Genomic DNA, 72089 nt, shown 5'->3' on the forward strand with positions numbered 1-72089 from the left:
AACACTTTAATCTTTAATTTGATATAAAACTCGTTTCTATATCTTTAAAATTGAACCTAAGAGAATTTTTTTAAAATTACAATCTTTTTCTTAACTATTAAAAATTACAATGTTTAGAAAAAAAATGTTTTCATCGAGATTCAAAACGAAATGATAATGTGTTATATATCGTTTTAAAGAGGACACTTTAAGTTTTAATTTGGTGTAAAAATCTTTATTCCAACTTTAAAACTCGACTAACCCCGGTATTTTAAAGTTGACGTTTTTTTCTTCGAAACTAATATTTCATCAAAAATAAGTCATTTACGAAAAAAATTCTTTTGAGATGAATCAAGCATAACACAACATAGTGTGATATATCATTTTAAAGACGACACTTTAATCTTTAATTTGATATAAAACTCGTTTCTATATCTTTAAAATTGAACCTAAGAGAATTTTTTAAAAATTAGAATCTTTTTCGTAACTATTAAAAATTACAATGTTTAGAAAAAAGGATGTTTTGATCGAGATTCAAAACGAAATGACAATGTGTTATATATCGTTTTAAAGAGGACACTTTAAGTTTTAATTTGGTATAAAAATCTTTATTCCAACTTTAAAACTCGACTAATCCCGGTATTTTAAAGTTGACGTTTTTTTCTTCGAAACTAATATTTCATCAAAAATAAGTCATTTTCGAAAAAAAATCTTTTGAGCGGAATCAAGCATAATACAATATAGGGTGATATATCATTTTAAAGACAACACTTTAATCTTTAATTTGATATAAAACTCGTTTTTATATCTTTAAAATTGAACCTAAAAGAATTTTTTTAAAATTATAATCTTTTTCTTAACTATTAAAAATTACAATGTTTAGAAAAAAGATGTTTTGATCGAGATTCAAAACGAAATGACAATGTGTTATATACCGCTTTAAAGAGGACACTTTAAGCTTTAATTTGGTATAAAAATCTTTATTCCAACTTTAAAACTCGACTCACCCCGATTTTTTAAAGTTGACGTTTTTTTCTTCGAAACTATTTCATCAAAATTAAGTCATTTTAGAAAAAAATTCTTTTGAGCGGAATGAAGCATAACACAATATAGTGTGATATATCATTTTAAAGACAACACTTTAATCTTTAATTTGATATAAAACTCGTTTCTATATCTTTAAAACTAAAGCTAAAGGGATTTTTTGATAATTAAGTTTTAGTTTTGATAGAAAACTCATTACTCTGTCAAATTAAACGTCAAATGTATCAATTTATATTTTCCCAAAAAAAAATTATAATTATATATAATAGTAAATTTAACTTGTAAATAAAATCCAATAATTAAGATATGTTTATAACAAGTTCCGTTAACATTCCATTGGCGATATTCACAGTAATTCTAAGAAGATTAATCGATCGACTTCGAGATCCTCCGGTACTCTTCATTACATTCTAAGTTTCCTAAAAAAAATATTCTCTTTTATAGCCAGCTCTTCAAGTAGTGGTGTCGGGAAATTTTCTTCAACAATACCCAAATTTCAAACCAATCGTTTACGGTTACGTCATATTCGCGGTGTTACGTTACGTAATTAAACATGTCAAGAGAGGCACCATGATGGACTCGATTCGAAAATTATTAACACCAGCAAAATCATGCAGAAGTAAACCAAAATTAAGTCGATTTCTCACAAACGAGTCTTGGATGTTGAGGAATTTAACGAAGAATAGGTCGTCGAAGCATAAAGCTTTATCGTTCGTATCAACTTTAATCGATGATGAATCAGTAGAACCAACATCTTCACGTTATGGCACTGAAAATACTTGTACTTGCGGTTTGAGTACAACCATGTTGAACCCGTATTTTATTCCTAAATTAAATAATCGCAAAAATGATGAGGAATCACGAGAAATTGAAGATTCAAATGAAACTGTGGATGATGATAATAATGGAAATTCCACAAGAACTTGTGATGTAGGTTGTTTGAGGAAGCGAAATGTTAGAGCTGATAGAGATGGAGTGAATGCAGCGGAATTGGCTTATACTAAAACGAGAAGTGGGAAAAAATATTATCGGGTCACTCCTGTACGTAAAAAGAATGGATAATAAATTTTTTGTGGTAAATAAATTTGTTGTTATTGGTTTAGTCGCCTTTAAATTAATAATTTATAGGTGTAAAGCGTTGATTTATGTTGCAAATTAAAGCTAAAAGAATCTATTTTACGATTAGGCTAAAAAAATTTAGTGTTTAATAAGAAAAATTCCCGGAAAAAAAATGTTGAAGATAAAGTTGCAAATCTAGGTTTTGTAGAAATGTGTCCGAAATAGAAGAAATTTAAAAAAATCGCCTTGGAGTTATTAGTAAGTGTAAAGCAAAGGTTTATGTCGCAAATTGAAGCTAAAAGAATCTATTTTATGATTAGATTAAAAAAATTTTGTGTTTAATAGGAAAAGTTTCGGGAAAAAGAATCTTGAAGATAAAGTTGCAAATCTAGGTTTTGTTGAAACGTATCCGAGACAGAAGAAATTTCAAAAAATCGCCTTGGAGTTATTACTAGATGTAAAGCGATGATTTATGTCGCAAATTAAAGCTAAAAGAATCTATTTTATGATTAGATTAAAAAAATTTTTTGTTGAATAGGAAAAATTTCCAGAAAAGGAATCTTGAAGATAAAGTTGCAAATCTAGGTTTTGTTGAAACGTATCCGAGACAGAAGAAATTTCAAAAAATCGCCTTGGAGTTATTACTAGGTGTAAAGCAAAAGTTTATGTCTCAAATTGAAGCTAAAAGAATCTATTTTATGATTAGATTAAAAAAATTTTGTGTTTAATAGGAAAAATTTCCAGAAAAAGAATCTTGAAGATAAAGTTGCAAATCTAGGTTTTGTTGAAACGTATCCGAGACAGAAGAAATTTCAAAAAATCGCCTTGGAGTTATTAGTAGGTGTAAAGCAAAAGTTTATGTCTCAAATTGAAGCTAAAAGAATCTATTTTATGATTAGATTAAAAAAATTTTGTGTTTAATAGGAAAAATTTCCAGAAAAAGAATCTTGAAGATAAAGTTGCAAATCTAGGTTTTGTTGAAACGTATCCGAGACAGAAGAAATTTAAAAAAATCGCCTTGGAGTTATTACTAGGTGTAAAGCAAAAGTTTATGTCTCAAATTGAAGCTAAAAGAATCTATTTTATGATTAGATTAAAAAAATTTTGTGTTTAATAGGAAAAATTTCCAGAAAAAGAATCTTGAAGATAAAGTTGCAAATCTAGGTTTTGTTGAAACGTATCCGAGACAGAAGAAATTTCAAAAAATCCCCTTGGAGTTATTAGTAGGTGTAAAGCAAAAGTTTATGTCGCAAATTGAAGCTAAAAGAATCTATTTTATGATTAGATTAAAAAAATTTTGTGTTTAATAGGAAAAATTTCCAGAAAAAGAATCTTGAAGATAAAGTTGCAAATCTAGGTTTTGTTGAAACGTATCCCAGACAGAAGAAATTTCAAAAAATCGCCTTGGAGTTATTAGTAGGTGTAAAGCAAAGATTTATGTCGCAAATTGAATCTAAAAGAATCTATTTTATGATTAGATTAAAAAAATTTTGTGTTTAATAGGAAAAATTTCCAGAAAAAGAATCTTGAAGATAAAGTTGCAAATCTAGGTTTTGTTGAAACGTATCCGAGACAGAAGAAATTTCAAAAAATCGCCTTGGAGTTATTAGTAGGTGTAAAGCAAAAGTTTATGTCTCAAATTGAAGCTAAAAGAATCTATTTTATGATTAGATTAAAAAAATTTGGTGTTTAATAGGAAAAATTTCCAGAAAAAGAATCTTGAAGATAAAGTTGCAAATCTAGGTTTTGTTGAAACGTATCCGAAACAGAAGTAATTTCAAAAAATCGCCTTGGAGTTATTAGTAGGTGTAAAGCAAAAGTTTATGTCTCAAATTGAAGCTAAAAGAATCTATTTTATGAGTAGATTAAAAAAATTTTGTGTTTAATAGGAAAAATTTCCAGAAAAAAAATCTTGAAAATAAAGTTGCAAATCTAGGTTTTGTTGAAACGTATCCGAGACAGAAGAAATTTCAAAAAATCGCCTTGGAGTTATTAGTAGGTGTAAAGCAAAAGTTTATGTCTCAAATTGAAGCTAAAAGAATCTATTTTATGATTAGATTAAAAAAATTTGTGTTTAATAGGAAAAATTTCCGGAAAAAGAATCTTGAAGATAAAGTTGCAAATCTAGGTTTTGTAGAAACGTATCCGAGACAGAAGAAATTTTAAAAAATCGCCTTGGAGTTATTAGTTGGTGTAAAGCAAAAGTTTATGTCTCAAATTGAAGCTAAAAGAATCTATTTTATGATTAGATTAAAAAAATTTTGTGTTTAATAGGAAAAATTTCCAGAAAAAGAATCTTGAAGATAAAGTTGCAAATCTAGGTTTTGTTGAAACGTATCCGAGACAGAAGAAATTAAAAAAAATCGCCTTGGAGTTATTACTAGGTGCAAAGCGATGATTTATGTCGCAAATTAAAGCTAAAAGAATCTATTTTATGATTAGATTAAAAAAATTTTGTGCTTAATAGGAAAAATTTCCAGAAAAAGAATCTTGAAGATAAAGTTGCAAATCTAGGTTTTGTTGAAACGTATCCGAAACAGAAGTAATTTCAAAAAATCGCCTTGGAGTTATTAGTAGGTGTAAAGCAAAAGTTTATGTCTCAAATTGAAGCTAAAAGAATCTATTTGTGATTAGATTAAAAAAATTTGGTGTTTCATAGGAAAAATTTCCAGAAAAAGAATCTTGCAGATAAAGTTGTAAATCTAAGTTTTATTGAAACGTATCCGAGACAGAAGAAATTAAAAAAAATCGCCTTGGAGTTATTACTAGGTGCAAAGCGATGATTTATGTCGCAAATTAAAGCTAAAAGAATCTATTTTATGACTAGATTAAAAAAATTTTGTGTTTAATAGGAAAAATTTCCAGAAAAAGAATCTTGAAGATAAAGTTGCAAATCTAGGTTTTGTTGAAACGTATCCGAGACATAAGAAATTTCAAAAAATCGCCTTGGAGTTATTAGTAGGTGTAAAGCAAAAGTTTATGTCTCAAATTGAAGCTAAAAGAATCTATTTTATGATTAGATTAAAAAAATTTTGTGTTTAATAGGAAAAATTTCCAGAAAAAGAATCTTGAAGATAAAATTGCAAATCTAGGTTTTGTTGAAACGTATCCGCAACAGAAGAAATTTCAAAAAATCGCCTTGGAGTTATTAGTAGGTGTAAAGCAAAAGTTTATGTCTCAAATTGAAGCTAAAAGAATCTATTTTATGATTAGATTAAAAAAATTTTGTGTTTAATAGGAAAAATTTCCGGAAAAAGAATCTTGAAGATAAAGTTGCAAATCTAGGTTTTGTTGAAACGTATCCGAGACAGAAGAAATTTAAAAAAATCGCCTTGGAGTTATTACTAGATGTAAAGCGATGATTTATGTCGCAAATTAAAGCTAAAAGAATCTGTTTTATGATTAGATTAAAAAAATTTTGTATTTAATAAGAAAAATTTCCGGAAAAAGAATCTTGAAGATAAAGTTGAAAATCTAGGTTTTGTAGAAACGTGTCCGAAACAGAAGAAATTTCAAAAAATCGCCTTGGAGTTATTACTAGGTGTAAAGCGATGATTTATGTCGCAAATTAAAGCTAAAAGAATCTATTTTATGATTAGATTAAAAAAATTTTATGTTTAATAGGAAAAATTTCCAGAAAAAGAATCCTGAAGATAAAGTTACAAATCTAGGTTTTGTTGAAACGTATCCGAGACAGAAGAAATTTAAAAAAATCGCCTTTGTAGTTATTAGTGGGTGTAAAGCAAAGGTTTATGTCTCAAATTGAAGCTAAAAGAATCTATTTCATGATTAGATTAAAAAAAATTTTGTGTTTAATAAGAAAAATTTCCAGAAAAAGAATCTTGAAGATAAAGTTGCAAATGTAGGTTTTGTTGAAACGTATCCGAGACAGAAGAAATTTCAAAAAATCGCCTTGGTGTTATTACTAGGAGTAAAGCGATGATTTATGTCGCAAATTAAAGCTAAAAGAATCTATTTTATGATTAGATTAAAAAAATTTTGTGTTTAATAGGAAAAATTTCCAGAAAAAGAATCTTGAAGATAAAGTTGCAAATCTAGGCTTTGTTGAAACGTATCCGAAACAGAAGAAATTTCAAAAAATCGCCTTGCAATTATTACTAGGTGTAAAACGATGGTTTATGTTTCAAATTGAAGCTAAAAGAATCTATTTTATGATTAGATTAAAAAAATTTTGTGTTTAATAAGAAAAATTTCCAGAAAAAGAATCTTGAAGATAAAGTTGCAAATCTAGGTTTTGTTGAAACGTATCCGAGACAGAAGAAATTTCAAAAAATCGCCTTGGAGTTATTAGTATGTGTAAAGCAAAAGTTTATGTCGCAAATTGAAGCTAAAAGAATCTATTTTATGATTAGATTAAAAAAATTTTGTGTTTAATAGGAAAAATTTCCAGAAAAAGAATCTTGAAGATAAAGTTGCAAATCTAGGCTTTGTTGAAACGTATCCGAGACAGAAGAAATTTCAAAAAATCGCCTTGGAGTTATTAGTAGGTGTAAAGCAAAAGTTTATGTCGCAAATTGAATCTAAAAGAATCTATTTTATGATTAGATTAAAAAAATGTTGTGATTAATAGGAAAAATTTCCAGAAAAAGAATCTTGAAGATAAAGTTGCAAATCTAGGTTTTGTTGAAACCAGTCCGAAACAGAAGAAATTTAAAAAAATCGCCTTGGAGTTATTACTAGGTGTAAAGCGATGATTTATGTCGCAAATTAAAGCTAAAAGAATCTATTTTATGATTAGATAAAAAAAATTTTGTGTTTAATAAGAAAAATTTCCAGAAAAAGAATCTTGAAGATAAAGTTGCAAATCTAGGTTTTGTTGAAACCAGTCCGAAACAGAAGAAATTTAAAAAAATCGCCTTGGAGTTATTACTAGGTGTAAAGCGATGATTTATGTCGCAAATTAAAGCTAAAAGAATCTATTTTATGATTAGATAAAAAAAATTTTGTGTTTAATAAGAAAAATTTCCAGAAAAAGAATCTTGAAGATAAAGTTGCAAATCTAGGTTTTGTTGAAACGTATCCGATACAGAAGAAATTTCAAAAAATCGCCTTGGAGTTATTAGTAGGTGTAAAGCGATGATTTATATCACAAATTAAAGCTAAAAGAATCTATTTTATGATTAGATTAAAAAAATTTTGTATTTAATAAGAAAAATTTCCGGAAAAGGAATCGTGAAGATAAAGTTGCAAATCTAGGTTTTACGTGTTCGAAACAGAAGAAATTTCAAAAAATCGCCTTGGAGTTGTTACTAGAGTAAAGCGATGAATTATATGGCAAATTAAAGTTAAAAGAATCTATTTTATAATTAGGTTAAGAAAATATAGTGTTTAATAATAAAAATTCCCGGAAAAAGAATCTTGAAGATAAAGTTGCAAATCTAGGTTTTGTAGAAATGTGTCCGAAACAGAAGAAATTTCAAAAAATCGCCTTGGAGTTATTACTAGGTGTAAAAAGATGGTTTATGTTTCAAATTAAAGCTAAAAGACTCTATTTTATGATTAGGTTAAAAAAATGTAGTGTTTAATAAGAAAAATTCTCTTATAGAAAATCTTGAAGATAAAGTTACAAATCTAGGTTTTACATGTCCGAAAGACAAGAAATTTTAGAAAATCGCCTTAGAGTTATTACACAGGAAAAAATCGTGTCGTGTAAAAATTTTAGAGTAGTTGGTAAAAAGAAGTAGAGTAAAAATTGTAATATCACATGGTAAAAATAACTCTAATGTACACTATATTTAATATTAATATAGAGTTCATATATTATTCACTTAATAGAGTGTTGTGGTACCACCCGTTTGCGTAGTGCTGCTCACGTAGTATTTATCTTTATAATAATAGGAATATAATAAGTTTACAATATAATAATGTAGGTATCAAAAGTAATGATTCTGTAACTAAAAACCAAATAACCACCAGAGACATGTGTGAATAATAAATATATCAGGGGACGGAACCAGATGGGAACAACCCCTAATTCTCCTTGTCTCTGCGTATATCAAGAACCAGATGGAAACATACTTAGTTATATGATATTTTGCGTGGGAAGCACTGCTGTAAAAACACAGTTCACTAGGAACAGGGGGGTTAAGCCGAAAAGGCACTTCACTAAGAGCAATCGAAAAGTCAAGTCACATTAAGTTAGTCGCCTCTATTAGATCGAGTTGATCAGTTAGTTTTAGAACAAATTGTTACCGGTCGTCATCGTCGTCTCTTAAATAAAATTTAACTAAAATTAAGAAAAGAAGAAAGTTGTTTAATTTAATAAATTGCCCTTCACAACGACGAAATAAATATATTTGTAAATATCGACGTTACATCGTAAGAATATACAACATCGGTGGCGGCGGTACACAACAAGAGTAGTTTTTACAGTTCTCTAAAGGAGAGTTCTTTTTTACTTATGTTAGTGAAGTTATGTAATATATAAAACATTAAATTTTAGACTAGACGTGTACTTTTCCTTCGTGTACTTCGTAGCCACCGCACTATTTTGCTCGGAATTACTCGTCGGTACCACGTGATCAACATGTGGTGTGATACAGCTAAAATTTAACGGTCATCTACTAAACGAGTCGGAACTCGATAGCGTCTCGAGACCTGATTTACGCGATATAGAAAGAAAGAACGATTATTTTTATTTTAATTATGTTTGCCAAAATAAAACATTCATGACGTGAAATTAGTGGAACTTCCGGAAGATTTTACATACAAGTTCCTTGTGAAGATTGGTAAGTATGTGCAACTTGGTGCAACTATACATATAGGAAACTTATAGAAGACTCGTTAGATGCAGTTTTGATGGTGACTCGGTGGAAACTTTAAAATGAATTAAGTATTATACAGGGTGATTCACATAAGAACCGACACAGAGCAGGGAAATGTACAGGACAATAAATTAAGATGATTTAACGTAACTTACCTCTATACTAAGTTGTACATCTCAGGAGTTATAGCCTTTCAAAGTTGGCTCTTAAATTTTTAAAAAGTTCAATATCTTCGTAATACGTTAAGCTAGAAAAACCAAATTTGGTATACGTTATGAGTGTACCAAGGGTACTAATTGGTAGCAAATTGAACTCAATTGAGGCATTTCATAGGGTTGATTAAGGGTGATGGTACCCTAAATTTTGACAATTTTTTTTAACCTTTTGGCGGATATAATACATTACTATTTCATTTCATGTGGAATTTAATTCTAAAACTTTTCTTGCTTGTATTATTTTTTAAAAAACTTTGTCGTTTGCATAAAAAACTTAAATAACTAAAGACACGTATTTCGTAATGTTACTTAAAATAAGAAAAAAATTAGTAGTCGGCTATGAAATTGTGCGTCAAACTTGACAAATAGGTTATAAAGTTATTTGACGACAAGGTTTTCTCCATCTTTTCTCCATCACCTTTCATTCTTGAGTTATGATCGGTTTTAACACCAAAAGTACCCAATTTTGACATTTTGGTGATTTTTTCTTTATCACTAAAAAAATCATTATAACTAAACCAAATCTGTTTATGGATGATGTCTTTTTAGTTCATAATAAATAATTTATTTCAAAAAAACTTATCTCCATCACAATTAATTTTTGAGTAATGATCGATTTTAAAACCAAAAGTGACATTTTGGGGATTTTCTCTTTATCACTAGAAAATTATTATGCCTAAACTAAATTTGTTTATGGATGATGTCTTTTTAGCTCATAATAAACAGTTTATTCCTCAAATTACGTACAATTTCACAGCCGACTACTGAATTTTCGATGATTTTAAGTAGCATTAACAAGATACGCGTTTTCAGATTTTTATAAAAACGACAATGTTTTTTAAAAAATAGTAAGAGGAAAAAAAGTTTAAGAATTAAATTCCACATGAAATGAGGTAATAATGTATTAAATCCACAAAAAGGTTAAAAAAATCTGCCAAAATTTAGGGAACTATCACCCTTAATCAACCCTTTGAAATTCCTCGATTGGTCTCAACTTGCTACCAATACCCTCGGTACACTCATAACGTATACCAAATTTGGTGTTTCTAGCTTTATGTATTACGAAGATATTCAATGTTTTAAAAATTATAGACCCAATTTTGAAGGCCTATAACTCCTCAGGGGTACAACTTGGTATAGAGATAAGTTGCATTAAATCATCTTCATTTATTGTCCTCTACATGTCCCTACTCTGTGTCGGTTCTTATGTGAATCACCCTGTATATGTATATAAACAGAATTTAATTTTTTTAAATTTAAGTATATACAATATATTACAAGTAAAAATAAAAACAAATATTTTATAATTCGGATTTTTATTACAAACGTAAAACTTCCCTAAAAATACTTCACTTCATATTAAAAATTAACACTAATAAGTGGAAGATACACACTATTTAGTGATATTTTGTCAATTAATATAGTAAAATTAGAGCGAATTTTTAATAATTTACACTGATTAGATTAGAAATGTATCTAATTGGAGTCACGACAACATCTAGTTAGATTACATATAATACACTGTTATAGAGTAACGATTTTACACTATTTAATAAACACCATCTTCTCACTATTCAGTGTAAATTTTTAATCTATTCACTTACACTATATAGTGCAAAAAAATAACTCTAAATAAATTGGACCGATCTAAACCATGTTTTAGAGTTGATTTTTACTCTATATTTTTGCTGTGTATAAAGTGTAAAGTGACGGTTTATGTCGCAAATTAAAGCTAAAAGAATCTATTTTATGATTAGGTTCAAAAAATTTAGTGTTTAATAATAAAAATTCCTGGAAAAAGAATCTTGAAGATAAAGTTGGAAATCTAGATTTTACGTGTCCGAAACAGAAGAAATTTCAAAAAATCGCCTTTGAGTTTCTCGCTTTGCTTCATCACCTAATTCGATAGTGTGATTAAATTTTGGTCTATACGGCAATATTTTATTTTCTCGATAAATTCTTTGTAAATGGAATTTACTTATACCGACTTAAATTACCCTTTTTCTTAACGACACCTTACCGTAATCCATTGCGTCATGTTCATCTAAAAGCTTTTTTCCTTCCTTGAAAAAATTTCCATTGCAATTTTAGCAAATTATTCCAACATTAAAATAACGCATAATTAAGTGCAATTTCAGAAAAATGTATTGATTCACTCCAAATATTTATATCAACATCTCGTTAAGAGAGAAATTTTGTTAATCACATCGTACTGAATTCAATTGAGCACCGTACTGTTCACAAGGAATGAAAATTTTCTTATTTTAAAAAGATTCTTTATAACACCATTCTAATCAAATATTGTATATAGAAAAGTTTGTGGAAAAGTGTTAATTAATTATCGTACCCAACTTCATCTTTGCAAGTATGCAACCAATATCGCAAATCGTACGTCGATATATTTGGAATAATCGTATTAATAATTGGGCACTTAATTTTTTCGTAGCAAAGTTCGCACCAAAATTACGTCTCAACGAGATTATTTTTAAATTGCACTTAATTCTGCTGAATTGTAATATTCGAATAAATAGCTAACAACGATATGTTTGGAATAATCGTAGTAATAATTGGATATCCAATTGCTATATAAGTATCTATACCAAAATTACTCCTGATAACAACATTCAGATTGACAATGCCTTTTGTGGAGTTTGTAGCTGCGATAATTATTGCGATTTTTTCGCTAACGTTATGGTGGTATTTTACATTTTATAAATACAAAAAGTACTTGAAAATGTTTCCTACCCCGACCCAGTTGCCCCTTTTAGGGATCACCTACAAGATGCGAAATACTGTTGGTAAGTATCAAAAAGAAGAAAAATAATCGTTTTTTTAATTATTAATTTTTAAGGTATTTATAACGCTCTACAATCATATATTAAAGAAATGGGGAGAAATATTTTTGCTATGATGGGACCATTCCCAACTCTCCTTACATCCGATCCTAAAATATTTTCAGTCGTATTAGGATCCTCAAAACACATAAACAAACCCTTCGTGTTCAGTGCAGCATTCAGCAAGATGGCACCAAATTCACTCGCTATAGTAAACGGTACCAAACATCATTTTAATGCTTCGCAAATTAATTTTTCAATTCCAGGGGACGAATGGCGACGCCAAAGAAAACTTTTAAATCCATCTCTTGACTATAAAAATGTAATGGACAACAACAAAATTTTTAATAAGCATTCAGAAAATTTAATTAACAAGTTAAAAGAGGAAATAAACAATGAATCGGTTGAGGTTGGACACATTCTGGAAGATTTTACTTTTGAACAATCTCTCGGTTCGTTTATTTATTTATTTTCACTTTTTATTGTTTCAAATAAAATTAAATGTGTTTTCACAGAAACGTTGTTTGGCGATACCGAATTTGAATTTGATAAGAAGGTCATGGGAAAATGTATTAAGTTATTGATGAATATAGGTGCGAAAAAAGTTGTTTCGCCACTTAGCTACTTTTCTATAACACAACTATTCACGAAAATTTATTGGCAGGAAAGAAACACACTAAAAATTTTTCACAAAATCGTCAAGGAATTAATTGAAAAAAAGCGGAAAGAATTTAACAGCGGTGTAAAAATAGAAAGGAGACCAATATACATAGATATTTTATTTAGTACTAATTGCACGGATGAATTTATTGAGGACCAAGTAACTGTAGGGATTGGAGTTGTAAGAATGTTTGTTATGAAATTTATAAAAGATTTAAATTTTTTGGTGTATATTTTAAATTTTTTCCGACATTTTTAAACGAGTTATGACGTCATCGAAGTTTTCTTTAAATGGAACACCCCATTTTTTATACCATGGCAACCAAATGTTTTGATTTAAAATTTCCAAGTGTCAAAATTGGATTTGAAACAATGTATTGTGCGTTAATGAGATTATTTTGAGTAGTATTGTGGAGTTTATAATAATAATAATAATAATAATGCCTTTATTAATAAGTCGCAAAAAAAAGGAAAGAAAATAATAATATACTCTTAGAAAATAGACTTATTTTCTGGACGAAGTTCAGTTTGGTTATTAACCAACTGCTCTTCCACTTAATCCAGAATATACAGGGTGGTTCAGTTTTTAATCGGGAAACTTTACTAGGACGTAGTACTTGCCAAAATAAACAAGTTTTTTATATAAACATAGGGTCGCAACTCTTCTGTTTTCGAGCTATGAGCTGTCAAAGTTGAGCCAAAAATTTACATTTTATCTTTTATTTCGGGTATGAGTAAACCATAGAATTTGAAATTTGGTATGTATGTACTTCTGGTTGATATCTTATTTTCAACCATACCTTAAACTTCCCTAGCGCCCTCTAAGGAGATGAAATTCACAGCCCCTTTGATTTTTTTATAACAACTTCTTAACGCCATGGAATATTAACAAAGAAAAATATGGGTTGTAAAGCTTATTCATTACTAGTACTTTTTTCTCTCTTTAGGTTTTTCCTTAAAAATAATAGTTTTAACGTAAAAAAATAAAATATGCTACATTGTACTGTAAAGCGCTGCTATTATTAAAAAAAATTTTTCTTTATAGGTGGCTATGGAAGTTGTGCACTTACTAGGATCTAGTACTAACTAAATAACACCAATTAATTGTGATTTTCATAAGAAAAACCATAAATAAGATTAATGCCTGTCTGAACAAATTACGTTGTTTTAAACAATATTAAAAAATTGATACTCTGGCTTAATAACCGTCAAAAATTATTAATAACCAGCAATAATTATGAGGATTCACTGTAAATGAAACTTACAAGTTCTCAGAGCAAACTTTTAGAATAATTTTGGCTAAACATGGCGGCACATAGCAGTGCATGGCACGATATTTTATTTTTTTACACGGAAACTATTAACTTTAAGGAAAATACTAAAGAGACAAAAAAGTACCACTAAAGAGTGAGCTTTACAACCCATATTTTTTTATGTTCATATTCCATAGCGTTAAAAAGTTGTTATAAAAAAAACAAGGGGGTAGTGAATTTCATCCCCTAAGAGGGCGCTGGGGAAGTTTAAGGTATGGTTGAAAATAAGTTCTTAACCAGTAGTACATACGTACAAAGTTTCAAATTCTACGGTTTACTTGCAGCCGAAATACAAAACAAAATGTAAATTTTTTTCTCAACTTTGATCGCTCATAGCTCGAAAACAAAAGAATTGCGACCCTATGTTTATATAAAAAATTTGTGTTATTTTGGCAAGTACTACATCCTAGTAAAGTTTCCCGATTAAAAACTGAACCACCCTGTATAGAAAATATACAGGTGCCCGGAAATTGCGTTCATATATTTGAAGGGGTAATTCTACATAAAAAATCATGAAGAAAAGTTGATATAAAGGTGTGTCCTAAAATGCTTCCTAAGGGAGGTAGAGCACTTTGAAGAAGACGTTCAATATGTGGTTATTTCTCATTATTTCAAAAACTACTAGGGTTAGAAACACGAAATTTTGCATATTTAGCTATTTTTACGGGGCGAATACCATAATCGAATGAAAAATTAGAAGGAATGTGCAATTGCGGAAATGAGGGATAGGGTGCGCAATTTATTTCTAATATTTTTTTTTGCCTTGATCTTTTCACTATTTTAACCTCAAAATTAGAATCTACGGAAAAAAATACATAAAAACTGTTCTGCTTATAAAATGGTCTACGACCTTTCGTTTTCAAGATAAATAATACTAAGTAAAATACTGCACACAAACATGTGTATTAAACTATCACTAAAAATCTTAATAAATATAAGGGAAATATGCAAAATTTCGTGTTTCTAACCCTAGTAGTTTTTGAAATAATGAGAAACAACCCCATATTGAACGTCTTCTTCAAAGCGCTCTACCTCCCTTAGGAAGCATTTTAGGACACACCTTTATATGAACTTTTCTTCATGATTTTTTATGAAGAATTACCCCTTCAAATATATGAACGCAATTTCCGGGCACCCTGTATATATAAAGCAAAAATGAGAATGTTTTTAACAATATTAATAACAAAATGAAAAAAAACAAAATAACAAAATACGACGATATGCCAGTATAAAGCTATACATTAGTAACTCGAATATAATAATAAAAAAAACTTACTTACTCTTGAACGAAATACAGTTCTTGTTCGTTTTATTGTTATTGTACGTTTTAGCTATCTGGTAGGAAAAGCAGATACGATATAGATATTGCATGCAGTTTACGTCTGTTCTTCATGTTCAACCACCCAGTCTCTGCCAACTTATGACTAATATTGTCATATTTACGAATTCCGTAAATAAACCTTAGACAACCGTTCTGGAGGTTCTGGATACGACGCTCACTCGCCTCCGTTAAATTTGGACTATAAACAACGTCGCAGTGATTTAATTTGCTTAGAACCACAGCATAATTTTTAATTTTTTACTTAAGACATCCCTATGGGCATACAAGAGACGCTGGGCGCCATACCCACCCCTCAAGCACCTGGCCACATGCTCCTCAAACCTCAACTGATGATCCAATGTGACTCCTAAAATTTTTATATCATCAGAAACAGTAAGAGGTTCGCCATCCACCACCAATTGACCGGATATCAAAGACTTAATCGCTCTCCTTGTGACACTACCGCAAAACAGAAGAACAGAAGACTTAAATGGATTTAGCACAAGTTCATGGCGTTTCGCAACATCAGAAAATAATGCTATATCTGAGTTAAATTTTATGCAGGCATCTAACCAATTATTTGGATTAAAATTCAGCAGAAGCTGTGTATCGTCTGCATACAACCAAGAACCTGGTCAAAATCAGATGTATAAATAGAGAACAATAGTGGCCCCAAAATGGACCCCTGAGGGACTCCACGAGTAACTCGACACTTGATTATTAATCTTCACAACCTGAGACCTGTCCGACAAAAAAGACTTTATCAAAATTGCAGCTTGATTTCTAAGACCAAAATAATTAAGTTTAGATGCAAGTATATTATGATTTATTGTATCAAATGCTTTGGTGAAGTCCAACGATAACAAAAGTGCGGCTTGCCCGGCCTCTCTAGAAGCAAATACATCATCAGTAAGGTTCAATAAAGCTGTTGCGCAGCTGAAACCCGAACGAAACCCAGATTGTTGATCTGGCAGTATACTATACCTTTCGCAGTGTGCTTTTCCAAGACTCTCTCTAAAATTTTTGACATTATTGGGAGGATACTGATCGGTCTAAAATCTCTTAGGGCAGAAGGGGAAGATACTTTAGGCAATGCAATTACTTCTTCAGCCATCTTCCAGGCATCCGGAGAAACTGATTGATGAATAGCAGCGTTTATTACGTGAGTAATATAAGGAATGAGAAAACTGCTGCAGTTTTAATGTTATTAATTATTATAGATACTTCATGTTCATCAACAGGCATAAAAGCTTGCATTATCTGCACTCTAGGGTTTACATTATTTTGATAAATTGCAGCAGGCCTACCGATATCAAATGCCAGCTTACATTTTACTAGTTCATGATCAGATATATTAGGTACATTTACAACATCAATACTAGTAAACAGCTGATCATTTGTTGTAAAAACTGGATCGAGTAAAGTTTGCGAATTTTGTGTAATTCTTCTGGGTTCGGTGACTAACTGATGTAAGCCAATAGAAGTCGCAAATGAGTGAAGAAGTGTTGTTGAGGGAGAATCAAGCTTAAGAAGATCAACATTAATATCGCCCACGATAATTGTCGAGTGAGATGTAACAATACTCTCACAAAGGGTACTCTCCAGTGTTTCGATAAAAAGAGGAAGATTAAAATTAGGGGGCCTATAAACCACTCCAAAAGTAATACAGAGTTTTTTTCCTGCATCAACGGTAAAAAATAGTTGCTCAATAGAGCAGGAACTGTTTAGAAGCTGAAATCGTATTGAGCTTCTCGTACAGCAACACCTCCACCGCGCCCCCCACGATCCCTACGAACCAGATTGTAGCCAAGAATATTAACTAAAGAGTTGGATATATTAAGAGTTAACCAGGTTTCCGTCATCGCAAAAATATCAATATTGTTATAAGGATTATACTTGGGAACCAATGATCTAACGTTCAAAAGAACTACGTTCAACTTCTTTTTATAATTTGAAATTTGAATCCCCCTCGAACCAGATCCATCGAACATTTTCATCGAACATCATTTGGAGATCTCACAAATATACGCCCATCAGCAGTCCAAGCATTCCTTGGACCCACAGTATTTCTCGCGGCAGCGTACAACTTCATTCTTCTCTTGGTCAGTGACTCAGTTATTAAAAACTTCGTACCTTTCAACAGTTTCTTATTAGACCATATAATTTTGCGATCCATATAAGAAATCAGTTTGATTATGATGGGTCTAGGTGTTGCAGAGGATCCAATTTTTTTCTTCTTTGGACCAATTCTATGTGATCTATCCAGGAGATTTAAATCGAAAGTGAAACCGGGTACCTTAAGATATTGCTCAAAGAAATTCGCCACTGTAATGTTGCCATGTATAAGTAAGCAATTTCGGCGAGAATACGTTTCCAAGTCATCCACGCGTACTTCCAATCCATCAATTAGAGATTTAATATCATTCAAACACCCAATAATATGGTCTTTAAATTCATAATATTCCTTAACCAGGTGTTCCAGGGTAATAAACGGAGTGTCGCCAGCTTTTCCTTTTAAAGCTGCATTTAACTTCGTCTCACATTACCATTTATCGGCCATGATTTTATTTTATCTTATTTATTTAGATCACAACTAGTCCGGTCAAGGTCACCGGGTCGAAAATTTAATCGCCGCTCAGGAAAACGCAATGATAACAAAAAGAAATTTATATCACCCGCGATAAATGTCAATAAAAAGTTAGGATGGGAGTGTAGCTTAAGGGAAGATGATGTTGCAGGGCCAATGTGCTACTTGAGAGAACCAAGGAAAGTACATAACCTTAGATAATTTAAAACGTAGTTAAGATAATAATAATGAACATTTATAATTGTAACAGGATTTCTTCCTGATGATGAGGGCTCAGATTCCTCGAAAAATGTAGAAAAAACAAAAATAAATAACATTATCATACGATGTTAAGAAGACAAAACAACAATTTAAAAAAATTGTTTAATTTTTGATATCTTATTTTCTGTTTGCGTTTTTTTTAAGCTATTGCTACTTTTGTATCTCAAGTATAATAGTAATAATAATTAATTTAAATAAATAATTCAATTCAAATTGAATTTTGACACTTGAAAATGTTAAATCAAAACAATTGGTTGCCATGGTTACGCACTGCTACTGCTATTTTCTATATTTCAAATGAATGAGAAATAATAAAACTTTAAATTAATTTTTCTCGAAAATTTTCTTATGTAACCGATATTAATATTTATTGCACATAATTCAGAAAAAAGTTCTCTTTCAAATTCCGATATAAAAAATGGGGTGTTCCATTTAAAAAAAACTTCGGTGACGTCATAACTCGTTTAAAAATGGCGGAAAATATTTAAAATATACACCAAAAAATTTAAATCTTTAGACCCGTTTCAGCGATCTTTTCATAAATTGTTCGTAATGATTTTATCGAATTTATCCGTTACTTTTGAAACGCACTGTATATAATTAATTTATATTTTAGGCCGTAGACACGACTGCAGTAACATTATCGTTTATGCTTTACCACTTAGCAAAATTCCCCGAAATACAAGTATAATAAATATTATTAATTTAAATCAAGCATTTTAAACTATTTAATCAAATTTATAGCAAAAAGCATTCGAGGAAGTTCGCTCAATCCTGGGCGAAGACATCCACCAAAAAATAACGAACCAACAAGTAATGCAGATGAAATACTTGGATTTAGTTATCAAAGAATCGATGAGATTAAATACGACTGCTCCTGTATTTTTACGAACACTTGAAGAAGATGTATCTTTCGAAAAAAACACGTTACCCAAAGGATTAATGGTTTTTATGATCCCGTTTATGATGCATGTTGACCCTGAATTATATCCGAATCCTGAAAAATTTATTCCCGAACGGTTTCTCCCGGAAAATTTGAACCCAAATAGATATAGTTACGCACCTTTTAATCTTGGTGTTCGGAATTGTATTGGAAAATTGTACGCAATGGTTTCGATGAAAATTGCGTTAGCTAAAATGTTGCTTAATTACGAATTTGTGGACGTTCACCATAAACTTTGTTTATCCGTGGAGGTTACTTTGCAATCAAAAACTGGGATTCGAGTTGGAATACGTAAAAGGAATAAAGTGGAAAAGAACGAATAATGAATTATATTTTTAAATTTTATTTTCTTTCTTAATGGTATGTTTCGCTTTAAAACTTGTAATAAACTTAGTAACAATTTCTACATTGTAAATAATAGCCGTTATTACTACAACACACACGAATTAAAAATTTTATAAAGGAAATAAAAAAGGACAGTATTAAAACATCGAGGAAATTGATCAATTGTCAATTAAAATAATTATTTTTAATTTATTGACTAAAAGATTTGTAGTGATAAAACATACCTAGTTCACAGGAATTAAAATTATGTTATTTTAAAAAAATTTATAGACAAAAATTGCTTAAAATATAATTTTGATCAAATTGTATACAGGGTGTATCTGATTGACGTTCCCAAATTTCAGGGGTTATTCTTTAGTAAAAATTTTAGATTTTTTATGAAGGTTTAGATTTAGATGGATGAAAATATTCTAAAACTTTTTTGTCTCTCTGATATTCTTGGAAAATTTAATGATTTCTAAAAAAAAATTGCTAAACTGTTAAGCTTTAGAGTTGTTAATCGAAAGTTGAAATGAATATTTCATATTCATTTAATGTTATGTCAAAAACTTAACGTTACATCGACTTAACCTCACATATAGAACAAATGTACCATTATAAATTTAATGAAATAATAAAAAGTTCATTGCTTTATAAAGAAAAGAATGTTCTTTTAATTGGTGTAACCCGTTTTTGACAATATCATTTAGTTTTGAAGATATTAATTCTTAAACATAATGAAAAATGTTAGTAACTTTTGCGTTATTTTAGATAACTTTAAAAATCTCTGAAAAATCGAATTCTTAATCGTTTGTTCTCAAAGTTTGTTGATTTATAAAGAAAAGCATGCTCTTTCAAGTGGTTCAACCCGTTTTTGAAAATATCATTTAGTTTTGAAGATATTAATTCTTAAATATGGTGAAAAATGTTAGTACCTTTTACATTATTTTGGATAACTTTAAAAATCTCTGTAAAATCAGATTCTGAAGAATTTGTTCTCAAAGTTTGTTGATTTATAAAGAAAAGTATGCTCTTTTAACTAGTGAAACCTGTTTTTGAAAATATCATTTAGTTTTGAAGATATTAATTCTTAAACATGATGAAAAATGTTAGTAACTTTTATGTTATTTTGGATAAATTTAAAAATCTCTAAAAAATCAGATTCTTAAAAAATTTGTTCTCAAAGCTTGTTGATTTATAAAGAAAAGCATGCTCTTTTAACTGATAAAACCTGTTTTTGAAGATATCATTTAGTTTTGAAGATATTAATTCTTAAACATGATGAAAAATGGTAATAACTTTTAGGTTATTTTGGATAATTTAAATGATTTTTAAAAATGAAATTCTTAAGAACTTATTCTCATTTATTAATTTATAAAGAAAAGCATGCTCTTTCAAGTGGTGCAACCCGTTTTTCAAAATATCTTTTAGTTTTGAAGATATTAATTCTTAAACATAATGAAAAATGTTAGTAACTTTTACGTTATTTTGGATAACTTTAAAAATCTCTGAAAAATCGAATTCTTAAGAATTTTTCTCAAAATTTGTTGTTTTATAAAAAAAAGCATGCTCCTTCAAGTGGTGCAACCCGCTTTTGAAAATATCATTTAATTTTAAAGATATTAATTCTTAAACATGATGAAAAACGTTCGTAACTTTTACGTTATTTTGGATAAATTTCAAAATCCCTGAAAAATTGAATTCTTACGAATTTGTTCTCAAAGTTTATTGATTTATAAAGAGAGGCATGCTCTTTTAAGTGGTGCAACCTGTTCTTTAAAATATCATTTACATATCATATCATTATGATTAAAAACACAGTCGATATGATTTTTTGAAAATTATGTGTTATCTTTGATTTATAGTTTAACAATTTCTTCTTTAATAATTTTTTCCTCGAAATTTCCATAATATTATCTAATATTTTTTATATCACATCATAATCTAGAATCCTTAAGGTTCACTTTAACATACATATCATATCATTATCATTAAAAACACGGCCAATATGATTTTTTGAAACTTGGTGTTATTTTTGATTTATAGTTTAACAATTTCTTCTCTAATAGTTTTTTCTTGGAAATTTCAATAATATTATCAAATAGTTTTTATATCACTTCATAATCTAGAATCTCTAAGCTTCAATTTAACGTACGTATTATATATTATTATAATTCTTAAAAATACGGCTGATTTGATCTTTTGAGAATAAAAAAAAATAACGGCAATGAAATAACTGCAGAAAAAAAAACTTGAAATACAATGAGCACAAAACAGTTGCTGACTTTTTAGCAGACTATACAGGAGGGTGTTCCGTGTCTTCCGCATGTATAATGTATAATATGTATTACCTGCCCTAGAAATCTGTCAGCGGTTTTTTGAATCATCCTGTATAGTCTGCTAAAAAAATTTTTTAACGTTACTTTTCTCATTTATTTTTCTTTAATTTCTTTAATTATTTCCTAATACTCCCTTTGTTAAAGGGGTTTTTCGCTTATTACTTAACTTTTATTATTTTTCTTCAGATTCCACACTTTTTAACGATGCCATTCGTGATTTATTTTTCATCCTCATATTGTTCATCCATCAGATAGCAAAATGCTTTACCTTTACATAATTTCCAGTCTACATCCTTTATAGCTTCATTGACTGTAAGTATTTTTTGAAAATTTGTCTCACTTTTCATTTTTCCTCGTGGTTAGTTTTCTTTTACGTACAGAAAGAAACGTTATTCAATTTAATTGTTTTCTGCCTCTAAATTTAAATAAATCTATTACAAAAATTTAATCTAATTGATATTTGATTGGGTAACCCGAAACTAGTACGACTATATCTAAATAAATGCAAGTTAGAAGTTAATGTATGGTTTTTATTTAAAATATAATGGTTGTTATAATCCCGTTTATAATGCATATTGACTCTGAATTATATCCGGATCCCGAAAAATTCATTCACGAAAGGTTTTTCCCAGAAAATTTGAACCCAAATAGATATAGTTACGCACCTTTTAATCATGGTGTTCGGAATTGTATTGGAAAATACAATTCAGCTCTGGCAAAGTTGTTTCTTAATTATGAATTTGTGGACGTCCACCATAAACTTTGTTTATCCGTGGAGGTTACTTTGCAATCGAAAAGTGGGGTTCGAGCTAGAATACGCAAAAGAAACGCCATAAAATAGAACAATTAAGTTATTATTATGTAATAGTAGTATTGTTTAAAACAAAAGAGTTGCGACCCTATGTTTATATAAAAAACTTGTGTTATTTGGCTGGTACTACATCTTAGTAATAATTAAGTTTATTGCTACAAACTCAGCATTACATTCCACAAACAATTAAATTTTAACAATACTACAATTACATATATCACATTACAATACAATACATTTTATTTCCTATCCCACCCTTCCCCATCTCCTCCCCGCATCTCCCTACGCTGCCTTGTCGCCACCACCTCCCTCATCCATTCTCTTCCCTCTGCCCTCTCCCCCAGCACCTGCTTCCAGCCGATCACCTCCTCTCTTAGCTCGTCACACTCCCTCAGTAGGTGCTCCAACGACTCCCACTCCCCCCCACATACCCTACAACCCCTCTCATCATCTCTCATCCAATACCTATTCGCTCTCTCCTCATTGCCGCATCTGAATCTTGCCACCATCCTCTTCCCCTCCTCATCCCCCTCCACCGACAGGTACTTCGGCAATCCCTCCGTTATTATTTCCTCGTACTTAGGGTTGTACCTGCTCTCCCTTATCTGCCCCCTTCTTTCTTGCTTCTGTACATCTCTATCCCTGCTCTCCAGCTCTTTCCACATCTCAATCCCTTCCCTCCTTCTATCATCTACCGCTTTCACTGAGTACCCCACCCTTCTGAAATATTCCTCCCTCCCTCGTTGCCCGTAACCCCCTTTCCCTGCCTTAATCTCTTTCCAGCACTCCCCCAAAATTTTACATTGAGACCTCCCTTCAACCCTCTCCTCAAAACGTACCGCCCTTTTACCCGCCTCCACTCTTAACTTATCAACCTTCACCTCTTCTCTGACTATGTACTCCGGCGTCTCTTTTGCCAACCCCAAAACCCATCTCCAATACCTATCCTGTACGCCTTCCAACAGCCCTTGTTCTTGGGCTTATTATCGCCGTCCTCCATCCAATCGGAAACCCTTCCCCTTCCCAAACTTTGTTCAGCGCTTCCAACAACTTTCCCCTCACTTCTCCCGTTGCCTCCAGCCATGCCTCATTCTCGACACCGTCCTCCCCTGGAGCCTTCCCCCTCTTTAGTCCCCCCAACGCCGCCTCCATTTGTTCCCCGGCCATCTCCTCTCCTCTCCGTCCCCCTGTATCTACCTCCTCTACCCGCCTCTCCTCTTCCCCCTCCAGCAGACCCTTGAAGTAATCTCTCCACTCCGTCATTTGTATTTCACTGGTAATTTCCTGTCGTACCTTCCTTATTTTGTTTATATATTTCCAAACTTCACCCTCTTGTCTCACCCTTCTAATCTCTTCCGCCTCCCTCTCCCTCAATTCATTCTTTTTTCTTTTGCATATCTCTTTATATCCCCTCAATGCTTCCCTATATTCTTCCACCCCCGCCAACCCTCTCCGCCACTGTCTCAACTTCCTTCTCGCCTCTCTCTTCGCCCCCATGCACTCACCATCCCACCATTCGTTCCTGCCTAGCTTTGCACTGCCCCCTCGTACGTACTCTTTCTTCGATATCGCTTCCCCCACCACCCGCGCCAGCTCGTCCAGCCCCCTAGACATCTCCACTCTCCGTCGCCACCCTTCCAACTTTTCCCTAAAGTGTTCTATCCCTCTTTCCGACCAGTCAGCCCTTATACTTTTTCTTTCCCGATTCAAACTCTCTCTCCCCCACGCGCCCCTTAGTACCAATTCCAGCGGTTGGTGATTCGATTCTACTGATTCTCCCACCCTGAAGCTTTCCACCCTATCCTACATCTCTTGGTCCACCACCACGTAATCAATTACCGACGCCCCCCTTGCCCCTGTATATGTGTACTCCCCTTCTTCTCCCTCCTCCTTATTGCCGTTCAGTATCTCCCATCCGTTCTTCTCCACCCACTGCAACAATTCTCTTCCTTCCCCATTCTGCACCTTATCCTTCGACCCTCGCCCCCTCTCCTCTCCCCATGTCCCCAGCCTTCCTCCCCCTTCCCCCACTCTCGCGTTGAAGTCTCCTCCCATTATTATATACCCCTCCTTCCCTTCTCCCACCATCCCTTCCCATTGATTCTTTGTCTCCTTCATAAATCTGCTGTACACCGTGACTATTTGCACCTTTTCCCTTCCCAGCCTGATCTCCCTCTTCACCATCCCTTTTTTTCTCCACTCCGCCTCCATCTCGCTTTCTTCCACCCTCCCCCTGGTGATTCCAGTTATAATTCCACCACTCGCCCTCCCCTTCTTGCTCCTCCTTTCTGCATGGAAGCAGTCCCATCTGCACCCCCCTGGCATTTTCCCCTTTATCCTCTCCCACCCCGCTTCGTCTACCCATGTCTCCGCCAAACAGATCACGTCAAAGCCCTTCAAATATTCCCAGAACTGCGTTCCTTTATTCGTTACACCTGCCACATTCCAAAACACCACTTTCGTCCGGCCCCTGTCTCCCACCAACTCGCTCGTATCCTTTGCCATTCCTCTTTCCCCCCCTTCACCTAGTTTTTTGGTAAATTCCCCCGGACCTTTTCCATTACCACACCCTCTCCTTCATAATCAGTCATCCTGTCCCTTCTCTCCAACTCCCTCACCCTCTGTGGACACTCCTTGCTCCCAGCTTCATGATCCCCCTTCATCCCTACCTCCCTGCAGTTTGCACATGCCGGGTCCTGTCCCTTCTGTTTGCACTCTCTATATTCATGTCCCTCAGTCGCACAATGTCCGCACCTCTTTCCATTCTTGCATCTACCTTGCACATGCCCATATCTTTGGCATCTATAACACCTAGTCAGCCCCCTGTAATCCTCTACTCCGCATGATCTCAGCCCCAGATACACCCTCCCTCTCCTCAACAGCCCAACCCTCAGCCTCGCCGTCACTTCCATCACATAATTTACCAGATCCCTCCCCCTTTCGCCCCGTTTTGAACTTAATCTTCGCCCCTTTCAAAAACTCCTCATACCCCATCCCCAAGCTTTCCCCTTCAAAGTTCTTCTCCCACATCTGCCTCATTATCTTTTTCTCCTCCATTTCCCTTGGCACACCAAATACCACAATCTTCGGGTCTAGCTTCCTCGTCTCCCTTATAGACCACCCTGCCCTCTTCCCCATCTCCTCCTTTATCAGGTCTACGTCCCTCTTGGACTCCCCCTCTACCAACACCCTATTTCCCTTCGTTCCCCACACCGCATTTACCCTTAGATCCCCCTCTTTTCCCTTTAATCCTTCCATCACCTCCGCCTTCAAATCCCTTCCCTCACCGTCTTCCTTCCCTTCCCCTCTCTGATCTTCAATAACTATCACCCTTCCTTTAGCACGTCTTCTATCTTTCCCTACAACCCCCGCGTAGTTTCTGCCCAACAACCCCCCTTCCTCATATCTTTCCTTCCCGGTAATCAAGTTTTTCATCTCCTCCATCCTTTTCCCCATTTCCGTCTCCAACCGCCCCCACATTTCTCTCATTCTCTCCCCCTCTCCCATCCTGTCCCTCTCTCTCTCCTCCAGCTCTCTGTTCTTAATTTCCAAATTCAAAACCAAGTCCTCCATTCTCGCGAATGCCCCTAATACCTCTTGTATAACTCCTTTCTGGTTGTCCGTCAACCCCTCCATCAAGGTCTTCTCCAGCCTCCTCCTCTCCTCCCTCGCCATCTCCCATCCTCCACAGTGTTCTCCTCCCTCGCCTTTCTCTTTCCGTCCCCCTTTTCTCCATCTTAGTAAAGTTTTCTGATTAAAAATTGAACCACCCTGTATAAATCAACATTTTTGAGGTTATTTTAATAATCATCGATGCAATCAAATTTAGCATTATACAATATTTGATTATAATTGTTTTACAAATAATTTTGATTAATAAATTTTTTTGTAATAACAAAAATGTTATTTCCCTGTGAATAGTACGGTGCTCAATTAACTATGATTATAAAAATTTTTGTCTCAACGAGATTATTTTTAAATTGCACTTAATTATGGTCAATTGTAATTTTTTGTATTAAAGTTCACACCTGTCCGAACCTATATAAGTATCTATACCAAAATTACGCCTGATAACCACATTCAGATTTGCAATGCTTTTTGTGGAGTTTGTAGCTGTGATAATTGTTGCGATTTTTTCGCTAACGTTATGGTGGTATTTTACATTTTATAAATACAAAAAGTACTTGAAAATGTTTCCTACCCCGACCCAATTGCCCCTTTTAGGGATCACCTACAAGATGCGAAATACTGTTGGTAAGTATCGAAAAGAAGAAAAATAATCGTTTTTTTAATTATTAATTTTTAAGGTATTTATAACGCTCTACAATCATATATTAAAGAAATGGGGAGAAATATCTTTGCTATGATGGGACCATTCCCAACTCTCCTTACATCCGATCCTAAAATATTTTCAGTCGTATTAGGATCCTCAAAACACATAAATAAACCCTTCGTGTTCAGTGCAGCATTCAGCAAGATGGCACCAAATTCACTCGCTATAGTAAACGGTACCAAACATCATTTTAAAGCTTCGCAAATTAATTTTTCAATTCCAGGGGACGAATGGCGACGCCAAAGAAAACTTTTAAATCCATCTCTTGACTATAAAAATGTAATGGACAATAACAAAATTTTTAATAAGCATTCAGAAAATTTAATTAACAAGTTAAAAGTGGAAATAAACAATGAATCGGTTGAGGTTGGACACATTCTGGAGGATTTTACTTTTGAACAGTCTTTCGGTTCGTTTATTTATTTATTTTCACTTTTTATTGTTTCAAATGAAATTAAATGTGTTTTCACAGAAACGTTGTTTGGCGATACCGAATTTGAACTTGATAAGATGGTCATGGGAAAATGTATTAAGTTGTTGATGAATATAGGTGCGAAAAAAGTTGTTTCACCACTTAGCTACTTTCCTATAATACAAATATTCACGAAAATTTATTGGCTGGAAAGGAACACACTAAAAATTTTTCACAAAATCGTCAAGGAATTAATTGAAAAAAAGCGGAAAGAATTTAACAGCGGTGTAAAAATTGAAAGGAGACCAATATACATAGATATTTTATTTAGTACTAATTGCACGGATGAATTTATTGAGGACCAAGTAACTGTTGGGATTGGAGTTGTAAGAATGTTTGTTATGAAATTTAAAATTCGTTATACAGTGCATTTCAAAAGTAACGGATAAATTCGATAAAATTATTATAAACAATTTATGAAAATATCGCTGAAAAGATTTAAATTTTTTGGTGTATATTTTAATTTTTTTCCGACATTTTTAAACGAGTTATGACGTCATCGAAGTTTTTTTAAATGGAACACCCCATTTTTTATATCGGAACTTGAAAGAGAATTTTTTTCTGAATTATGTGCAATAAAGATTAATATCGGTTACATAAGAAAATTTTCGAGAAAATTAATTTAAATTTTCATTATTTCCCATATTCATTTGATATAAAAAATACTAGTAGCCGTGCGTAACCATGGCAAGCAAATGTTTTGATTAAAAATTTCCAAATGTCAAAATCCGATTTGAAACAGTGTATTGTGCGTTAATGAGATTATTTTGAATAGTATTGTGGAGTTTCTTGTGTTAATTGTTGTTATTTGTTGCTATTTGTTGCTATTCATCGCTGCTATTCATTCGTTGTTACTTTTTTGTTATTATTTGATCTTATTGTTTATCTATTATTGGTTATTTTTTATTTATTGACTGCAAATTTAAGTACATCTAGAAGCACGCACAATATCAAGATCACCCCTACAAAGTACACTTGGTGCATGAGCTTTCCGATGACGATTTTGATCGACGCGTGCAATTCTGCGAAACAAATCCGGAATTTATTAAAAACATTCTATTCTCCGATGAAGCAACATTTTGTTTAAACGGCACCGTCCATAAGCAAAGCTGCCGTTATTGGGCAGTAGAAAATCCCCATTGGAGGTGAATGTGTGGGCTGGAATAGTGGAGAATAGAATTATTGGACCGTATTTCTTTAACGGAACAGTAGGCGGCAAAGTTTACTTGCAATTTTTGCAAATGCAGAAGATCCAAATTCACTACATACCAGAATTTGGCTACAGCAAGATGGCGCGCCTCCTCATTATGCTCTAGTTGTACGAGAATACCTCAACCAATCGGTGGATTGGCAGACGCGGACATATTGAATGGCCCTTTAGATTATTTTCTTTGGGGTTATTTAAAATCTAAAGTTTATTTTAATAAGCCTGATAATCCAGAAGATCTGAAGCAAAAAATTAGAGAAGAAATTCAATTAATCGGCCCGGATATGATTCAAAACGTTCAAGAAGCATTTTCCCGATTAAGATATTGTCTTGCCGCTAACGGGCGTTAGATAATTCAAAACGTAGTTAAGATAATAATAATGAACATTTATAATTGTTCATTAGTTGAGCTCGCAACATACTGGATTCCTTTGGCTACCTATCCTTTCTTCTCCCCAAAATATCCCTCAACATCCCCCTTTTTTTCTCCCTTAAGCTTCACCATAGCCACCCCCCCCCCCTTCCTTTGAATTGTGTTTTTTAAATCGTATTTTCTACATATTATTTATTACTTTTTGACATTTGAAAATTTATTGATAACCGCAAACTTCAGGATATAAGTTTGACCTTGACAATCACGTTCCAGACAACCATTTTATCAAACGATTCATCGCATCCGCCCATAATTACACTTTTATTTTTAATTTTCTTAAGTTTTTAACCACGAACAAATGTTTAATATTGATACCAGGCCTTTTTTCAAATCATGACGCGTTCCTGAAGATGACTCTATGTTGAGTCGAAACCGGTAGAACATAAATGTAACAATTATCCATTAAAAAAAAGTGCAACTCTTTATTTTATTTTGATACGAATGATGGAAACAAATAATAATTACACCAATATTTATAATTGTAACAGGATCAAAACAATTGGTTGCCATGGTTACGCACTGCTACTGCTATTTTCTATATCAAATGAATGAGAAATAATAAAACTTTAAATTAATTTTTCTCGGAAATTTTCTTATGTAACCGATATTAATATTTATAGTACATAATTCAGAAAAAAAGTCTCTTTCAAATTCCGATATAAAAAATGGGGTGTTCCATTAAAAAAAAATTTCGATGACGTCATAACTCGTTTAAAAATGGCGGAAAAAATTTAAAATATACACCAAAAAATTTTAATCTATAGACCCGTTTCAGCGATCTTTTCATAAATTGTTCGTAATGATTTTATCGAATTTATCCGTTACTTTTGAAACGCACTGTATATAATTAATTTATATTTTAGGCCGTAGACACGACTACAGTAACATTATCGTTTATGCTTTACCACTTAGCAAAATTCCCCGAAATACAAGTATAATAAATATTATTAATTTAAATCAATCATTTTAAACTATTTAATCAAATTTATAGCAAAAAGCATTCGAGGAAGTTCACTCAATCCTGGGCGAAGACATCCACCAAACAATAACGAACCAACAAATAATGCAGATGAAATATTTGGATTTAGTTATCAAAGAATCGATGAGATTAAATACGACTGCTCCTGTATTTTTACGAACCCTTGAAGAAGATGTACCTTTCGAAAAAACCACGTTACCCAAAGGATTAATGGCTTTTATGATCCCGTTTATGATGCATGTTGACCCTGAATTATATCCGGATCCTGAAAAATTTATTCCCGAACGGTTTCTCCCGGAAAATTTGAACCCAAATAGATATAGTTACGCACCTTTTAATCTTGGTGTTCGGAATTGTATTGGAAAATTGTACGCAATGGTTTCGATGAAAATTGCGTTAGCTAAAATGTTGCTTAATTACGAATTTGTGGACGTTCACCATAAACTTTGTTTATCCGTGGAGGTTACTTTGCAATCAAAAACTGGGATTCGAGTTGGAATACGTAAAAGGAATTACGTGGAAAAGAACGAATAATGAATTATATTTTTAAATTTTATTTTCTTTCTTAATGGTATGTTTCGCTTTAAAACGTGTAATAAACTTAGTAACAATTTCTACATTGTAAATAATAGCCGTTATTACTACAACACACACGAATTAAAAATTTTATAAAGGAAATAAAAAAGGACAGTATTAAAACATCGAGGAAATTGATCAATTGTCAATTAAAATAATTATTTTGAATTTATTGACTAACAGATTTGTAGTGATAAAACATACCTAGTTCACAGGGAAATTAAAATTGTTATTTTAAAAAAATTTATAGATAAAAATATAATTCTGATCAAATTATCTGAATGACTGACGTTCCCAAACTTCAGGGGTGATTCTTTAGCAAAATTTAAGGGTACTGTCTTATATGAACTATGAGCGACTTCGACTCCCTTGGGGAGCTTCGCCCCTTCAAAAATTGGGAACAAGTTTAGCGCATAATAGAGCACGTTTCTAGCTTATTTGTACTTTCAATATTTCCTCCTAAGTTACGAAATATAACTTTTTTGTCTCTCTGATATACTTGAAAAATTTAATAATTTCTAAAAAAAATTAATTAAGCAAACACTAACTGTTAAGCTGTAGGGTTGTTAATCGAAAGTTGGAATGAATTTTCAATGAAAAAATTCTTATAAAGCTTTGCAATTTTTTTCAGAAATATTTTTGACGTTCGAGAATGCAAAAGAATCTCGCTGTCGCGTATCAAACAACATTTTTTCGAAAACGACGTGTTCTAAAGTTTATAAATTAATTCATTTAATATAAGTACGAAGGCTTTCAAGACCGGTGTTAATTAAACTAAAACTGAAACTAACACTAGCACTATCACTAGAACTAACACTAGACCTAGAACTAGAAACTTTCAGGTTAAGCCGTGCGCTTTTTGAAAAAATGTTTGACGTTTCGGATGCCATGTTGCAACCTTCTTCAGAAACAAGTTCGAAGTTCTTTCTTTATGTTTATTAATTCCTAGTTCTAGGTCTAGTATTAGTTCTAGTTTTAGTTTAATTAATTCATTTAATATTATGTCAAAAACTTAACGTCACATCGACAAAACCTCACATATTAAACAAATCTACCATTATAAATTTAATGAAATGATAAAAAGTTTATTGATTTATAGAGAAAAGTATGCTCTTTTAACTGGTACAACCCGTTTTTAACAATATCATTTCATTTTAAAGATATTAATTCTTAAATGTGATGAAAAATAGTAGTAACTTTTACGTTATTTTGGATAAATTTAAAAATCTCTAAAAAATCGAATTCTTAAGAGTTTGTTCTCAAAGTTTATTGATTTATAAAGAAAAGTATGCTCTTTTAAGTAGTGCAACCCGTTTTTGAAAACATCATTTAATTTTAAAGATATTAATTCTTAAACATGATGAAAAATGTTAGTAATTTTTGCGTTATTTTGGATAACTTTAAAAATCTCTAAAAAATCGAATTCTTAAGAGTTTGTTCTCAAAGTTTATTGATTTATAAAGAAAAGTATGCTCTTTTAAGTAGTGCAACCCGTTTTTGAAAACATCATTTAATTTTAAAGATATTAATTCTTAAACATGATGAAAAATGTTAGTAATTTTTGCGTTATTTTGGATAACTTTAAAACTCTCTAAAAAATCGAATTCTTAAGAGTTTGTTTTCAAAGTTTGTTGATTTATAAAGAAAAGCATGTTCTTTTAGGTGGTGCAACCCGTTTTTGAAAACATCATTTAATTTTAAAGATATTAATTCTTAAACATGATGAAAAATGTTAGTAATTTTAGCGTTATTTTGGATAACTTTAAAACTCTCTAAAAAATCGAATTCTTAAGAGTTTGTTTTCAAAGTTTATTGATTTATAAAGAAAAGTATGCTCTTTTAAGTAGTGCAACCCGTTTTTGAAAACATCATTTAATTTTAAAGATATTAATTCTTAAACATGATGAAAAATGTTAGTAACTTTTCCGTTATTTTGGATAAATTTAAAAATTTGGTAAAATCCATGTTGCAAGATATAATCGAAATAAAATTCAATAAAACAAAAAACTTCTTTCTTGCTCTTTATTATAATATCCTCGGTACCAGTTTCGGCTTTATTAATTAGCCATCATCAGCCGAATCTACATATTTTGAAAATCACATTAAAATATTTTTATAAATAAAATTAATAACAGTTAATCTTACGGTCAAATATTCTTGCACTTATCGAAATTTGAAATCATGATCACATTAGTTGGGTAAATTTGTTAAAAAAAAAAGTCACTTTCGGCAAGGTAAAATACATAAAATAAGATATTAAAACATATTGTCAATCAAAATTGACAATATGATATTGATTATTACATTTTTAACAATATATATATTTTTTTTTTATATTTACAATTTTCCCCTTAATACATTCTAATATATATTATTAGTATATTATTTTCACCCTCTACCCTCTTCCTCCATTTCCATACCCTCGGCCCAATCCTCCCCTCATCCACCTCTTTGTCTCCTCACCCCCACAACCATTCTCATCCATTGTTTCCCCTGTCTCCCCTCTCCTAAGATCTGCCCTCGGTCCAACTCCTCCTCCCTCAACTCACTGCACCCATTCAACATATGTTCCAACGTTTCCCATTCCTGCCTGCATAGCCTACACCACCTCTCCTCATCGGCCATCCAATATCTGTTAGCTTTCTCCTCGTTTCCACAACGGAACCTAGCCACCAACTTCTTCCCTTCCTCATCTCCTTCCCATAACAAGTATCTAGGCAGCCCCTCCGTAATTATGTCCCTGTACCTTTCGTTATACCTCCCCTCTTTTATTTGTGTCCTTCTTTCCTGTCTCTGCACATCTCGGTCCCTATCTCTCAACTCCCTCCACATCTCCCTACCCACCCTTCGTCTACTATTTATCTCAGTTACCGAGTAGCCCGCTCGTCTATAATAGTTGTCTCTGTCTCCTTTCCCATATCTGATCTTTCCCTCTCTAATTTCCCTCCAACACTCCCCCAAGATCTCGCAGTTTGGCCTCCCTTCTATTCTTTCTTCATATTTTACTGCTCTCCTGCCCGCCTCCACTCTGACCTTATACACCTTTACCTCTTCCCTCACTATATACCCCGTTGTTTCTCTCGCCACCCCAAGCACCCGTCTCCAGTATCTAGCTTGCACGTCCTCCAGCATTGCCTGCTCTCTCCATCCCCATACCTCTGCTCCATACATCATCACACTGCTAACCAGACCTTCAAACATAATCTTCCTCGCTGCCACATTTCTTCCAAAGACTCTCTTCCCCCAACCCCATACTTGTTCCATCACCTTATTCGCCTTTTTTGCCATAGCTATCACATGCGACCCCTCCCTGTTGTCCTCCCTGAACACATACCCCAAGTAAGTATACTCCCTAACCTCCTCGATCTCTTTTCCCTCCCATCTCCAGTTTTCTGTTCTTTTTCTCCCCCCCTTACAAAACTTCATCATCTTTGTCTTCCCCACATTCACTTCCAGCCCATTCCCCCTAAAATATCTTTCCAATGTCTTTATCATATCTTTCATCTCCGCCGCTTCTCTCGCCATGACCACGATGTCATCCGCGTATGCTAACATATGCATCTTTCTACCTCCCACCACCAACCCTCCCATTTGCCCCTTCCCCAATCTATCCTCCAGGTCCGCCGTATACAGTGCAAACAGACTTGGGCTCAGCGGACATCCCTGCCTCAGTCCCTTCGTCGTCCAAAACACGTCGCTCAGCTTATCTCCCACTTTTATTCTAGCCATAGTCTCCATGTATATTTCCTTCACTCTCGCAATTAGGTGTTCCGTGATCCCCCTCTTCCCCATCTCCTCCTACAAATCCGCCTTAAAATCTATAAACAGGACGTACAATTTCCCTCCCTTCTTATCCAGCTCTCTATCTGCCAGATGCTTCAACACGTACACGTTCTCGATTGCTCCCTTTCCCTTCCGAAAGCCTGCCTGCTCATCCGGCAAAATTTCCCCCAACTGCATCTCCTCCTCCAATCTTCCCAGCAGTATCTTCATGTATACCTTGTATGCCGAGTCTAGTAGGTTAATTCCTCTGTAATCTTTTTATATACTGGGCAAATTACCCCCACTTTCCATCCCTCCGGAATCCCACCCCCTCTCCATACGCTATTCATCCCCTCCAACAACTTCACTCTCACCACCCTTGATGCTTCCAACCATGCCTCGTTCTGGATGCCATCTTCCCCTGGCGCCTTTCCCTTCTTCAATCCCCTAAGCACTGCTTCCATCTCCTCTTCTGCTATCTCCTCTCCCCCATCTCCCTCATAGCCTCCCAAACCCGTTAGCCTCGTTTCAACCCCTCCCAATAATCCCATAAACTAACTCTTCCATTCTGTCATGTGTATTTCGCTGGTTATCCTCTCCCTACCCTTCTTTCTCTTTTTCAGATACCTCCAGACCTCCCCTTCCCTTGTTATCCCTCTAATCTCTGCCGCCTCCTTCTCCCTCAGTTCTGTTTTCTTTCTCCTGCATAACTCTCTGTATCCTCTCGTGGCCTCCCTATATCTATCCACCCCTATCTTCCCCCGTCTCCATTGCCTCAACCTCCTTCTCGCCTCCCTCTTCGCCTTCTTGCACTCGCCATCATACACTCTCTTTTCAGTGTTGCCTCCCGCACTACCTGGATAAGTTCTTCCAAACCATTGATCTCTTGTATCTTCTGTTGCCAAGTGTCGAGGTTTCCCCTGTAGAATGCTACCCCTTCTTCCGACCAGTCTGTCCTGAATACATTTTTAACAATAGTAATTACAAAATAACTGATGGGCTACTCATGGGTATGCCTTTATCTGGTTTATTGTCGGACATTTTCTTTAACCACTTTGAAACTAATTTTATAATTAACGAGGTTAACCCTTTTGGTAAACATATTTTCAAATGGTTGAGATATGTCGATGATATATTTTGTGTTTGGTGGGGGTAATATGGAAGAATTGGACCAGTTTCATAAATACCTTAATGAGTTACACAGTAATCTTAAATTCACTGTTGAACTGGAAAATAATAAAACTCTAAATTTCCTAGATCTTAAATTGAATAATTTCGAAAACAAGATTGAGTTTGATATTTATAGAAAACCAACAGCCATTACCACAGTTATTCCCTACGATGCAAATCACCCTTGATCTCAAAAACTGGGTAGTTTTAGATTTTTCATAAATAGAGCTTTTAAATACCCGTTATCCGAATGTAATACAACAAAAGAATTAAACTATATTTTTAACGTCGCCAAACTTCATGATTTTAGCTTATCTATCATTAAAAACTTAATACGTAAAATTAATATTACTTTGGATGCGCTTTATGTCAAAACACCTAATTCTAAAATATTCAAGTCAATACCTTTTAGTCCCTTGGCTTTATCTACCAAAAATGTCCTTTCTTTTTACAACATTGCTCTGTCCTTTTCTAATAATTCTTCGCTTAACAATTTAATCTCTAATTACCAATTTAATGATCAAAATAGTGAAGAGTTAAGTGGGATATATCGTGACAATAGTTTCAATTGCAAATCTGTATACAGGCTGTCCCGTTAAGCGTACGGAGCGGCAGTATCTCTAGAACGGGAAGACCTAGAGGTTTGGGAAAAAAATCCTTATAAGCAAAGTGACCAAGAGAAATAGCTGGAAATTATTTTGAAGTGCGTAATTCGACCGCTAGGGGGCGTAACTGCCATTGAGAAACATAAAGTTCCCGCTATCTCACAAACTTAGACGATGAGCTATAACTTTGACAACATCATTTAATAGCTTGGATAATACCGCATCGCTTTTGTTTTGCGATATTTCTCATATCTGTCATAATAAGGGAGGGGGAGGCCAATGCGTTTTCAAATGTTTACATTTTAATATCTTCTAGACCATTCAACCGATTTGAATATTTTCGGTGTTGTTTGAAAAAGCATTTTATGCTCTTTTTAAAGATATTTTCAGTAAGACCATCTGCTTTAAAACAAATGAGCTAGAGGACGTTATCAGCAGCGATTACATATTTTTGTGATTTTTGAAGAAAAGTTAAATGGAACGATACCATTTACTTCACAGACCCATAGTCACCTTAAAATTTGCTAAATTTTAGTGAAAACCGCATCTCGATATCGCCACCTGTTCTCGAGTTATAGAAGAAAATGTTAAAAACTCGAGTGCCATCAATCGGATCCAGTTACCTCATCGACAAAAACAAATCACATAACCATGGTAACTGTAAACATGTCGTTTACTAACGCAGAAGCGTATGATAGAGCGTATGATGAGTTATTTTCAATGTTTCGAACACGATGCAACTGCATGGCAAAAATGTGCAATGCAATTACGACAAAGAAAGACATTTTTCTCTAGAAGTGTTTTTAAGATTACGGAAAACTGGCAACGTGTCACATTGGTGCGCAATGCATGGAGTTCCCACATAATCTGGAAATTCCGAAAACAATTGTCCACAAGATTCCTCAAGAGAATAATATCTCCACCACGTTGTTTTACATCAGGTCTTAACAGATACCGATTATGATAACAGACTGAACTATTACCATTGAATAAAATCGAAAATTTTTGTTACAACTGGTTTATTTTTAAGTTTAAGTTCAACCTGACATGTTTCGGTCAAATGACCATCATCGGAGGTCTACAAGTAATAACATATATTAGAAAAGTACATAGAGAACTAAATATATTAATTGAGGTTATGTTGCCAAAAACATTGAAATTATTCAACAATATTACCATTGACTTTTAAATATGATTTGGGCAAATCCAAACCTTTTATCACAAAAGCTATGGATACATGAAGCATCTGTCCACAAGTTGATGTAAACTTGCATAATATGCATTCTTGGTTCGAGCAAAACCCACATTGCTTTCACCCCTTTATCTATTGGGTAGACTAAACGACCTGACTTTTCAAGAAAAACCAATTACCAGGGAAAATATGACAAAACACTAAATACCAGTAGAAACGTGTCCAGGGCCGAGACTTAAGCAGCGCTTTTTTTTCGTCGAAACTAGATTAAATAAATGCATCGAGGTTTATGGAAGGCATTTCGCACATTACTGAGTTATTTTTGCCAAAAATTTAAGTTATTCTAAGTGTTTTGGTTTATTTTGTTTTATTATCATTGTTAATGTTTCATTGATCCGTTGGCTTTTCAACACGCCTCAAAAGTAGTTTTGAAGCAGTTCTAAGCTTGGATAAAGTGTGAAGGAAGGTTCTAGATAATAAAATTTGTATTCTCTCTTATTTGTTTCTTAAGGTAACTTGATCCGATTAAGATATACGAATTTTTAACATTTTCTTTTATAATTCGAGAATGGATGGAGATATCGAGATGCGGTTTTCACTAATATTTAGCAAATTTTATGGTGATTAACTGTCTGTGAAGTAAATAGTACCGTTCCATTTAACTTTTTTTCAAAAATCACAAAAATATGTAACCGCTGCAGGTAACGCCCTCTAGCTTATTTGTTTTAAACCAAGCGGTCTTACTGAAAATATCTTTTAAAAAAGCATAAAATGCTCTTTCAAACAAGACCAAAAATATTCAAATCGGTTGAATGGTCCAGAAGATATTAAAATGTAAACATTTGAAAACGCATTGGCCTCCCCCTCCCTTATTATGACAGATATGAGAAATATCGCAAAACAAAAGCGATGCGGTATTATCCAAGCTACTAAATGATGTTGTCAACGTTATGGCGCATCGTCTAACTTTCTGAGATAGCGGGAATTTTATGTTTCTCTATGGCAGTTACGCCCCCTAGCGGTCGAATTAAGAACTGCAAAATAATTTCCAGCTATTTCTCTTGCCCACTTTGCTTATAAGGATTTTTCCCCCAAACCTCTAGGCCTTACCGTTGTTGAGATACAGCCGCTCCGTACGCTTAACGGGACAACCTGTATATAGGTCAGACGGGACGTAAACTGGGCAATAGATTAACAGAGCATAAGTATAAAAGTACCTCCAAAATAAATAAACATATGATTGAAACGGGACACAAAATTAATTTTGAGAACGTAAAATTATTATATAAATGTGAGAAAGGTTTCAAGATGGACCTCGGAGACTTTTGAATTAACCAAAAATGCTAAAAACAGAGTATACGATTTTGAATGATCAGTTAGACCTAAAAATTTATACCACTCTTTAATGTGCTTACTAAAATTTAAATTCGAATTCTTCATTTCCCGTATCATGATGTTTGTTATTTAAGTTTTTAATGCGCAGAATCCATTTTTCATTCACGTCTTCTTCGTGGTTGATTGATGTCGCGCATTGAGGTCTTATATATAATCTAGAGTGCGTATGCTGTTGTCCCCACCACGCCAAAAATGAAGCCCAAAAGGTCGCCATGTTGGATGTACCAATTTAGCGGGAAATTCGAAATTCTTATATATACTTATGCAAGAATTTACATTATTATAAACTGGAAAGACAGAAAATAATAACCAAAATAAAACATTAATTTTTTATTGATAAATAATTAATTATATAATATTTTAACAGAACTTAATAATTTTTAACATAAACTAAGAAGAAAATATTACCTTTTGCTTATAGATAATTGTTAGTTTATTTTAAAAGAACTAAACATTCCTTAATAATAAATTTTACTTGAACTTCAATTGTTAATTTCAAATCAAGTAACCAGAAACATTTTATGGACTGTTGTAAATAATCTTCCAACCTACCAAATTATAAAAATATATGTGAAACAAGAAGAATTCGAAAACCTACAACAAAAATAAAACTTTAATAAGAATAACAACATAAAAAATAAAAGAATATTAAAAAATATTATTACTGATTATGAAATAATAATAATTTGTTAAATTTATTTCTGAGAGGACGACCTTTTGCATTTAAATTAAAACATTTATTAATGTAATGTAATCTTATTCTAATATATACTGCAGCAATTTCCTTTATCAATTGAATTATATGTTGTGAGGGCAAGTCTTGATCTAATACATGAAATTTTAAATTGTGAAAAACGGATGAATATACATCTGAAAAAACAATATTTGTTAAATGTATGAGTACATGTTCGTCTCCTGGGGGTGTATCTCGATTTTGACTTATTTTTTGGCAAAGTTTTTCAGCACTTTTGCACACTGTTAATGTGTCCAAGCTGGGATATACCAGTTTTCCGTTACATTTAAAGGAAATAAATGAAAAATCAGGTAAATTTTTGTTCTTTTCTTCTATTAATGCAGATCGACATTCAAGGCATCGAATTTTCTCGGTTAATTTTCGTGCAACAAAACCTCCAATGTACGCAACAACATTGTCTACATATTGAGACAAATGTGCGAAGTTTGGCATATCCTGGTCTAGAGAGAAATCATCAAATAATTTATATTTTTTAATAAAGTTATAAGAAGATATTTGTAAATTGTATATTGGTCTACAAGACGAAATATTTAAAATCGATGTTGAGTCTGCTTTCACGTTACTATTGCTATGTACTAATTGATGATGGATTAACAACCGTTTGTAAGCCGCAGCAAATTGTTTGGCTGTTGGGTTGTTGTTATAACCTCCTTTACCTCGAATTGCAGAAAAAAACAATTCAAGATGGTCTTGACTAAACTTATATGTGAGGAAATAGCTAAAAAAAAAATATTATTATATGGTAATTAGATATTGACAGCAGTTACTTTATAGCCGGATTTTCGCAGATGATGTAAGTTTCAAACAGACCAAACAGGCTGTTAATTAATATCATATACCCTACAAAAGGCGTTTTACGTCGGGAATGAATTAGTAATTGCCCTGAACTTAATTTCAAATTGCTTAAATATTGTAAAGCTTCCTCTAAAAATGTTCTCCATAAACCAGCATTTTCTTTTCTTATTGAAGCTTTATAGTTCCTGGCAAATGGTGATCTTGAATTAAATGTATCAAATAATCTAGAACAATAATGTTATTAAAGGTACTGGAAAAGAAACAAAAAATTTGTTACAAACCTATCGCATATTCTAATAAATTTTGTTGTTGCGGAAGAATTTTTAAATGGATCTAATTGTAGATGAATATTGCAGTAATCTATCGCATCTGCAACGCTTGACGACAGAGTTTGTACAGCCAATCGGACTTTCATTGGTTGTTTATCCCAGTCCATATGGGCTTTGCTAAGTTTATTAGCGAAGTGAAGCGGTTCTTTTCTTTGAAAATTGTACAACGCCTCTATGTACGCAACATTTATTTCCTGTAAGAAATGGTTTTTGAGAAACTGGAATAAAGAATAATTTTGTACGAAAATATACCTGTCCATCTGGATCAATAAACACACGTTGTTGGAAAAATGCGTTTCGTATTAATTTTATTAAATGACAATTGTCGGGCATGAAATAAATATTCTCATTTTCAACATTAAGACGACTTTGAATGGCGTTTGTATTAAAAGAAACCCCAAGAGCTTCTGCTGTTTTTATGTTAGTAACAGGTGAATCACAGGTGAGGGATATTACTTTTACTCCTGTTTGACAAACAAAATCTATTACAATTTTCGTAATATTTGCTTTTTCTTCCGCATTTAATGTGTTTATTAAAAAATATGCTACAGGTATCTTCCAACTTGCATTCACCGCCACTGCCATGTACACTAGCACATTGGTAGCTGCAGGTTTATCATCTTGATTACTAGTTTGTGCACCAAAGGTGCCAAAATCAACAAAACCTACGTTTTTCTTTCCATCAAAATCGATATGCTTTCTTATAGACATTTCATCAAACATAAGGGAAACAAAAATTTTTTTGTCATCAGAAGCTACATACTGCAGCGCTTTTAGGCCGTCACTACACAGTCCTGGCTCTCCATTCACGTGAACATACCAGTTTCGGAGTGTTGAGGCATGAGGCAGCGCTTTAAGAAAAGTATTCCGCACATACTCGTAAGCCTTAGATGACAAAAAATTAAGCGTTAATGCAAATGTCCTTAAATCCGCATCAAACTTTTTTTTAATAGTATAATCATTATTTTTTTGCAAGGCACATCTAGAAAGAAGACTATCTAAAACATCTACAAAATATGAAATTATACAAGAACATTTTAATAGAAAAATAGAACAAGTCACCTGAAAAGGAATGTTCTAAAATATTTTCTGTTATTGACGAAATTTTACCAGTTTGTTTCAAATTATTTAATAGTGCTTTGCCATTACAGACTTTCTTTTTCTGATGTCTCAAATTTTGCTGAAGCAAATGAATTTTTTTCTTGTAAAAAACAATTTTTTTTCTTAACATCTGTACTTCGTTATATAATTTTTCATCATTAATGCAGTAGGTATGGTCTAAAGCGACTCTTCGCCTTTTTTCTGAAATCTAAATCGTGCACTTGTGACTATGTGGTTATTGCGTGTAGATCTAAATAACTTTCTTACATCAGGTTCGTTATCGAATGACAGCTTAAGATTCCGCTTTAATTGGAATCTGTTACTTTTAACCCTAGAACTTTTAGGTGTATGCCAATTGCCCTATATAATAACAAGTTATTGAAGATGTGTGAAACATATTAGATTATGCTCAACATGCTGCAGAATATACTTACACAAATGTACATATATTCACATAAATATAGGTTAAAAATAATTGATCTACTTACGTTCAAGCTAAAGCATTGCTAAGTACTTATTTAACTACCTACCTAATGTATATTAATCACATTAAAATACCTACACACTTTATTGTCAAGTGTTCTTGATTGTAAATTAAAATTTATTCTTTTTTGAAGTAAACTAAAATAAATTCTTAAAATAAATAACATAAAATATATTCTTGTTGGATTAGATTTCAAGGTGTATTCAAACAAATCTTCACTAACCTGTATTTTTGTCGGTACACAACCTAATTTCACTCGAACATTAGGCCCCGACTTGTCCAAACTCTCATTATTAAAATGATCACTACAAATAAAAATAGTTTTTACAGTGCGCTTTACATTCCCTTCCAAAACTTCTATCCACTTTCTCTTCAAAATCGCATCGTCTGGAATTCTAAATAAATAAAAACAGAATTGTGAACAGAATTATTTACAAGGTTATTTACATTCCGAAAGTAGCAACTTACTGGTGAAACGTAATATTTTTGTTTTTATACGAATTTTTACAAGTGATAACACTACATGTTCGTCCCATGCTTGCTAAAATTTGTCCTAGAAAACACAATAACACAAACCAAACACAACACTGGAAAACCTGGAAAATAGCGACGTATCCAAATACGAAACCGTATACGAAACTACAAAAGTGACGTTTATGAGAATTTTGAGGTTATAATGGGTTATAATTCTAGGGACAAGAGAGATTTGAAACTATAGCTAAGTTCAGGTCGGTACATCCAACATGTCCGACTTTCTGATTACCCCCACCACCACCACATACGCACTCTAGATTATATATAAGACCTCAATGATGTCGCGTCGTAAATTATAATGTAGTTGTTTATTTGTAGTCATCCGGATTTTTAATATGTTATTAATTTTATTAGTTCATGTAAGTTTTATAATGTTCCCTTTTAGTGTTTTTTTCAACGATATTTTTTATTTTATTTTTATTTCAGAAACGTTGTCAAAAATTCTCTTCTTATTTTATGTATTTTACCTTGCCGAAAGTGACTTTTCTTTTAACAAATTTACCATTGAGGTCTTATATATAATCTAGAGTGCGTATGTGGTGGTGGTGGGGGTAATCAGAAAGTCGGACATGTTGGATGTACCGACCTGAACTTAGCTATAGTTTCAAATCTCTCTTGTCCCTAGAATTATAACCCATTATAACCTCAAAATTCTCATAAACGTCACTTTTGTAGTTTCGTATACGGTTTCGTATTTGGATACGTCGCTATTTTCCAGGTTTTCCAGTGTTGTGTTTGGTTTGTGTTATTGTGTTTTCTAGGACAAATTTTAGCAAGCATGGGACGAACATGTAGTGTTATCACTTGTAAAAATTCGTATAAAAACAAAAATATTACGTTTCACCAGTAAGTTGCTACTTTCGGAATGTAAATAACCTTGTAAATAATTCTGTTCACAATTCTGTTTTTATTTATTTAGAATTCCAGACGATGCGATTTTGAAGAGAAAGTGGATAGAAGTTTTGGAAGGGAATGTAAAGCGCACTGTAAAAACTATTTTTATTTGTAGTGATCATTTTAATAATGAGAGTTTGGACAAGTCGGGGCCTAATGTTCGAGTGAAATTAGGTTGTGTACCGACAAAAATACAGGTTAGTGAAGATTTGTTTGAATACACCTTGAAATCTAATCCAACAAGAATATATTTTATGTTATTTATTTTAAGAATTTATTTTAGTTTACTTCAAAAAAGAATAAATTTTAATTTACAATCAAGAACACTTGACAATAAAGTGTGTAGGTATTTTAATGTGATTAATATACATTAGGTAGGTAGTTAAATAAGTACTTAGCAATGCTTTAGCTTGAACGTAAGTAGATCAATTATTTTTAACCTATATTTATGTGAATATATGTACATTTGTGTAAGTATATTCTGCAGCATGTTGAGCATAATCTAATATGTTTCACACATCTTCAATAACTTGTTATTATATAGGGCAATTGGCATACACCTAAAAGTTCTAGGGTTAAAAGTAACAGATTCCAATTAAAGCGGAATCTTAAGCTGTCATTCGATAACGAACCTGATGTAAGAAAGTTATTTAGATCTACACGCAATAACCACATAGTCACAAGTGCACGATTTAGATTTCAGAAAAAAGGCGAAGAGTCGCTTTAGACCATACCTACTGCATTAATGATGAAAAATTATATAACGAAGTACAGATGTTAAGAAAAAAAATTGTTTTTTACAAGAAAAAAATTCATTTGCTTCAGCAAAATTTGAGACATCAGAAAAAGAAAGTCTGTAATGGCAAAGCACTATTAAATAATTTGAAACAAACTGGTAAAATTTCGTCAATAACAGAAAATATTTTAGAACATTCCTTTTCAGGTGACTTGTTCTATTTTTCTATTAAAATGTTCTTGTATAATTTCATATTTTGTAGATGTTTTAGATAGTCTTCTTTCTAGATGTGCCTTGCAAAAAAATAATGATTATACTATTAAAAAAAAGTTTGATGCGGATTTAAGGACATTTGCATTAACGCTTAATTTTTTGTCATCTAAGGCTTACGAGTATGTGCGGAATACTTTTCTTAAAGCGCTGCCTCATGCCTCAACACTCCGAAACTGGTATGTTCACGTGAATGGAGAGCCAGGACTGTGTAGTGACGGCCTAAAAGCGCTGCAGTATGTAGCTTCTGATGACAAAAAAATTTTTGTTTCCCTTATGTTTGATGAAATGTCTATAAGAAAGCATATCGATTTTGATGGAAAGAAAAACGTAGGTTTTGTTGATTTTGGCACCTTTGGTGCACAAACTAGTAATCAAGATGATAAACCTGCAGCTACCAATGTGCTAGTGTACATGGCAGTGGCGGTGAATGCAAGTTGGAAGATACCTGTAGCATATTTTTTAATAAACACATTAAATGCGGAAGAAAAAGCAAATATTACGAAAATTGTAATAGATTTTGTTTGTCAAACAGGAGTAAAAGTAATATCCCTCACCTGTGATTCACCTGTTACTAACATAAAAACAGCAGAAGCTCTTGGGGTTTCTTTTAATACAAACGCCATTCAAAGTCGTCTTAATGTTGAAAATGAGAATATTTATTTCATGCCCGACAATTGTCATTTAATAAAATTAATACGAAACGCATTTTTCCAACAACGTGTGTTTATTGATCCAGATGGACAGGTATATTTTCGTACAAAATTATTCTTTATTCCAGTTTCTCAAAAACCATTTCTTACAGGAAATAAATGTTGCGTACATAGAGGCGTTGTACAATTTTCAAAGAAAAGAACCGCTTCACTTCGCTAATAAACTTAGCAAAGCCCATATGGACTGGGATAAACAACCAATGAAAGTCCGATTGGCTGTACAAACTCTGTCGTCAAGCGTTGCAGATGCGATAGATTACTGCAATATTCATCTACAATTAGATCCATTTAAAAATTCTTCCGCAACAACAAAATTTATTAGAATATGCGATAGGTTTGTAACAAATTTTTTGTTTCTTTTCCAGTACCTTTAATAACATTATTGTTCTAGATTATTTGATACATTTAATTCAAGATCACCATTTGCCAGGAACTATAAAGCTTCAATAAGAAAAGAAAATGCTGGTTTATGGAGAACATTTTTAGAGGAAGCTTTACAATATTTAAGCAATTTGAAATTAAGTTCAGGGCAATTACTAATTCATTCCCGACGTAAAACGCCTTTTGTAGGGTATATGATATTAATTAACAGCCTGTTTGGTCTGTTTGAAACTTACATCATCTGCGAAAATCCGGCTATAAAGTAACTGCTGTCAATATCTAATTACCATATAATAATATTTTTTTTTTAGCTATTTCCTCACATATAAGTTTAGTCAAGACCATCTTGAATTGTTTTTTTCTGCAATTCGAGGTAAAGGAGGTTATAACAACAACCCAACAGCCAAACAATTTGCTGCGGCTTACAAACGGTTGTTAATCCATCATCAATTAGTACATAGCAATAGTAACGTGAAAGCAGACTCAACATCGATTTTAAATATTTCGTCTTGTAGACCAATATACAATTTACAAATATCTTCTTATAACTTTATTAAAAAATATAAATTATTTGATGATTTCTCTCTAGACCAGGATATGCCAAACTTCGCACATTTGTCTCAATATGTAGACAATGTTGTTGCGTACATTGGAGGTTTTGTTGCACGAAAATTAACCGAGAAAATTCGATGCCTTGAATGTCGATCTGCATTAATAGAAGAAAAGAACAAAAATTTACCTGATTTTTCATTTATTTCCTTTAAATGTAACGGAAAACTGGTATATCCCAGCTTGGACACATTAACAGTGTGCAAAAGTGCTGAAAAACTTTGCCAAAAAATAAGTCAAAATCGAGATACACCCCCAGGAGACGAACATGTACTCATACATTTAACAAATATTGTTTTTTCAGATGTATATTCATCCGTTTTTCACAATTTAAAATTTCATGTATTAGATCAAGACTTGCCCTCACAACATATAATTCAATTGATAAAGGAAATTGCTGCAGTATATATTAGAATAAGATTACATTACATTAATAAATGTTTTAATTTAAATGCAAAAGGTCGTCCTCTCAGAAATAAATTTAACAAATTATTATTATTTCATAATCAGTAATAATATTTTTTAATATTCTTTTATTTTTTATGTTGTTATTCTTATTAAAGTTTTATTTTTGTTGTAGGTTTTCGAATTCTTCTTGTTTCACATATATTTTTATAATTTGGTAGGTTGGAAGATTATTTACAACAGTCCATAAAATGTTTCTGGTTACTTGATTTGAAATTAACAATTGAAGTTCAAGTAAAATTTATTATTAAGGAATGTTTAGTTCTTTTAAAATAAACTAACAATTATCTATAAGCAAAAGGTAATATTTTCTTCTTAGTTTATGTTAAAAATTATTAAGTTCTGTTAAAATATTATATAATTAATTATTTATCAATAAAAAATTAATGTTTTATTTTGGTTATTATTTTCTGTCTTTCCAGTTTATAATAATGTAAATTCTTGCATAAGTATATATAAGAATTTCGAATTTCCCGCTAAATTGGTACATCCAACATGGCGACCTTTTGGGCTTCATTTTTGGCGTGGTGGGGACAACAGCATACGCACTCTAGATTATATATAAGACCTCAATGAAATTTACCCAACCAATGTGATCGTGATTTTAAATTTCGATAAGTGTTAGAATATTTGATCGTAAGTTTAACTGTTATTAATTTCATTTATAAAAATATTTTAATGTGATTTTTAAAATATGTAGATTAGGCTGATGATGGCTAATTAATAAAGCCGAAACCGGTACCGAGGATATTATAATAAAGAGCAAGAAAGAAGTTTTTTGATTTATTGAATTTTATTTCGATTATATCTTGCAACATGGATTTTACCAAATTTTTAAATTTATCCAAAATAACGGAAAAGTTACTAACATTTTTCATCATGTTTAAGAATTAATATCTTTAAAATTAAATGATGTTTTCAAAAACGGGTTGCACCACCTAAAAGAACATGCTTTTCTTTATAAATCAACAAACTTTGAAAACAAACTCTTAAGAATTCGATTTTTTAGAGAGTTTTAAAGTTACCCAAAATAACGCAAAAATTACTAACAGTTTTCATCATGTTTAAGAATTAATATCTTTAAAATTAATTGATATTTTCAAAAACAGGTTTCTCCGGTTAAAAAAGTATGCTTTTCTTTATAAATTAACAAATGAGAACAAGTTCTTAAGAATTCGATTTTCGAAATATTATTATTATTTCTTCAAGGATACCTTTAAGTAGAAAAAAGATTAATTTAACTACAAATAAATAGTTGAAGTTATCCGGTAAGGTGTTTTTACCTTCTTCGAGGATATTTTTAACTAAAACAAGATTAGTTTAACTATGTATAAAGAGTTCAGAATATCCGTAAAGGTGTCTTTTCAACAACATAGAATCAGTTAATTAACAATTATTATTAGTTGCATTCCTCCACCTTATGTATAACCTATAACTACGTTTTAGGAAAAATTTAACTACACTTGGCAATTTATATTTGTTAAATTTCTAACTTCGTAAAATTTGTCTCCGAAACGGATGGTCGTGAGGGAATTTCCTGATTTAGTTGAAAAAGAGTTAAATTTTGGTCCGTATTTTTAACAGTGTATGTTTTATCACTACAAATATGTTAGTCAATAAATTGAAAGTAATTATTTTAATTGACAATTGATCAATTTCCTCGATAATAACGGTTATTACTTACAATGTAGAAAGTGTTACTAAGTTTATTAAAAGTTTTAAAGCAAAACATGTCATCAAGAAAGAAAACGAAATATAAAAATATAATTCATTATTCGTTCTTTTCCACGTAATTCCTTTTACGTATTCCAACTCGAATCCCAGTTTTTGATCGCAAAGTAAGCTCAACGGATAAACAAAGTTGGTGGTGAACGTCCACAAATTCGTAATTAAGCAACATCTTAGCTAACGCAATTTTCATCGAAACCATTGCGTACAATTTTCCAATACAATTCCGAACACCAAGATTAAAAGGTGCGTAACTATATCTATTTGGGTTCAAATTTTCCGGAAGAAACCGTTCGGGAATAAATTTTTCAGGATTCGGATATAATTCAGGGTCAACATGCATCATAAACGGGATCATAATAACCATTAATCCTTTAGGTAACGTGGTTTTTTCGTAAGGTACATCTTCTTCAAGTGTTCGTAAAAATGCAGGAACAGTTGTATTTAATCTCATCGATTCTTTGATAACTAAATCCAAATATTTCATCTGCATTACTTGTTGGTTCGTTATTGTTTGGTGGATGTCTTCGCCCAGGATTGAGTGAACTTCCTCGAATGCTTTTTGCTATAAATTTGATTAAATTGTTTAAAATGATTGATTTAAATTAATAATATTTATTATACTTGTATTTCGGGGAATTTTGCTAAGTGGTAAAGTATAAACGATAATGTTACTGCAGTCGTGTCTACGGCCTAAAATATAAATTAATTATATACAGGGTGTTTCAGGTTTTTGTAGCAGGACTTTAACAGTCGATAGATCTTTTAAAATTAACACAAAAACTTCATATAAACATAGGTCGACAAACGCTTTGTTTTGGAAATACAGGGTGTTTAAATTAAATGTTTTTTTGGCCCTCTGTAACGTATTCTTTACGAATTAAAATAGCAATAACTTTTCTGACAGTATACTTTTTGGTTTTTTGAATAAAAATTCTTATTCTGTGTACTTTTTAAGCAAAGTATAAAGCATCAAGTTGAAACCACTATGTTCAGCTACCAAAAATTACAAGAACGCCGCAGCGGTTAGTTGTGGTGGCAAAAAGTATGGCCCGAAAAGATGATTATTATGAACACCTACCCAGACGTTGACACTAAATACGTAGGGGTACCAAAACATGTAAATTGTGAAAGTTTACAATCTCACGTCTTGTGAAAAACGATTCATCGTTCCACATTACAAAAACGGCATTTTATAAAGTTTTTATTCTGCAAACAAAAAATTAAAAAATGAGAAAGTTTAATAAATTTACCACGTTAATAAACAAGAAAATTGAATTTAACACGTTAACGAATAAGAAAAATTAATTTAACTACTGGTGATTTTACACTTGATGCAATAAACTAAAACATTAGTGAACTTACCTACTTTGTTTCAATGGCAAACATTATTATACCTATCTTTAAAAATCCTCTAAACAAATTGGTCTACATCGAATGGTAAAAAGCGGATTATCTTGAAAACGATCAACTTTAGCGCATTTTGATAAGAGTACCGTTTTTGCTTAAAAAAGTTCCGAGAATAAGAATTCTTATTTAAAAAGCCAAAAAGTATACTGTCAGAACAGTTATTGTTATTATATATTATGTTGCCCTCTGCCGCACAGAGGGGTATTTAAAAGCAAAACCTGGCCAAAAGTGATTTTAAAAAAAATCAATATACCGTATAAAAAACAATGTGCTGAGAAGTTAATGTGTCAATGCACCAAAGGGTTGAAGTTGTCATTCAAACAGCCAAGCAGTGCGCTTCACAATCAACCGGAAGTTACTATTTGCTAACAGTCGTAGAGTGATTTGTCAAACTTTGTGAATTGGTTTTGTGTTTAAGTATCATAGTGATTCTTTTTATGATGGATTATCGTACGCCAGGTGTGTATGAGATATAGCACCGTTTTTATACAAAAAAAAGCATTATTTATATTGGTTCTGACTTATCTAAAACTAACATTTGATAATGTGTTTAAATTTCACAGTTTTAATAATTGACGAAGTGTTTTGAAGGATTTCTCAGCACTTCTAAACAATAATAAATATCATGAAATATACAATACAATATATAGAGGATATTTAAAAAAAAAATTGCCGCTCAAAAGCGTACCTTTTTTAAATTTTTTTTAAATTTTGTTGTTTATGTAAATAGAATAAATAAATAATTATTTGTTGATCATGAAGGTGATCGTTTCCATAAGGAGAGACGTTTGCAGAGGATGAGGATGCGAAGCTTCCGAGTACCTTTTTAAAACTTTCAATTCATGTGAACACACTTTCATGGTGAATTATGTATAGAATTTTACCTGAAATCGTTAAGAATTCTCTTATAAAATCGATACAATTAAATTGAATATCAATTTGCAATTAAATGTCACACTATGACAAATATATTTATTCACACCTTGTCACGGTATTTCATAGATATACATCAACTGCAGGCATGAAGTTTCTAGATTCTAAACAGTTTTGGAAGTTTGACTTTCTATCCGATTTCAGGTAAAGACCTTTTATCACGCTTCAAATTATATGATATTTATGTAATGTTATTTAAATTATAGTATAACGGCTTTTATTGAAAAACGCTATTAATTACTCTTGCTTTTACTTTATTTTTTTATACTCATATACCAGAAGTAGAAAAAGTTTTATTTTCGAGATTTAATTTTTATTATTATTTTATTCAAAGTGCGCTCTGGATTGAAGTCAATGACTCGAAATGAGTTATATGTATAATCTGTTTTTTATTTAAATCAATTGTCATTGCCAAATTTTTATAAAAAAACGGTCTGTACCACCCTAGATACCATGTTCTATGACCACGCTTTATAATATTTTCCACTAAATAATAAGTAAGGTTGTGTATATTCTAAACGAAGTTGTCACTGATTGTCACTTTAAAGACGAAACCACTAATCTCTCGTCACTTGGCTAATATCTACGTTTTGAAATTAAAACTCGTGAGCAATATATTAAGATAACATAATTAAGTGCTATAATTAAAATTTGAGTATTGTTTAAAAATCAGAATTACTCGAAGAATCTGAGTCTTCCGCTAGTTGGATGATGACAGGAGGTAAATCAGTTATTAATGAATTTCCCATTAATGTTGTCCAATCTTTTTTAATTAGTTCTTCACAGTGGCGAACACTATTTGCCCACATCTCCGGAGTGTAATGACCAAGAGCTTTTTGCCAAGTCTCCTTGACACGACAGATCTTTTTCTCCGAGCTGGACTGAACATGTTTATTGTAATAAGTTTTTAAGAACGCCCAACATAGTTCAATGGGATTATATTGGCAATTGTATGGAGGAAGGCGAAGAACAGTATGGCCATGGTCTCTTATTAATTTGTCAATTTCAAAGGATTTTTCAATTTGAGGCTTGTAATAACGGATTATTCCCCATAACAATTTTTTATTTAAGGTTGGTTCAAACTGTATATTATGTTCAGAACCATTTTTTCATATCATTTTTTTTGTGCAGAAACTTGGAGCTTTCTCGATTTGTTTTGAGTAATATGGAGCATTATCCATTACTACCGCACACTTCGCACCCAAATTATTTAATGCTTGAAGTAATTGATTTTTCACCCATTCCATAAAAATAATTGACGTCATATTTTTATGATAATGTCTGTGCTCCGTGTTGTCACTGAGCAAGAGATCGCAATTTGGCAAAAACCCTGACGAAGTGCCTGCGTGCAAGATGTAAATCTTTTTCCTTCGCCTTCTGCTCTTTGCGGAATACCAAATCTTTCATTTTCATTTACCCATTGATAAACTTGGGTGCCATTTTCGTAAATCCAAGTTTCATCAAGAAAAACAAAAGTATACTCTCCGGATTCTAGGTATTGCAAGTATGTCTTTAAAAATGTAATTCTTTTTGAAACTATGTGGTTGTTCAATTAACACTTTTCTATTGCTAATCTTTTTATATCTATATCCCATAGATTTTATAATTTTATGTAATTTTGATCTACCATTAGTAAAATCACATTCATTTCTTGCAAAATTAAGTAAATCATTAAGATTAAAATACTGTTTCTTTTCATGCAATATTTGTATTTGTGTTCCTAACTCTTCTTTAATAAAATATAAATTATTATCCGTTTTGTAGTTCATTTTACAACGCCTTTGTGTTTTTGGTTTTTTTACAGTTTTATATTTTTTTTGTAGGTTTGAATAATTTTAAAAACCGTCGTGCTGTGAACCTAATACAATTATGTTGAATATAAATTTAATTTTAAAACTCAAGTGCAATACACATACATCAAAAATACGTGAAGTTTTATCACATATATATTTTAAATTCGTATTTGGTGTCTCCGTCTGTACTTCTTCACAATACCTAATTATAGAGTTTTTTTCGCGTTTAGACAGTTGACATCCCGTTCCACCCTTTCTTAACATTTTTATGGTAGATTTAGCAGCAAAAAAATTATATGAAAATTGTTTTTTAATCAATCTTAACAAATTTGATAGACAGTGGTGGCACACAATTAAAGTAAAAGTCACAACATGCGCTTTTACTTTCAATACCAACTTGACGACACTTTGACAATTGATTTAAATAAAAAACAGATTATAGTTATGCAATCGTCACAAGAACCATCTTTTGACAGAAAGCTTGAATTTATGGAAAAAAAATTGTTAGAAAATTATAGTGGAAATGATCTTATAAGAAAGGATGCTAAGCAAAAACTTTCCATAATTAAGCACCAATTCAAGCAAAGATGGCTAACTGCTCGAAAAATAAGAACTAGATTTGAGAAGAATAACAGTGACTGGCTTACCGGGAGTATTTGGCTGCCTAATGCTGGTACGCAAAATAAAATAGATGTAAACCTTGTGTTTTATTTTTTTGGCATTTTGTGGGATACAATACGTTTTTTACAAAAGATTCTTCTATATTAATTAGATTTTTACAGGATTCAAACCGGGTCGTCCTCAAAAAGAATTTCTTGAATCGAGCGAAAGAAGCAAGCGACGAAAAACTGAAGACATTCGATTAAAAAATGTGGATGAGTTGACTTATGCAACGCAAATGAAGTTAAGGGAAACAGGAAAAGTAGATGCCTCAAGAGTCGTCAAAGACCTTACAAAAAGTCCTAAAAGAGCAAAGAAATACGTAACAGCTATGAAAAAAGCTAGTGATGTGCAACCTCGTCAACTCTCACCTTTGCGTGCTTTGTCAATGTTTACAGAAGCAGGACTTACTAGAGCCCAATATGAAAGAGTACGAGAAACTAATAAAAGTTTTTTTCCGTGCTATAGTATTTTACAAAGAGTAAAAAGAGAATGCTATCCAGTTCAAGAAGCCTTCAGGGTAACCGAGACATGTGCTGAAGTGGAACTGCAGAAGTTAATGGATCACACGGCATCAAGATTAATTTCACATCTTAAAGATGCTATAGAACCATTAAATAATGACGAAAAACAATCACTAACTTTAATAAGTAAATGGGGATGTGATGGTTCCCAGCAGATGCAATTTAAAATGAAATTCGAAAATGAAACCGAATCTGATAGTAATATTTTTCAGAGCTCTGTAGTTCCACTACAGTTGGTTTATGGGCAGGACAAGAAAATTTTATGGCAAAACCCTACGCCGTCATCACCGCGTTACTGTCGACCTATACGAATACGGTTCATTCGGGAGAGCACTGATGTAACAAATCAAGAAATCGATTATATTAAAGAACAGATAACAACTCTGTCTACAACTAAATTTGAAAACACCCGTATAAAACACGAAATATTATTTACAATGGTGGACGGAAAGGTGTGTAACGCCGCAACTCAGACCAAATCAACAATGAGATGCTACATTTGCAATGCAACATCATCCGAATTTAATGATCTTGCCAAAAGTAGGCTACCTAAAAAAGAAAATTTAAGTTTTGGGCTGTCATTACTACATGCTCGTATAAGATTTTTTGAAAGTATGTTACACCTAGCGTATAAATTACCAATAAAGAAATGGAATGTGCGACTTACAATAGAAGAGAAAAAAATAATCGAAAACAGGAAAAAGAACATTCAAGAAAATTTCAAATCTCAGCTTGGACTATTAGTTGACATCCCTAAAGCCAATTTTGGCAATACGAATGATGGAAATACGAGCAGAAGATTTTTTGAAAACTATGAAATAGCCGCATCTATTACGGGAATCGACAAAAATTTAATTTACCGCTTAAAAATCATTCTCGATACTTTATGTAGCGGATATAATATTAATATTAAAAGATTTCAAGATTATGCTCAGGAAACGGCAAAACTATATGTAAAATTATATAACTTTTATCCAATGTCCCCTACCTTGCATAAGGTGCTCCGACATGGAGCTGAGGTTATAAAGGAAGTCATTCTCCCTATTGGTCAACTTTCTGAAGAAGCTGCCGAAGCTAGAAACAAGCATATAAGAGCTTATAGATTAAATTATTCACGAAAATTCTCACGTGAGGCTTGTAACATGGACGTGCTAAATAGGCTTCTTTTAACATCTGATCCTGTGCTAACAGGCATGAGAGGACTCCCAAAGAAAAGTAAAAAGCCTTTATTAAAGGACGTTTTAGATTTGTTAGAAGAGGGTAATGTTTCAAACCCAAAAATTTGTGATAATAACAATAACATTTTTGAATAAATAGTTCTAAAGTAAAATTATTAGTGTTTTATTATTTACTGTTATTTTATTACTGATAAATTTAATCAATAAACACATCTATAGATGTTTTAGGTAAAAAAATATTTTTGGCCAGGTTTTCAGCTCAAATACCCCACAGTGTGCCGGCTATAGTAAAACGGACTAATATTGTTCTGTAATATTAAATAAAAATCAATTTAAAAATTTAATTTGAATACCCTGTATCTCCAAAACAAAGCGTTTGTCGACCTATGTTTATATGAAGTTTTTGTGTTAATTTTAAAAGATCTATTGACTGTTAAAGTCCTGCTACAAAAACCTGAAACACCCTGTATAACGAATTTCAAATTTCATAACAAACATTCTTACAGCTCCAATCCCCACAGTTATTTGGTCCTCAATAAATGCATCCGTAAAATTAGTACTCATTAAAATATCTATGTATATTGGTCTCCTTTCAATTTTTACACCGCTGTTAAATTCTTTCCGCGTTTTTTCAATAAATTTCTTTAAGCTTTTGTGAACAATTTTTAGTAAGTTCCTTTCCTGCCAATAAATTTTCGTAAATATTTGTGTTATAGAAAAGTAGCTAAGTGGTGAAATACATTTTTTCGCAGCAATATTCATCAATGAGTTAATACATTTTCCTATAACCTTCTTATCAAATTCAAATTCGGTATCGCCCAACAACGTTTCTGTGAAAACACATTTAATTTTATTTGAAACAATAAAAAGTGAAAATAAATAAATAAACGAACCGACAGACTGTTCCAAAGTAAAATCCTCTAGAATGTGTCGAACCTCAACCGATTCATTGTTTATTTCCTCTTTTAACTTGTTAATTAAATTTTCTGAATGCTTATTAAAAATTTTGTTGTTGTCCATTACATTTTTATAGTCAAGAGATGGATTTAAAAGTTTTCTTTGGCGTCGCCATTCGTCCCCTGGAATTGAAAAATTAATTTGCGAAGCATTAAAATAAAGTTTGCTACCGTTTACTACAATGAGTGAATTTGGTGCCATCATGTTGAATGCTACACTGAACACGAAGGGTTTGTTTATGCGTTTTGAGGATCCTAATACGGCTGAAAATATTTTAGGATCGGATGTAATGAGAGTTGGGAATGGTCCCATCATGGCAAAAATATTTTTTCCCATTTCTTTAATATATGATTGTAGAGCGTTATAAATACCTTAAAAATTAATAATTAAAAAAACGATTATTTTCCTTCTATTCGATACTTACCGACAGTATTTCGCGCCTTGTAGGTGATCCCTAAAAGGGGCAACTGGGTCGGGGTAGGAAACATTTTCAAGTACTTTTTGTATTTATAAAATATAAAATACCACCATAAGGTTAGCGAAAAAATCGCAGTAATTATCGCAGCTACAAACCCCATAAAAAGCATTGCAAATCTGAAGTAATTTTGGTATAGATTGTTATATAGGTTCGGACAAGTGTGAACTTTAATACAAAACAATTATTACTACGATTATTCCAAACATATCGGTGTTAGCTAATTATTCGAATATTGCAACTGAGCATAATTAAGTGCAATTTAAAAATAATCTCGTTGAGACAAATTTTTTTAATCATAGTTAATTGAGCACCGTACTATTCACAGGGAAATAACATTTTTGTTATTATAAAAAAATTTATTCATCAATATTATTTATAAAACAATTCTAATCAAATATTGTATAAATAATAATAATAATAATAAATGTCTTTATTGCACATACCATTGTATACAACAAAAGAAAAAATATATATAATAATAACAAAAATTGTATCTATAGTGTAGATATATTTTAAACTAGAATGTTTAAACAACAAGAGACCAAAAAACTTAGTACCTAACACTACAAAAAAAGAAAAGAAAAAAAAATGGCATTGTGCAATAGGCGGGCTCCAGATAAAATCTGTTCAACCAACCTTATCACATACATAAACTTAATATTAATTATACTACACGCGTCCCACGACAACGACAATACAATTTCTTGAATAAACCTCCTCTCGTGCTCTGAACGTTAAAAAAATGCATTCAATTGAATAACTATGACAAGGCTGCACATTGCTCCAAAAATTTATCTTTATATAGTGTTTTTTTGAAATTAATGATATTTAGTTTTTTGATCATAGGCGGTCGCGTTCCATATGACTTATACATGTGACACGTAAAAGACCTGTGAAACAAAGAGGTTCTGTATTTTGGTGGATATATGCCATATTTTAATCTCGTTTGTAGATCATTGTTAGCCCTTTTAAAAGTAATCCTCTCATACAAGTATGTCGGTATATGTGTTGTGACGATTTTACGAAACAAAACCAAACTGTGCAACTCCCGGCGGATATCCATTCTGTGCCACCCAACACAAGTGAGACAGCACAAGAGAATCACATAACTGTTTTTTTAATTTTATCGAAAGAACGGATCGGTGAGGATTAAGTTTTCTTAAACATGAATACGACCTTCTCATGTAAATATTAATTTGAGCTTTAAATCTGAAGGTGTTATCTATTGTTAAACCAATAGATACAACATTGATTCTTGAACCATTTATATGAATATCAAGATCCAAGTTCAGCCCTGTGACCCCTCTCCCTCTCCCGAAACATACACACGCAGACTTATCAGGATTAATCTTTAGTTTAAGAAACGTCGCAATATTAAATATAGTAGACAGGTCCTCATTAATACGTATCTGTGCTAGTTTCTTATCATTTTCATGAAAGGACAGATAACACATATTGTACCCGACTACTAAACCGCGAAGTGTACAAAGAGAACAAGAGAGGCCCCAACACCGAACCATTCAAAACTCTAATTGTGTGAGACAAATCATCACCGATCCTTACCCTTTGAGACCTATCGCAGAGGTAGTCACCCAACAAAGATACCGCCTCTGAACTCAACCCCAAATCATACAGAATCTCACCCAAAACTGCATGATTAACGGTATCAAACGCTTTAGAAAAATCCAGGAAGACTACAGCAGTGTACAATAAATTGTCCGTGTTCGTAAGAATATCATCAGTTAGACGCAACATTGCAGTTGTACAACTATAGCCACTTCGAAAGCCAGATTGCTCCTGAGGCAGCAAGCAATTACTCTCCACGTAACTCACCAACTGCTGCTTCATAATTTTTTCAAGCACCTTAGATTACGTTGGAAGAATACTTATTGGTCTCAGATCTTTCAGTTGCTTGGGATCATCAACCTTTGCCAAAGGAATAACTATCCCTTGCTTCCAAAGCACAGGAAATTTACTCTCCGAAAGACAGCAATTGAGAAAATGAGTCAGATACGGCAAAATCAACGGACAACAGAGACGTATCATTCCTATGGAAATACCATCACACCCAACTGAAGCGGATGTGATAGAAGCCAGAATAGACCGCACCTCTACCTTATTTACATTTTTAAATACAAATTGATTTTGACATGCATTATGCTTATAAAAATCCAAATTAACAGATGGCAAACTATCCACAAGCTCGTTTACACTATCTACAAAATAACTGTTAATACGGTCAGCATTCTGCATATGCGACGGTAAGGACGACGCCCTGCTATCCGTCATAATTCCAAGTCCTCTAACTTCATTCCATATCTGTTTAGAACTTCCTTGTTCTGTCAAATAAGCAACATAAGCACGTTTTTCGTTCCTCACAGCTGCAGTAGTGTAGTTACGCAGAGATTTGTAATAATCCCAATCACCTCGACTGCGAGTCCTCCTGAATTTCATCTTTGCGCGATCCCTCAAATTCATCAAGAGCTTTATATTATCTGTCAACCAAGGACTGCGTGGTTTAGTAAATCTGTAATTCCTCAGTGGAGCATGAGCGTCAAACAAGGTATTTATGTTATCATTTAAAAACTCAAGTTTCCGATCAATATCATCCATATAAAACATAAAATTAAATGGTATGGACTGCAGATCAAGCAAAAATCGTTCCTGACTAATACGACTCAACAAGCGCATGTTTCTATAAAGTGGAACACTCTCAGGAACATTCACATTCATCATACAGTACACCATGTCATGATCGGAAACGTCACAGCCAATAACTCCACTACTCAGAATTAAAGACTCGTCAAAAGTAATAATTAGGTCTATTAAAGATATGCAGTTCCTCGCCGTCCTTGTAGGTGCATCAATGAGCTGAGTTCCACCCAATGAATCCATCAGAGACAAAAATTCAGTGGTATCACTTTTTTCGAAATTTAATAAGTTAATATTAAAATCGCCACAACAAACAATTTTATCCGACATACTTAAATAATTTGTAATAGAATTTTCAAATTCATTGAGAAAATTTACGTAATTAAAGTTAGGCGGTTTATACACGCAACCCAAGGACAGTAGAATCTAACAGGACTGCTACATCCATTGTATTTTTGTAGTCCACTACGGATTGGTTGCCCGCACTCTACGTCACACTATTTGCCACGCCTGGTAACTGTCTGTGTTTTTAGAGGTTATATGATAGACATTAATACGTCTAAAAACATAAAACTTCAAAAATAATATGAATACGTCTAGGATATAACCTCTAAAAATACACAGTAAACGCAAAGACCATAACAACAGCTGGGCGTGGAAAATGGTGTGACGTAATTTGCGGGCAGGTTGTCACAACAATGGATGTACCAGTCCTGTTAAATTCTACTGTCCTTGCACGCAACCAACAAAAAGATCTACACCACCGCAACAAACTTTTATCCATAGTTGCTCGATACTAAACGACGTATCCATAACTACATATTGAAGGTCACTCCTAATATAAAAACAGACTCCCCCACCCCTAGTTTCACGATCCCCACGGACACAATGAAAACCATTTATATTAATTACAGAATCTGGAATCTCATTATGTAACCAAGTTTCCGACAGAGCCAAGATATCTATATTATTGATCAAAATTAGATCTTTCACAACAGCAACTTTCGGAAGCAACGATCTCACATTCAAATGCACAACCTTGACAAGCTTGTTTATCATTTTAACAAATATAATTGCAATTACAGCATCATATCAAATCAATCAGTATTATAATTTATAACCTAAGTAAGTGTGAGATAAACAAAAAGTAAAAAATAAATTAAGTAAATCGCAAGAGAAATAGAAAAAAGCAAAAAGAAAGAAAAAAACAATTAAATGAAAATTTTGCGTTATTAAATTAACGTTATTTAAATTAACTTTTTCTTATATAAATCAAGAAATACCCAAGCAAGCGCCGCTTATCTTAAATCTCAACGATTCGATTTCAATCCGCGAATGTAAACGTAATATACTTAGCCTCATTTATTTTGACTTCTCTGCTGTCTGGTCACCCTCTTACTCGATGGCGCAACGTCCTTGATGGCTAACTGAGCACCCTTAAGTGACTCCAGCTCGTCTCCGTGAAGTATAACACGATTTTTCCCATCTGGACACTTTATAATTATCCGGCCGTCTGAAGTCCATACATTAGCCTTTCCGAAAGTAATACCTGCCTCCTTGAAAACATCCAGGCGTCGCTTTGATAGGGACTCGGTAATGAGAATGTTACTACCTTTAAAATTTTTTTTGTGTCTCCATACCAACGCTCTATCCCGGTAAGAAAGAAACTTAATGATGATAGGTCGGCTCCTTGTCGATCCCTTGTTAAAACAACCCAGCCTATGACATCTATCGATGATGGACATCGTTGGAATCCAATCAGGAATCCTCAATTTCGAGAAAGTCTGCAGCACACTAACTTCTAAATCGTGATCAGATTCGTCGGTTTTCTCCGTGATCCCATGAAGCAACAAACAATTTCTTCGACTGTAGTTTTCCAAATTATCCACCAAAACTTGTGAAATTCTCTCCAAATTGGCATATATCTCCGTTTGAGAAGCACTGAAATCCCTTTTAATGGAATCAATAGTTACAACAGCTTCCGGAATAGCTCCGTCTTTGTAGGAAAACGTTTCACCTACTGCTGTTAGTCTAGAATTAAATTCTAACATCGATTTCCGGAACTCTTCCGCCAAAGAGGAAAATTCAACATTTTTCCCGGCCATTTAAGATTGTTGGTTTAAACGCCATAAACCAGTTGTAAGAAAAAACACAGACAACACGTGTTATCCCGGAACTCAGAGTTAAAGAGCAACTTCGACAAAAACTTGACTATTAGGTACCAACACCAATCACTGATTAACAGTCAAATTTACGTTAAAATCGGACGACTAATTCCCCGTGAAAACTACTATTTTGCGGAATGAAAAGAACACGTGCGCTCAACTCGACATCTCGATATGTTTGTGATAAAGTTCGATGATTATTAAAATAGAGTCGGATCAACAACCGTTGGAGGTGGAGGTAAAGGGGGTGGACGGCAGAAGGCGAGCGGAAATGGGGAGCACGTTCATCAGAACAGACTGGTCGGAAGAAGGGGTAGCATTCTACAGGGGAAACCTAGACACTTGGCAACAGAAGATGCAAGAGATCAATGGTTTGGAAGAACTTATCCAGGTAGTGCGGGAGGCAACACTGAAAAGGGATTGTATGATGGCGAGTGCAAGAAGACGAAGAGGGAGGCGAGAAGGAGGTTGAGACAGTGGAGACGGGGGAAGATAAGGGTGGAGGCCAGCAGAGGATACAGAGAGTTATGCAGTAGAAAGAAAACAGAACTGAGGGAGAAGGAAGCGGCAGAGATTAGAGGGATAACAAGGGAAGGGGAGGTCTGGAGGTATCTGAAAAAGAGAAAGAAGGGTAGGGAGAGGATAACCAGCGAAATACACATGACAGAATGGAAGAGTTACTTTATGGGATTATTGGGAGGGGTTGAAACGAGACTAACGGGTTTGGGAGGCTGTGAGGGAGATGGGGGAGAGAAGATAGCAGAAGAGGAGATGGAAACAATGCTTAGGGGATTGAAGAAGGGAAAGGCGCTAGGGGGAGATGGCATCCAGAACGAGGCATGGTTGGAAGCATCAAGGGTGGTGAGAGTGAAGTTGTTGGAGGGGATGAATAGCGTATGGAGAGGGGGGGGATTCCGGAGGGATGGAAAGTGGGGGTAATTTGCCGGATGGGCAGGCAGGCTTTCGAAAGGGAAGGGGAGCAATCGACAACGTGTACGTGTTGAAGCATCTGGCCGGAGCCTACAATATTCCAGGCCATACTGTAATGGTGGGGAGACTCGAATCTCAGGGTATGATTCTTCATCTCGGGGTACCGCTCAGTCGTGTTTTAACTGTCGAGCTGAGAAGTGGTCGGAGCGTCCTCACAGTTTTAAACGTTAGATATTTTCAGGGATTTTTCTGTAGGTTTTCTGCGTCTTATTTAATTTTTCATTTTTGTTTTTCATCAGATTTTCCTCTTTTTATAAAGAAGATTGTGTTTTTAGTTAATATTTTCTCAGAGTTAAGCTTAGACTAGAAAATAAAGTTACATCGGTTCTGTGCAATATATTTTTAAATAATTATACAAAAATCATAAATAATAATAATTTTGCAGAAAATAGTAGGAAAGTAAGAAAATTTAATGCCACATAAAAACAAATATTTTTTTCTATCCACGTAGAACGATGAACGTCTTCTTAAAACGGCTACACTGCTATAGTCCGTCTTTGTCATCGTAGTTTATACCCCGAACCCCCACCATCACAGTACGGCCTGGAATATCGTAGGCTCCGATCTGGCAGATAGAGAGCTGGATAAGAAGGGAGGGAAATTGTACGCCCTGTTTATAGATTTGAAGGCGGCTTTTGATAAGGTGGATAGAGGAAAGTTGTGAGAGGAGATGGGGAGGAGGGGGATCACGGAACACCTAATTGCGAGAGTGAAGGAAATATACATGGAGACTATGGCTAGGATAAAAGTGGGAGATAAGCTGAGCGACGTGTTTTGGACGACGAAGGGACTGAGGCAGGGATGTCCGCTGAGCCCAAATCTGTTTGCACTGTATACGGCGGACCTGGAGGATAGATTGGGGAAGGGGCAAATGGGAGGGTTGGTGGTGGGAGGTAGAAAGGTGCATATGTTAGCATACGTGGATGACATCGTGGTCATGGCGAGAGAAGCGGCGGAGATGAAAGATATGATAAAGACATTGGAAAGATATTTTAGGAGGAAGGGGCTGGAAGTGAATGTGGGGAAGACAAGGATGATGAAGTTTTGTAAGGGTGGGAGAAAAAGAACAGAAAACTGGAGATGGGAGGGAAAAGAGATCGAGGAGGTTAGGGAGTATACTTACTTGGGGTATGTGTTCAGGGAGGGGTCGCATGTGATAGCTATGGCAAAAAAGGCGAATAAGGTGATGGGACAAGTATGGGGTTGGGGGAAGAGAGTTTTTGGAAGGAATGCGGCAGCGAGGAAGATTATGTTTGAAGGCCTGGTTAGCAGTGTGATGATGTATGGAGCAGAGGTATGGGGATGGAGAGAGCAGGCAATTCTGGAGGACGTGCAAGCTAGATACTGGAGATGGGTGCTTGGGGTGGCGAGAGAAACACCGGGGTATATAGTGAGGGAAGAGGTAAAGGTGGATAAAGTCAGAGTGGAGGCGGCAGGAGAGCTGTGAAATATGAAGAAAGAATAGAAGGGAGGCCAAACTGCGGGATCTTGGGGGAGTGTTGGAGGGAAATTAAAGAGGGAAAGATCAGATATGGGAAAGGAGACAGAAACAACTATTATAGACGAGCGGGCTACTCGGTAACGGAGATAAATAGTAGACGAAGGGTGGGTAGGGAGATGTGGAGGGAGTTGAGAGATAGGGACCGAGATGTACAGAGACAGGAAAGAAGGACACAAATAAAAGAGGGGAGGTATAACGAAAGGTACAGGGACATAATTACGGAGCGGCTGCCTAGATACTTGTTATTGGAAGCAGATGAGGAAGGGCAGAAGTTGGTGGCTAGCTTCCGTTGTGGAAACGAGGAGAGAGCTAACAGATACTGGATGGCCGATGAGGAGAGGTGGTGTAGGCTATGCAGGGAGGAATGGGAAACGTTGGAACATATGTTGAATGGGTGCAGTGAGTTGAGGGAGGAGGACTTGGACCGAGGGCAGATCTTAGGAGAGGGGAAACGATGGATGAGAATGGTTGTGGGGGTGAGGAGACAAAGGGATGGATGAGGGGAGGATTGGGCCGAGGGTATGGAAATGGAGGAAGAGGGTAGAGGGTGAAAATAATATACTAATGACATAGATTAGGATGTATTAAGGGGAAAATTGTAATTATCAAAAACAATATAATGCTTATTATTATTAATTATTAAAATAACCTCAAAAATGTTGATTTATACAGGTTGGTTCAGTTTTTAACCAGAAAACTTTACTAGTATGTAGTACCTGCCAAATAACACAAGTTTTTTATATAAACATAAGGTCGCAACTCTTTTGTTTTCGAGCTATGAGCGATCAAAATTGAACAAAAAATTTACATTTTACATTTTATTTTTTATTTTGTTAAAGATAGAGAAACGGGTTTTGTATTAAATTAAAGATTAAAGTGTACTCTTTAAAAAGATATATCATACTATGTTACATTATGGTTGATTCCGCTCAAAAGATTCTTTTTCGAAAATGACTTAATTTTGATGAAATAGTTTCGAAGAAAAAAACGTCAACTTTAAAAATTCCGTGTGAGATGAGTTTTAAAGTTGGAAACACGATTTTTATACCCAATTAAAGCTTACAATGTCCGATTGCTTCCCGATCAAAACAATTTTTTTCTAAATATTGTAATTTTTCAACGTAGTTTATAAACAATAATACTACTATTACATAATAATAACTTAATTGTTCTTTTTTATGTCGTTTCTTTTGCGTATTCTAACTCGAACCTACTTTTCGATTGCAAAGTAACCTCCTCGGATAAACAAAGTTTATGGTGGACGTTCACAAATTCATAATTAAGAAACAACTTTGCCAGAGCTGAATTGTATTTTCCAATACAATTCCGAACACCATAATTGAAAGGTGCGTAACTATTTATTTATTTTATTTTACTTCCGAAATTACAAGGTTGCCCCTAATTACAAATTTCAGAACTTAAGTCTATTAGTACATAATATAACCAATAAAAACAAGCAAAACAACCAAGATCAAGCATAAATGTTAATTAACCCATCACAGAACGCGCGGAGGATATGTTGAACCAAAACTGTAAAAAATGAACAGAATTACATCACAAATTACAGAATTCAATGACAAAAATCAAGTTTGGCTACTGGGTGGCTGCAGCACTTATCAAAGGTGTCAAATGTTGTTTAAACGGTCTAAGACCAATGCCAAACAGAGGTATGAAGGAAGAAGCCGATAGTGTGTTGTACAGTGAAAGGATTCTAATAAGAGGAGAATTTCGTCTCAGTTCAGTTGAAAACCGAGGAATATAGAATGTTTAGCCTACCACAATATGCAGGCGCATAGAAACCAATATTTTCTAATATTAATGGAGCATTTATACTATTATTCAACATTTTCTGTAGAAAACACAGTGATATAATTTTTCTTCTGAGAAACAACCTGGTGATCTTAAATAATTTGCGTGCAAATTCGTACGATCTAAAACCAATGAAAACACGGAATTTTTTGTAGCAGAGATACCTAATGAATTTATTTTGAATAGTTTCTATTAAATTAGAATAAAGAATTGACCTGGGATCCCATACTATTACCGCATATTCCAGCTTAGATCGCACTAAAGAATTGTGCGATGTAAAAGTTTGAGAAACTGTATCCATTTCTAATGACAAATCCTAAGAGACGCAAAGCTGTGGCTTTAATATGTTCAGCAAAGCATAAACCAGGCGAAAACAACACACCCAAGTCTCTCTTTTTAACAACACACCTCAAATTCACATTATTTATTTTATATACAAATTCTATCAGCCTCTTCCTCAATGTATACGTCATTGACTCACATTTAGACACATTAAAATGGAGCTTGTTGAGCCGACACCAATTAAATACGTTATCTAAATCAGACTGTAAGGACCGGCAGTCAGTTAAGTCATGTACAGTTGTGAATATCTTGAGATCGTCTGCAAAGAGTAAGCATCTGGTTGAGTTAATTACTAGGGGCAAATCATTTATAAATAACAAAGGTCCCAGATTACTACCCTGCGGAACCTCTGAATCAATCCCCAACATATCTGATACTGCGTTTTTATAAGAGACGTAATAAAATCTGTTGGACAAATATGAAACAAAAAAAACTAAGAGTAAAACCCGTGTTGTGCCAGCTTGTGCAGAAGCGTATCATGATCCACCCTATCGAATGCTTTTGCAAAATCCGTGTAGATAACATCCACTTGAGCTCTAGCATCCAATGCTTTGGAAACGTAATCCGTAAAGATAGTTAAGTTGGTCTCCACAGAGCGACCAGGAATAAATCCATGCTGATTAACATTCAACGAAAGTTTTACTTGATTGAAAATCCTGCGATAAATCAATTCTTCGAAAAGTTTAGCAAAACAGGATGTAGCGCATCACGCACTCTTATTATTTTTATATACAGGGTGTCCCGCAACGATTGTACAAAACTGTATCAGCGTATTCTATGATCAAAAATTAACAAAAAAAGCCTAATAAACATAGGTCCGAAAATGGACCATTTTCGAGATATTCAAAGATTTAGTTTCATAAGTTGATATTGTTAACATCATGAATTTAAATTTGTTTTTATAATAATTAAGTCGTTACTATGATTACGATAAGTTGTCTAATCAAAAAAAAATAATAATACTTGACGAAATTATTATTTTACTATTTAATTTAATAAAACTATTAAGTATGGCTCCTATTAATTACTCCAAGGAAGAGATGGCGGATATGGTGTATTGTTATGGACTAGCTGATGGAAATGCGTCGTTAGCAGCTCGTCATTACGCGAAAAGGTTCCCGAACAGACGATTGCCTAATAGTCACACCTTTAGCAGACTATTTCTCAGATTAAAAGAAACGGGAAGCGTAACCCACAGCCATTCCACGGAGAGACATTACACAAGGCCGGTGGAATTAGAAGAAGCAGTTTTGAGAAGAGTCGATGAAAATGCCTCAACCAGCATTAGAAGAATTTCTGCACAAGAAAACATTAACAAAACAACCGTTCACCGCATTTTAAGGGAGCAGTTGCTTGATAATCCCCATGCAATATTAGAAACTCATCATCAGTGGCGATTCAGTGTTAATGTATGGGCTGGAGTTATAGGTGATCAGTTATTAGGTCCATTTTTTCTTCCAAAGAGATTGACAGCCGATGCCTACATACATTTTTTACAAAATGACCTTACAGAGGCATTTGATGAATTACCTCAACAAATTCTAGAAGATTGCTACTTTATGCACGATTATGCACGCGCTACTCGAGCATACTTAAATAACAGATTTGGCAATAAGTGGATTGGCCGAGGAGGGCCCCTCGTTCACCAGATTTAAATCCGTTAGATTTTTGGTTTTGGGGACATTTAAAACAAATTGTTTATTCTGAAGACGTTCAAAATGTGCAGGATTTGACACTGTAAAACAAATTCCTGGTATCTTTGAACGCATTAAAAGTTCGTTTAGAAAACGTATCCGTTTGTGTTTAGAAGTAAATGGTGCGCATATTGAACATTTATTATGACATGAATCTTTTCCAATTTGTTAAATATTCGTTGTTTTTATGCTGGTTGAACGATTTTCTTCGACAATCTTTGTTACTTGTTTTGTTAAATTATTAATGAACTGTATTAATTAACTTAATATTATCTTATTATTTATTAAACTTTATCTTAACCGTCGTAACCATGGTAATCATATAATTACTGCATCTAAATCGTTAGAATTAATGATGTTTACAATAGGTCAACTTATGAAACTAAAACTTTGAATATCTCGAAATTGGTCCATTTTCGGACCTATGTTTATTAGACTTTTCTTGTCTGTTTTCGGTCAGAGAATACGCTGATGCAGTATTGTACAATCGTTGCGGGACACCTGTAGAAACATCATGTTATATCACCATGGGTTGTTATATCAACATAATGTATTTTCCCATGGCGATTTTGTTATAGTTATAAAATAATAAATAAACGGATAGACACACATAAAACAGTCTATCAAATACTCCATTTTAATTTTTAATATTTTATTATACGATTAATTAATATACAGGGTGTTCCGGTGACTCGGGGCATAAAATTAACCTCATATAGTAGAGCAAAAATGATGACGATTCGTGAAAAAAAATTATTATAAAAGTCTTCAAATAGCCAAGATATGGGCCATCAAAGTTCAGAAATTTTAACACATTTTTCTAAATATTTTCAATACCATTTATGGTAGAGCGTTGAAATTTGGTAGAGGGTAAACAAATATCAAGCAAAATCATTGAACCAATTTTGACTTTGATCGGGCGGCGGCAACCATGCTATACATGCTGTCCCTAAAATTTGTTTGCTCAGAACTTTTTTGTTCGCTCGTAACCCTACATTTATTTTTGTACTTTTTAATGGAAAATTTATTTTAGAAACTTTTATCACTCTTTGAAAATTTTATAACATTGACTGTTTTCGAGTTATACGCGAAAATATTAAGCTTCGATTTCAATCGGGAAAAATTGAAGAATAGACATGTCGCTTAAAAATCGATGATTTTTTTTTTCCGACGTAAAAATGCCTAAAAAACACGTTAAAAATAAAAAGAAAGTGCGGAAAAGTGAAGAACTTACCGAAAAATGAGTTTGAAATTTCGACGTGACGTCACAATTTGTGACGTCACGAACCATGCTTACGACGTATTTTTCACAACACAATGGTTAAAATTGGGCCGATAAATAATTTGTTCCATATCCACGTGCACAACACGAATAATGTAAGTAAAAATAAATCATTTTCTCAAATTTAATGACAGAATTAACAACTTTTTAGTCTTATAACGCATATTTTCGGGTGAAACATCTTTGGTTCTCGACGCATAACAACTAAAACGTGCTAAAACGCGTTTATTAACCATCTGCCTGCTCGTGTGTTTACCCTGCCCCTACTCCGAACCCAACCCGACATTTCGGGATTTCGCAGTTGTTTAAATGTTAATTAACCTAACTCAAAATCTAATTTCTACACAAAATTCGGAAATAAATCAGTATATTAGGTGGATCCGAATGTAACGTTTTTTTTCAACAAGACTATACCAATATTTGACGACCCACACCCTTCTTCATACCTAATCCTCACGAGCAGGTATATCATTCGAAAATACGATAATACTAACAAGTTGTTAATTCTGTCATTAAATTTGAGAAAATGATTTATTTTTACTTACATTATTCGTGTTGTGCACGTGGATATGGAACAAATTATTTATCGGACCAATTTTAACCATTGTGTTGTGAAAAATACGTCGTAAGGAAGGTTCGTGACGTCACCAAACGTGACCTCACATCGAAATTTCAAACTTATTTTTCGGTAGGTTTTTCACTTTTCCGCACTTTTTTTTTATTTTTAACGGCTTATTTGAGCGATTTCACACCGGTAAAAAAAATTGGCGATTTTTAAGCGACATGTCTATTCTTCAATTATACCCAAAACAGTTTTTCTTTGCTTCTGCAAAACATAGGAAAATGCACTTACGAGGTTTTCAAAGTAAGTTATCGATGTGTTAGAATTATCGGGTATTGCTACTAAACGTTATGCATAAACGGTACATGTCAGTGACATGTTCCCTTTATGCATAACCTCTACATCTATTTCTTAGTTTGTTGTTGATGCCATCGCAACTAACACGTGTAGACCCAAAATGGTGGACAATAGTGAAATGCGCGGCAAAAACTGTAAAAGTGATCCTACTAAATACGACCGTTTTATTAGAAAAAAAGCAAGGGTAGAAGGGACGTGTTATACAAGTTCTAAAGGTAAAAATATTCCTGCAAAGCAAGTAGGAGGCCCCCCTTGCAGGTAAGTTGTATAAAGGATTCTTTTATAACAGAAAATCTAACCTTATATTATTTTAGTTGTAGGCTAAAATGCTATGAGATGTTTAGTGAAGATGATAAGTTGCAAATTTTCCAACGATTCTATTCTCTTCACACCAAAGACAAACAAGACATCTTTCTCCAGGGTCTTATTCAGGTATTAAATATAAAGCAGAGACGGCCTCGGCAACGTGAGAAACACAAACCGAAATCAGTTAGTTTCAAGTTTTATGTATTTAAAGGACCTGCTAAAACTGAAGTTTGTCTTAAAGCTTTCATGTCTTTACATGCAGTTACTCATAAGCGTGTTAGAAGAATCGAAAGGCTAGCTCAATAGGGCAAGTCACCTAGAGATTTACGCGGAAAACAACCAAGCGCAAATGCCTTTTCTGAGAATTAGTGCGAGACCACATTCAGTCTTTCCCTGTAAAACTAAGCCACTACTCTGGAACAGACAGGAAATATTTGTATAAGTACGAAGGCTTTCACGGCCGGTGTGAATTAAACTAACAATAAGATTAGAACTAACACTAGAAACTTTCGGGTTTTGCCGTGCGTCTTTTAATAAAAGGTTTGACGTTTCGGATGCCATGTTGCAACCTTCTTCAGAAACTGGTTCGAAGTGACGAGATCAAAAAATCGGTAACTATATATAAGTCGGAAAAACTAATTAATAATCAGTTAACGCTAATTACAAACTAATTAATAACTAATTGCGTCGCGTCCGGTGTGAGGCGGGAAGAGGTCTTCGTGTTCACCACCATCTTCCATGTTCTGCTAAGCTCCCAGCCATCCTCTCTGTTGACGTTATTTTTATGTCGGTGAATCTCTATGGCTTCTCTTGTCAGTCTTTGGTAGTATCTGTTGTCCCTAGCCAGCACCTTTGTTTGTTCGAAGTCTATTCGGTGCCCCTCTGCATGGCAATGTTCCGCAACCGCCGACTGCTGGATCTTCTTCAGCCTTACATCCCTCTCATGCTCCTTGATGCGGCACTCGACGTTGCGTCCAGTTTGGCCAACATAAACCTTCCCACAACTACACGATAGTCGATAGACTCCCGCTCCTTTTAATGAAGTTAGTTTGTCCTTGGCTATCGGGAGTGTGTTCCGAATTTTGTTCCGCACTACGATGTCGTTCTTCTTGAGGTGCCTAGCAATTCGTTCCGTTACACCTGAAACATAGGGAAGACAGATAAATCCAAGTGGTTTTGTACTTACCGTGTCCTCTTTCTGCTTTCGCTGCTTGATGGCCTGGTTGATGTCCCTCGAAGTGTATCCATTCTTCTGCAGCACGCCTCGTAGAAAGTGTTGCTCCTTCTTCAAGTTCTCTCCTTCACATAGTCTCGCTGAAATAATGTACGGATCACGGACCTCTTCTGTTGGGGATGATGATGTGAACATGCCTGTAAATACCTGTTGGTATGGGTCTTCTTTCGGTATACACCAAGTTCTATATCTCCATTTGTCGTCCTGGTGACCAACACATCTAGGAAAGGTAGTTTTTTGGCAGTTTCTGTTTCCATGGTGAACTTAATCATAGGATGTTGAGAGTTCAAGTGATCCAAGAACTCTTGGAGCCGTTTTTGACCATGTTGCCATATCACAAACGTGTCATCCACATATCGGAGCCATAGTTTTGGCTCTTCTTCAAAGCGTCCTCTTCGAATAATTCCATGCAGAAATTAGCTATAACTGGCGATAGTGGAGATCCCATGGCTGCCCCTTCGAACTGCTCGTAAAATTCTCCTTTCCAGCTGAAATACGTCGACGATAAGCAATACTCCACCAGATCTGGCACGTATCCTGGTAAACGTTCCGGAATGAGTTTTCGGCGAAGACCCTCTAGGTACCCTAGTAAAAAGGGATTCCACATCGAAACTTACCAACATATCCCCAGCATCCAGCTTTACACCTTTTACCGATTCCACAAAATGTGTAGAATCCCTGACATACGATTCCGTGTTACCTGTGAAGGGGGACAGAATCTTTGCAAGGTGTTTAGCCAGCTGGTATGTTGGGGAGTTGATGGCGCTGACGATAGGGCGGAGGGGGACGTCTGGTTTGTGAATCTTCGGTAGTCCGTAGATTCTTGGTGGTACCGGCGCCTGCACAAACAAACATTTCTGCTGTTCTGCT

At 33.6% G+C, this 72089-nt stretch overlaps 6 protein-coding genes across 6 annotated transcripts; 3 read left to right on the forward strand and 3 right to left on the reverse strand.

Moving 5' to 3' along the window:
• The first annotated feature begins 1217 nt into the window (after positions 1 to 1217).
• On the forward strand, positions 1218 to 2121 carry LOC111421503 (uncharacterized). Its single transcript, XM_023054669.2, has 2 exons — positions 1218 to 1416; positions 1468 to 2121. The coding sequence occupies exons 1-2, from the start codon at positions 1330 to 1332 to the stop codon at positions 2083 to 2085; spliced, it is 705 nt and encodes a 234-aa protein (XP_022910437.2). The 5' UTR covers positions 1218 to 1329; the 3' UTR covers positions 2086 to 2121.
• Positions 2122 to 11638: 9517 nt separating this feature from the next.
• Positions 11639 to 19537, forward strand: LOC139432431 (probable cytochrome P450 313a4). Its single transcript, XM_071200957.1, has 6 exons — positions 11639 to 11880; positions 11934 to 12134; positions 12183 to 12368; positions 12432 to 12757; positions 18675 to 18743; positions 18803 to 19537. The coding sequence occupies exons 1-6, from the start codon at positions 11718 to 11720 to the stop codon at positions 19322 to 19324; spliced, it is 1467 nt and encodes a 488-aa protein (XP_071057058.1). The 5' UTR covers positions 11639 to 11717; the 3' UTR covers positions 19325 to 19537.
• Positions 19538 to 23417: 3880 nt separating this feature from the next.
• LOC139432410 (uncharacterized) lies at positions 23418 to 24089 on the reverse strand. The gene has a single exon (XM_071200932.1). It carries the CDS (start codon positions 24087 to 24089, stop codon positions 23418 to 23420), a length of 672 nt encoding a protein of 223 aa, XP_071057033.1.
• A 352-nt stretch (positions 24090 to 24441) lies between these two features.
• LOC139432411 (protein qua-1-like) lies at positions 24442 to 24840 on the reverse strand. The gene has a single exon (XM_071200933.1). It carries the CDS (start codon positions 24838 to 24840, stop codon positions 24442 to 24444), a length of 399 nt encoding a protein of 132 aa, XP_071057034.1.
• Positions 24841 to 26576: 1736 nt separating this feature from the next.
• Positions 26577 to 31515, forward strand: LOC111421502 (cytochrome P450 4d10-like). The gene is made up of 6 exons (XM_071200909.1): positions 26577 to 26729; positions 26783 to 26983; positions 27032 to 27217; positions 27281 to 27606; positions 29784 to 29852; positions 29912 to 31515. Exons 1-6 carry the CDS (start codon positions 26666 to 26668, stop codon positions 30431 to 30433), a joined length of 1368 nt encoding a protein of 455 aa, XP_071057010.1. The 5' UTR covers positions 26577 to 26665; the 3' UTR covers positions 30434 to 31515.
• A 16837-nt stretch (positions 31516 to 48352) lies between these two features.
• On the reverse strand, positions 48353 to 56335 carry LOC111421945 (probable cytochrome P450 313a4). The gene is made up of 6 exons (XM_071200934.1): positions 56272 to 56335; positions 56018 to 56218; positions 55784 to 55969; positions 55395 to 55720; positions 49017 to 49085; positions 48353 to 48957 (listed from the first exon to the last, which is right to left on the reverse strand). The coding sequence occupies exons 1-6, from the start codon at positions 56333 to 56335 to the stop codon at positions 48436 to 48438; spliced, it is 1368 nt and encodes a 455-aa protein (XP_071057035.1). The 3' UTR covers positions 48353 to 48435.
• Positions 56336 to 72089: the final 15754 nt, after the last annotated feature.

This window comes from Onthophagus taurus, unplaced genomic scaffold (assembly GCF_036711975.1).
Source record: "Onthophagus taurus isolate NC unplaced genomic scaffold, IU_Otau_3.0 ScKx7SY_15, whole genome shotgun sequence".
Classification (NCBI taxonomy): domain Eukaryota; kingdom Metazoa; phylum Arthropoda; class Insecta; order Coleoptera; family Scarabaeidae; genus Onthophagus; species Onthophagus taurus.

Coding starts and splice junctions, on each gene's coding strand:
- LOC111421503 (XM_023054669.2), top strand. CDS start 1,330: ATGTTTATAACAAGTTCCGTTAACATTCCATTGGCGATATTCACAGTA. Junction 1,417..1,467: donor ATCGACTTCGAGATCCTCCG/GTACTCTTCATT, acceptor TCTCTTTTATAG/CCAGCTCTTCAAGTAGTGGT.
- LOC139432431 (XM_071200957.1), top strand. CDS start 11,718: ATGCCTTTTGTGGAGTTTGTAGCTGCGATAATTATTGCGATTTTTTCG. Junction 12,135..12,182: donor TTCACTCGCTATAGTAAACG/GTACCAAACATC, acceptor TTTCAATTCCAG/GGGACGAATGGCGACGCCAA. Junction 12,369..12,431: donor TACTTTTGAACAATCTCTCG/GTTCGTTTATTT, acceptor GTGTTTTCACAG/AAACGTTGTTTGGCGATACC.
- LOC139432410 (XM_071200932.1), bottom strand. CDS start 24,089: ATGTCTAGGGGGCTGGACGAGCTGGCGCGGGTGGTGGGGGAAGCGATA.
- LOC139432411 (XM_071200933.1), bottom strand. CDS start 24,840: ATGGGTAGACGAAGCGGGGTGGGAGAGGATAAAGGGGAAAATGCCAGG.
- LOC111421502 (XM_071200909.1), top strand. CDS start 26,666: ATGTTTCCTACCCCGACCCAATTGCCCCTTTTAGGGATCACCTACAAG. Junction 26,730..26,782: donor CAAGATGCGAAATACTGTTG/GTAAGTATCGAA, acceptor TTAATTTTTAAG/GTATTTATAACGCTCTACAA. Junction 27,607..29,783: donor TAACTGTTGGGATTGGAGTT/GTAAGAATGTTT, acceptor TTTATATTTTAG/GCCGTAGACACGACTACAGT.
- LOC111421945 (XM_071200934.1), bottom strand. CDS start 56,335: ATGTTTCCTACCCCGACCCAGTTGCCCCTTTTAGGGATCACCTACAAG. Junction 49,086..55,394: donor TAACTGTGGGGATTGGAGCT/GTAAGAATGTTT, acceptor TTTATATTTTAG/GCCGTAGACACGACTGCAGT. Junction 48,958..49,016: donor CAAAATTCCCCGAAATACAA/GTATAATAAATA, acceptor TCAAATTTATAG/CAAAAAGCATTCGAGGAAGT.